Source organism: Pseudophryne corroboree, chromosome 8 (assembly GCF_028390025.1).
Source record: "Pseudophryne corroboree isolate aPseCor3 chromosome 8, aPseCor3.hap2, whole genome shotgun sequence".
Classification (NCBI taxonomy): domain Eukaryota; kingdom Metazoa; phylum Chordata; class Amphibia; order Anura; family Myobatrachidae; genus Pseudophryne; species Pseudophryne corroboree.
Genome location: NC_086451.1, coordinates 315,548,141 through 315,620,229, shown reverse-complemented (window position 1 = coordinate 315,620,229; position 72,089 = coordinate 315,548,141). Strand labels below are relative to the sequence as shown.

At 42.4% G+C, this 72,089-nt stretch overlaps 1 long non-coding RNA gene across 1 annotated transcript; it reads right to left on the bottom strand.

Moving 5' to 3' along the window:
- Positions 1 to 30,630: 30,630 nt before the first annotated feature.
- LOC134947745 (uncharacterized) lies at positions 30,631 to 60,486 on the bottom strand. The gene is made up of 3 exons (XR_010182740.1): positions 60,424 to 60,486; positions 47,609 to 47,764; positions 30,631 to 30,767 (listed from the first exon to the last, which is right to left on the bottom strand). It is a non-coding gene; the product is annotated as an uncharacterized LOC134947745 (long non-coding RNA).
- Between the last annotated feature and the right edge of the window lie 11,603 nt (positions 60,487 to 72,089).

The window sequence follows — 72,089 nt, the reverse complement described above, 5'->3', positions numbered from 1 at the left end:
TCATAACTCCGTTTCTGCGGACCTTGCTCCCAATGTCGTGTGTCGTGTCGTTGTCTAGGGGGTTGGTATGAGTTTCGTACATTCTTTACTCTACAATCTCGTGCCATGTGTCCCTGTTTATGACAAGAATAACAAGTAACCACACTTGACTTACCCACAGGGTTTGGCGATACAAACAAAGGCTGCCTTGTGGTCAGGGCCTGTATACTTACGGCCATTAACTTATCACTTTGTTGTTCCCTGTGTCTGGTGATGTTCCTATCGTGATCAATAGCAGCCTCTCTCAAAGTAGCCACAGACAGACCTCGCCAACATGGTTGTGTGGTCTGTACCCTAGTCTTTAATGATTCTTTTAAACCATCCATCAGTACCGATACTGCTACTTCTCGATGGTTTATGTTTGTTTTAATGTCCTCTATGCCTGTGTATTTTGCCATTTCTGATAATGCTCTGTGAAAATACTCTGCAGCTGTCTCTGACTCCTTCTGTTTAATGGAGAATATCTTGTTCCATCTGACTACCGCTGGGAAATATTCTTTTAACTGTAAGTTTATTCTTTTTACATTGTCTTTGTTGTACACATCTGTAAGAGGTACATCCTGATCTAATCCGCAATCAGCTAAAAATTGAGTTGCGTCAACATTGGAGGGTAAACATGCTCTCAGCAATATCTGCCAGTCTTTATTGTTGGGCTCTACAGTGTTACCTAAGTCTCTGATGTATTTTTGACTGGCAACTAAATCTTTTCTAGGGTCTGGGAATTCAGACACGATGGTCCTTAATTCCATTCTGGAAAATGGGCTATACATGGCAATGTTCCTCACAGGGGTGACCCCTGTTGTGTCAGTTTTCCCATTTGGAACAGCTATTACCCTAACAGGATTAACTCTAACAACATCACTCTGTGTGGGTTCTACAGCCTGTGGTGAAATGGCTTCAGCATAGTGTATGGTGCCGTACTTACCTGTAGACACGACCTCACCTATCCCTCCGCTAGGGGCCTTTGTTACTAATCTCGTGGGTGGAGCTGTGCCTACTGTGGTCTCTGCTATGGTGGCTGCTAGAGAGAGCGCTGAAATTGTTGCCGATTCGTCTTCTTGATCACACTCCTGAGGAAAGTTCAAAACAGGGTACAACTTGCACGGGTTAATACTTGCATTGGTTAATTGGTTAACATTATCTTTAACATTTATACAGTTGCTAAGTGTTTGTGTGTTACACCTTAGTGCGTCATTCTCCGCAACCAATTTCTCTCCTGATATGTATGGTGGCGGTGGGGCCGTGGCTATCAGTTTTCTGATTGAGCCAGATCCCGCCGCCTGAGCCAATCCTCTCTGTATGTCACCTTCCTGCTGCCACAACTGCAAATAATCGTAATGTTTGATTCGTCTCTTTGTTGATTTAATGAGACATATCCTTCTCCTTAAATTCGTTAACACCTCTGTGCTGAAGCTACCTACTCTTGGGAATTTCTCCCCGTCATGTACTGTCATTCTCTCCCATTCATCACATAAAGCTTCTGTGTGACTTCCGTATTTCTCACACATTACATACCTTGCCGACCCAATTGGTCGGTTCACTGAATCAACCCGAACCGAGGTTGATCGCCCCCTACCTGAACAAGTGGCCCCCATAGTTCGAAGGTGTTGCTTTATTTAACCAACCCTTACGCAAACCAAATGTCCAAAATAGGCTGACGGTGGCGGTTTACCGAGTACCCCACTCACTCGCCCACGCCGACCAATACGACCTGATCACACCGATATGGTGCTGGCGTACTCGACCTAGGGCCCCTGCGACCTGAACCTCTATTTACTGGAACCTGTGAGGGTGCTCCGAAGAACACTTACTCTTTCCAGTAACTATTGGTTGCTGGATAGTTCCTGAGTGAGCAGCGAACTTCCCTTAAAATAAAAAAAATTACACAAATCACGTTAGAATGTACAAATAGCGTTTATGACCTTCGTACACAAATAGTACCGGTCAGGTTTACTAATGCACACAATTACGTGCGGTACAATCGTTTAGTACACAAGCAACTAATCTTATGTACTGAGCGACCAGTGGAATCGAAAATTACGGCTGCGAATTCCTTCAGCCAGAGCTTATATGGCCTATATGGGTGTTGCACCAACCCTTTCTTGGTGTTGTGCCTGTGGACTGTATACCGGACTTCCTTGTCTGCTGTACCTGAACCTGTTGGTCTGCTATGACCTCCTGGCCTGTTACAGTATGACCTCCTGGTCTGCTACACTCTAATGCTCAAATTGTATATTTAACCAGGGATGCCTCCCTAGCCACCATGTACGTCACTTACACGCATGTACCTCACGAGTACTCGACTTTTCTTGTGGTTCAACCTGTAAAATTGTATACAACACACTCACTCACCACATGTACACTTTTGTTTCTATTTCTATTTCTGCGCAGAAATTTCTCTTTAGACCAGATATGTTACAAATTAGGAGAAGGATTTTTTTTTTGCGCGATTTATCGCCTGGCGTTATTTACCGCGTGGCGCTACTTATCGCGTTGAGAGGAGAGAAAAAAAACTTGTGATTTGAGTTACGTGGGCGTACCCGTACGCTCCGTTGCGTATTATACGCTGCGTGCGTCGGCCCTTTTATTGCGTACGCAAGTCTCAGTCTTTTGTTAGACACGTGTACGCAAAGCAAAGATCCACCGTAACACAATTTATACGTTTATCAACTATAGAACTGGCAAACAGGAGAGTGACATACGAAAATACACCAATGAAAAGGAAATGCAGATATATATGTGTGCGTGCGTGTGTACGCAAGACAGAAAAATAAACAGTTTTAAAAAGACACTATTGTTTTGTTCTTACCTCCGGTTCCCGGATTCCTTCAGCACCCTTTACTAAGAGAAGCAGACGCTTATCCAAACAGCACTACGAGGAATATGATCTCCCGCCCTTTGCTGCTGGATAATGTCTGCTGAAATTACCTAGTGCAGATATGTGAAGGACAGGGCGAGCCGCCAATTGATAAAGCTAAATATTTATCGTATATAATACCCTTTATGAGGTCTAAGAACACTGTACGCTATTTATGTATGAAGTACCGTAAGGGTACGCTAGTTGCGTAACAATCGCTTTGCCGTGATCGAGACGCTCAAGCGTCACGTTCACTCACGGCCAAGAGATCACAGGCAGGCACGTTATTGGCTGTTAACTAAAGTAATGATTCGCTATAGCGTAGCTAACGCTCGGGACCACGAGGAGATCACCAGCGGAGCTGATGCTCACTATATTAAACCTTTGTATCTAAACCATAAACAGTGTATTGTGCAGTAAAACCTTAGTGTAATGTTAGAGAGTAAATGCAACACAGTATAACCTTATTACCTTAAAAGCTGTTTGAGCGTCACCGACGCTCTGAGAATACTTAATACTATAAGAAACACACAGATACCGTGCTCAGGGTCCAACGCCTAAAATATATATTATGAATGCTATACTTGCAAAAGAGTTAAACACAATACAAGTCATACACTACAATATAACATAGACTACCTAGCCAGATAACTACACAGGAAATACAATACAATACAATTTAAGGGAAAATGAGTGAGAAAGAGAAGGAGAGAGAGAGAGAGAGAAATTGAGAGAGATTGGCCCACAATAACAAGAAGATCAATATAGCTGCGGAGAAACACTTACGCACAAGGGGAAACGATCGCATGCGCCTCGATATCCAGCTCCCGATTATCAGCAATGAGAACCGTTGAAGAGAGTGAACTGGATATGGTCGGCCTGCCTATTTATGCCCCACACACAATGCAATTCAATGGTCCCTACAATCTTATTGTTCATTGGACACAGGAATTCGGCTTCGCATTATAACAAAAGGTCATAGGTTGATTCATACAGGTGGGCTGTGACTATTTCCAACAGCTCAGGTGGGAGGGAAACTGGGTTTCCCGCCGCATGGGTAATAAAGTGCAAATAAAGTAAATGTTCATAAACTTCTTATGTCCATAACTATTCGCACGAGCGATTGATCTGCTTCAAACCAACACCGGAATATTTCTAATTAAATATTCTTCCGATGGATACTAAACACCACTGTATTACTCCTGTCTGACCCTTCGTATCAAACAAAGAGGGATTTCTCTGTTCATGAACATTCTATATTAACCAAACTTGCAGAATCTATCAAAGGGACCATGATCTACAAAATACATTATATAGTGAAAATATGTAATGATTGAGTCGCACGCTACGATCGCATAAACTCTACCGTAAATACGCATACCATGCGCCTGCGGGTGCCCGCGACTGTGAGTATGCGCACGTACGGGAGAGCGTACGCATGCGCAGCACGGACCTGTGTGAGGTGCAAATATGGTAGTGTGCATAGAGATATTTTTCTGACTTTGACAGTGCTGACAGTTGATTTGGATATAAACTGTCTGGAATGTTACCTTTATTCTTTATTGTTTTGTTACCTACTACACATTGGGGGTAATTCTGAGTTGATCGCAGCAGGAACTTTGGAAGCAGTTGGGCAAAACCATGTGCACTCTCAGGGGAGGTGGATATAACATGTGCAGAGAGAGATAGATTTGGGTGTGGTGAGTTCAATCTGCAATCTAAATTGCAGTGTAAAAATAAAGCAGCCAGTATTTACCCTGCGCAGAAACAAAATAACCCACCCAAATCTAACTATCTCTGCAAATGTTATATCTGCCCCCCCCTGCAGTGCACATGGTTTTGCCCAACTGCTAAAAAATGTCCTGCTGCGATCAACTTGGAATTACCCCCATTATGTTTTGTAGCATGTCTCACTTTATACTCATTACCGGTGTCTATGGTGTTTACTCCAGTAATGCACACTGATGGTTGGTGACAATACTTACCATCTATCGCACCAGGCAGATTGAGTGTTGGCAAAACTAAGAAAAAGGATATACTGGCGCCGGCTGAAGTTCAAATAATGAATGGATAAAGGTTTTCAATAGGAAATTATTTCATACATTTATTACAAAATAAAAGATGGTTAGACACATAAAAAATCTAAGTTTCAGAAAAGTATGGATTAAAATGCTTGAGAGCCTCTCAAATATAAACATTTGACCACTTCTATCACCACTGAAACAATAAGCACTTATTTTCTGCTTAGGACTGGTTCCTCCAAAAGGTCCTCAATAGATTATAGGTGTAGATATTACCATTTTCTTAGGAAGAGTCCCCTTGATTCTCAATTACAAGATGAGGTCCAGTAGCAGCAGGGGTATGTCCAGAGTTTCCAGATGGACAGCGCTTATGAAGATCCTAGGGACTTCAAAAGTCCAATTGTTGCCAGATTATTGAGGATAGCAGTGGGTGTAGTGTCTGTGGTCAGAGATAAAAGGCTCAACGCGTTTCACTGGTCTTAGTGGCTGCCAGCTTCCTCAGGAGATGCTCCCTCCAAGCTGAAGTGTGTGTATGCCATGTCCACCCTCCAAGCTAAAGTGTGTGTATACCATGTCACCCCCATCCAAGCTGAAGTGTGTGTATGCCATGTCTCCCCTCCAAGCTAAAGTGTGTGTATACCATGTCACCCCCATCCAAGCTGAAGTGTGTGTATGCCATGTCTCCCCTCTACCCTCCAAGCTAAAGTGTGTGTGTCTCCTCTTGTACCATCCCAGGCCCCAGTATGTGTCACTATATCCCTTTCAGGCCCCTCTGTGTATGTCACCATGTCACCCCAAGACAGTGACAGCTCGACGGCCATTTGAGTGGAGTGGCGGGACACAGGACTGATCTCGAAGGAGACCCCCAGGCACATAAAGATGGGATCCAGACCCAGCCCACAGTCAAGAGCTTTGCCGGTGGTGACACTATCAGCTCCGAGTTCTGTCGCACACAATCACTGATAGAAACCCACGTGTGACAGACTGCTGCCTCTTCCTGAAGAAGTGAGGAGGCACTGCACATATCTGGTAAGTGATGGTTGGGGGGATATAGAGCATTTGTTTATTCTAATCTATTTTTTAGGCCCCTGTCCTCAGCCTCCCTGTAACTCCCTCTTCAGTACCTCGCCCCTGATGATCCCTCTAACTCCCTGTCAGTGTCCCTACCCTCACCCTTCCTCTAACACCCAGTCAGCATCCATGCACTCACTCTCCCTATAACACCCCATCAGCGTCCCTGCCCTCATCCTCCCTGTCAGCGTCCCTGCCCTCACCCTCCCCATCAGCTTTCCTGCCCTCACCCTCCCTGTCGCTCCCCCTCAGCATCCCTGCCCTCACCCTCTATGTGACTCTCCAAGTAGTGGGAATAAGAAAGGGAAAGAGGGGAGGGAAATAGATGGGGAAAAGGGGAGCTGAGAGAGAGGACTAAAAAGAGAGAAGAAAAAATATCCTCTGGCAGTGCTGGGGAAAATAGCTTAAAAAATAAACAGAAACCCAGGCAATGTTGGACATAAGTATAAGAGACACTACTATGTCGCGTAATATGAATCATGGGGACTACATACGGTGTAATGTGAATAAGATTGTGCTACAGTGTGGTGTAATTTGAATTGAAAGTACTGTTCTCAGGTGCTATTGTGTCCACACCCCTTCCTTGTGAGACCACACCCCTCTTTTGTGATGCACACTGTAATGTGTAGGAGTTAAGGGAGGGAGGGCGCAATTTTATAGTTTGCAGGAGGGCACCGAACACCCTTGCACCGGCCATGAGTGGCGCCTGCACAGGACACATCTCAAGTGAGAGAGGGGGCAGATATATATATATAAAGGCAAAATAGCTAGGCACTCCGTGTGTCTGTATAAAAAGCTACTTGCTCCGGTGCCCCTCCTTCTTAGATATACATACAGCCAGATCAGGGATGGCACTCGTGGAGTTTAATGTCCGAAAAGAAATGGCAACGCTAACAGCGTGCTTCAATCGACGTTTCGGAGCTATGCTCCTTTATCAAGATTAACAGACATAAGATAAAATACAACATTTATAGTGCTTACCAGAAATGTGATAGTGTTTCCGGACGCCCGCCATACACGGAGTCCCGGTGACCTCACTCACGCACGTCAGCGCTGGTGGACCCGTCCGTCACCTGTATACATCATAGGGGAATTGCCATTCACACTGACATTGCACGTCATGTGACTGGCTGGGATCCCCTGTTCAAAACAAATAAATAACAAACCCATCACCAAGGTGAATTATAAAAACAATACAAAAATAGGGCATCACGGAGGAAGGCTGCTTCTGACATAGCATCTAAATTATGTTATGTGTACATAACTTGCATCAATAATGTCGGCATCAGGGCTGATGTATGTTCCAAATATTATATCATTGCTATATATAATGAGTAATTTAAAGACCCAATTATACATACCATGGGCAGTCTGTAATACTGAGATCCACTTTGATTCTCGCTGGAGGAGTAAACGTCCTCTGTCACCTCCCCTAGGATTGGGGGGGGGGGGCAATCTATGATTTTATGTCTCATAGATGCTAATGAGTGTTGGTATTCTTTAAAGTGGCGAGCCACAGGCTGCTCTGATCCTTTCCCATCCAAGGCTGCACGAACGCTGGATCTATGCATGGCAATACGTTCTTTTAACTGTCTGATTGTCTTTCCAACATAAAACTTACCGCAGGGGCACCTGATGTAATATACCACAAACCTCGTACTGCATGTCATGGGATAATTAATATAGAACTTTTTTACCTGACATTGGATGACAAAACGTATTCCCTACTTCGAGGGCACTACAGGTTGTACAGCCTGTACACTTATAATTACCCGGTTTACGTGTCAAGAAATGGGTAGGCGTGGATGTAAACATAGAAATGTCATTATGAATGACAGCATCTTTGATGTTTTTGCCTCGCTTATAAGATGGTAAAATCTGAACACCTTTCAAAATTGGTAATTTCTTATCCTCTGTGACTATGGGCCACATTCTACGTGCTGTAGTCAATAATGGACCACTCATAGTTGTAAAGTCCTGAGACCAAACCGCTCTATTAGTGTCAGTTTTTTTAGTGGTATGGATCAATGTTTCCTGCCGATCCAGAGAAAGTACCTTCTGTTTAGCTCTCTTCAATGAGGATAGGTTATACCCACTCTGGCGGAATTTCCTAAGCATATTATCATTCTGAATGGCTGCATCTCCCGGATCACTGCAGATTCTGTAGATCCTAAGGAATTGAGAAAAGGGTAATGACCTCTTGGATGGGTAAGGATGATGACTGCTACCGTGCAGTATGGTGTTGCGATCTGTTTCCTTGTAATACATACTGGTCTGTAATTGGTGATCATAGGTAAGACTTACTTGCACATCCAAATAATGAACTGATGTATCACTACACGTATAAGTAAATTTGATAGAGGTGATAGAGGTGTCCTGCGTATTGATATCTTTCATGATTTGTTCAAATACTTCCTGTGTCCCAGTCCAAATGAGGAAAATATCGTCGATATAATGACAGTAGGTGTATATGTTTGATGCTATCAGCGGGTTAGAAAAAAACAGATCTTTTTCTACTTCATGCATGAAGATATTAGCTACACTGGGAGCTTCACAAGAACCCATCACTACACCCGAGCACTGCAAATATTATTACCTGTCAAATAAAAAATAATTATGTGTTACTGCGATATCTAATAACTGTATATAAAACTCTACATCCGGTCCTGTATATAGTAAGTTATTATTTATCGCTCGCCTAATGGCTGCCAATCCTCGTGAATGAGGGATGTTAGTATATAGGCTTATAACACCAATGGTGATACAGTTTAAGAAAAATAAACTTGCAACTGTTGATCGTGATTATGCTGAAATTAAGGTTTACAGCTGGGTGTACAACAAGGAATCCAGATCCCAAACCCGCCCACATTACAGAAATGGAAGGAGGCCACAGTTCGACACAGATACCTCAGGTGGAGCAGCATCTTCGGGTGAGGGAGAAGGAGTGACAGGACATGATGTATCTACCGCACAAAAGCCCCCTTTAGGGGTAACTACCAGGGCCCAGAAGGATCCCGGCAGAGGAAAAGCAGCTGCCACGGGGGTCAGTGGGTGAGGAAATACAAAAAAGAAGAACTACAGGAAGACCTAGTATTTAATTTATCAACTAGAATTCTTACAGATACTGAGAAAACAGTACTTAATAAAGGACTTTCCTTTGTCCCCACCAATTTTCCGGACACTTTTCAGAATAAGGTAGACCTACACAAATTTGGACTAAGACTTCGTGAACATTTTGGTTCCTAAGGAGATCCTGTTACACCGGGACCACCGGTATATAGATCATCGAAATTTGACTCTATTTCATCTAATATAGCCTTGAAAAGTTTTACTAATCATATGGAAACCACCATAGATACATTAGGTAAAAATCAATCAGATGTCCATAGGAATTTATATTTGCAGAGAGAAAAGCACTAAAAGATTTAGGAAGATACCAGGACATTGTCATTCGCCCCGCCGATAAAGGCGGGTGCATAGTAGTGCAAGACTTGGATAAATACAAGGATGAAATTTAGACAACTCTCTGATGAAGCTGTATACAGGAAACTACCCAAGGATCCTACCATGATCTATAAACAAGAAGTGGATAGTTTTCTTGACTTTACTGAAAAAAAATGGTACAATATCCTCTAAAATGAAAGAATCTCTGGTGCAGGGTAGGCTTAAGATGCCGTTATTATACACTATCCCCAAGCTGCACAAGGACCCAGTTAGTCCTCCTGGTAGATCCATCATTGCGGCCAGGGATTCTTTATTTTATACTATATCACAGTACCTTGATTGGTTCTTACAGCCTATTGTACAGCAACAATTCACTTATTTGAAAGACACAACATCATTCAAACTAAAACTTAAAAATTTGGACAATCTCCCCCAGAATTGCCTGATGTGCACCATTGATGTTATAAGCCTATATACTAACATCCCTCATTCATGAGGATTGTCAGCCATTAGGCGAGTTATAAATAATAACTTACTATATACAGGACCGGATATAGAGTTTTATATTCAGCGATTAGATATCGCATTAACACATAATTATTTTTTATTTGACAGGAAATATTATTTGCAGTGCTCGGGTGTAGTGATGGGTTCTTGTGTAGCTCCCAGTGTAGCTAATATCTTCATGCATAAAGTAGAAATAGATCTGTTTTTTTCTAACCCGTTGATAGCATCAAACATATACACCTACTGTCGTTATATCGATTATATTTTCCTCATTTGGCCTGGGACACAGGAAGTATTTTAACAAATCATGAAAGATATTTATAAGCAGGACACCTCTATCAAATTTACTTATACGTGTAGTGATACATCAGTTCATTATTTGGATGTGCAAGTAAGTCTTACCTATGATCACCAATTACAGACCAGTATGTATTACAAGGAAACAGATCGCAACACCATACTGCACGGTAGCAGCCATCATCCTTACCCATCCAAGAGGTCATTACCCTTTTCTCAATTCCTTAGGATCTACAGAATCTGCAGTGATTCGGGAGATGCAGCCATTCAGAATGATAATATGCTTAGGAAATTCCTCCAGAGGGGGTATAACCTATCCTCATTGAAGAGAGCTAAACAGAAGGTACATTCTCTGGATCGGCAGGAAACATTGATCCATACCACTAAAAAAAACTGACACTAATAGAGTGGTTTGGTCTCAGGACTTCAAAACTATGAGTGGTCCTTTATTGACTACAGCACGTAGAATGTGGCCCATAGTCACAGAGGATAAGAAATTACCAATATTGAAAGGTGCTAAGATTTTACCATCTTATAAGCGGGGCAAAAACATCAAAGATGCTGTCATTCATAATATGTTTACATCCACGCCTACCCATTTCTTGACACGTTAACCGGGTATTTATAAGTGTACAGGCTGTACAACCTGTAGTGCCCTCGAAGTAGGGAATACGTTTTGTCATCCAATGTCAGGTAAAAAAGTTCTATATTAATTATCCCATGACATGCAGTACGAGGTTTGTGGTATATTACATCAGGCGCCCCTGCGGTAAGTTTTATGTTGGAAAGACAATCAGACAGTTAAAAGAACGTATTGCCATGCATAGATCCAGCGTTCGTGCAGCCTTGGATGGGAAAGGATCAGAGCAGCCTGTGGCTCGCCACTTTAAAGAATACCAACACTCATTAGCATCTATGAGATATAAAATCATAGATTGGGTCCCCCCCAATCCTAGGGGAGCTAACAGAGTACGTTTACTCCTCCAGCGAGAATCAAAGTGGATCTCAGTTTTACAGACTGTACAACTGTTTGGTCTAAATGAGATGGTTTCATTCTCATCATTTTTATAATCTTATACTGTTATATAGTGCCTATTTCTGCATTGATATGTCGTGCTTATGATTTATGATGGACATAATTAAGGTATATTTCATTATTTTTAGTAATATGGCCCATGGTATGTATAATTGGGTCTTTAAATTACTCATTATATATATAGCAATGATATAATATTTAGAACATACATCAGCCCTGATGCCGACATTATTGATGCAAGTTATGTACACATAACGTAATTTAGATGCTATGTCAGAAGCAGCCTTCCTCCGTGATGCCCTATATTTGTATTGTTTTTATAATTCACCTTGGTGATGGGTTTGCTATTTATTTGTTTTAAACAGGGGATCCCTGCCAGTCACATGACGTGCAATGTCAGTGTGAATGGCAATTCCCCTATGACGTATACAGGTGTATCATGTGACTATTCCCCGGAAGTCGGACGGGTCCACCAGCGCCGACGTGCGTAAGTGAAGTCACCGGGACTCCGTGTGTGGCGGAAACACTTTCACATTTCTGGTAAGCACTATAAATGTTGTATTTTTTCTTATGTCTGTTAATCTTGGTAAAGGAGCATAGCTCCGAAACGTCGATTGCAGCATGCTGTTAGCGTTGTATTTTCTTTTCGGACGTTAGACTCCACGAGTGCCATCCTTGATCTGGTTGTATATATACAGTATATATATATATATATACACAACAAATGTACCGGCTCTCCCATCAACCATATTCAATGTAGCGTTGGGTGCCCGTGCTATATAAGCAATTCACTTCTCCAAATGCACAGCACTCCAGGCGACTTATAAATAACGACAGACAGCAGTGATACAGCAACGTTTTAATGTTATTCACATTGTCCTCAGGCTTACAATCAATGTAACACATACTCACATAAATAGAGACCTCACCAGGTGTGAAACGCCGTCTCTCCGGAAGCGGGACAATCACCCGCCCGGCGGCGTGTCCGTCAATGATGACGTCATCCATGTGCTCCCCAGTCACCATAGCAACCATAAACACTGTCACTGAATGCATAACGTTCTAAAAAAATGCATACAGCATATAACATTAGACCTGCTAATCAGTTGTTACAAATGCTTCTAGCTCATCTTCCTATATATACAAATAGAGACCTAACTAGAGCCACATAATGACAGCAATATATTATCTAAAATAACTCAAACTCAAATTCTCATTTAAACCCCGGGGTGACACAGTGTCCAGGCGTTGGATCCACTGCGCCTCTCTCTGCAACAATTTTAACCCCTGGTTGCCACCTCTTAATGACGGCACAATGTGATCTATCATTCTGTATCTTACAGATGTCAATGAATGGCGGGCCACACAGAAGTGACGTGCGACGGGTTGATCGCTCTTACCAGTGTGGATAGCCGCCTTAATAGCCGACCTGTGGGCTGTCATACGTTCTTTGAAAGTTCTCTCTGTCTTTCCAATGTATGACAGCCCACAGGGGCAAATCAATTGATATACTACAAAGCGCGACCCACATGTGAGTCGATGTTGGATTTGGTACGTTTTCCCAGTGTGAGGGTGTTGGAATTTGTCTCCTGATATTAGAAGTTTTTAAATGCACAAATGATTATGATGGACCAGACATTTCGTTATGTTTGAAATTATTGGAAATGATGCTGTGTAAAAACTACTTTCTATATGACGGCAGATTCTATTTACAGCGTCAGGGGTGTGCGATGGGGTCCAGTGTGGCCCCGTCGTACTGAAACATATACATGTTTGGAGTTGAGGAGGAATTGTTTTTTGTTGACACAGAGATATCACGAGACATAATTTTTTTCTGCAGATATATAGATGATTTGCTAGTGATCTGGCAGGGTACTGAGGAGTCTTTTGTTTCCATTATAGAGGCACACAATAATAGGGAACACCCTATTAAACTTACGTACTCAATGTTTGCTGAAACAATTCAGTTTTTAGATGTGCAATTGACCATCTCTGGGGGGAGAATATCTACATCATTGTTTTCAAAAGCCACAGACAGGAATTAACCTACTACACTTTAAAAGCTGTCACCCTTTACCCCTTAAGCGGGGCCTTCCCTATTCTCAATTTTTGAGGGCCAAGCGCATTACATCAGACCCTAAGTTAGCAGTAGAACAAATAGAGGATATGGCAAAAAAAATTCTCGCGAGAGGGTACCATCCTGCTTTGTTACAGAAAGCCAAAACTAAAGCTTTGGCTTTAGATAGACAACAACTACTATATCCACAAAAAAATCGGTTACAAAAACCATGTATTCCATGGGTACAAGAATTTAATTCTGTCAGTAATTCAATTAACGGTTCAGTTAAAAGACATTGGAACCTTATACAATCAGATCCGGATTTAAAATTGACCAATACTAGAATTATGTCTAGTTATAAAAGAACTAGAAATCTACGGGATATATTAGTCAGAACAGACATCTTTGACCCTAAGCCACAATCTGAGTTTCATGGCATGAGACTAGGGTGCTATAAATGCACATGCACCACCTGCCAGTTTCTAATATCAGGAGACAAATTCCAACACCCTCACACTGGGAAAACGTACCAAATCCAACTATTTATGTGAGTATGTGTTACATTGATTGTAAGCCTGAGGACAATGTGAATAACATTGAAACGTTGCTGTATCACTGCTGTCTGTCGTTATTTATAAGTCGCCTGGAGTGCTGTGCCTTTGGAGAAGTATATATATATATATAATGTGCCACCCCAGCCAAAAACCTCACCGCACGTCACTGATCCACGGGACAACATGCCATGTGCTTCACCTGGCCAGCATAATTTATTATAGCCTACTGGCCCCTCCTTCACCTGGTGCTGCAGTCACTGAGAGTTCAGCTACTGCCTGCCATCACCGATCTCTTGTTTCAAACACCCAGGCACCTTCACGTACTGCCTGAGAGGAGCTGCATGCTGTCACTGTAGCTCCCCCTACAGGCAGCCAGCAGCCATCTATCAGTTAGTATAAGGAGGGAACTGCAGCTGCTGTGATACAGGTGCAGCTCCTCCATAAACACAATAAAAAATGATTTTAAAAATGATGGATCAGCGGTCAGGGGGGGTTTCTAGGTACTCGGAAACACCCCGCTGCATGCGCTTGTGCACGAGGGGCTGCTAAAATATCTAAGGTGCTGCTTTTTTAAAAAATAAAATATGAATAAAATAAACAAGACACACAGGTGTGCTCACATGCGGGTAACTGGGAGCTGTGAACAACAAAAATAAGGCATCTGCCACAAAATATATAAACAAAAATGCAATTAAAAAATGAAATAAAAGATACCTACAAGATTTTCACAAAATAAATCTCCAGACTCCGTGGAGGGAAAAATACAATCTTAATCCTATGGTATAAAACAATTTATTTGCATCCCAGCATTAAATCCGAGATTATCTTAATCCCTGATAATGGAGAAGGGGGTACAAATTCGGAAGCTTTGGTCCCTAGTTTTTCAGTTTATCCAGTAATGATGTAATTATTATACATTTGCTCGGTTAAAGTCCTTCCTGTTCCACCCCCAAGATAGGAGTGGAGGTGAAAGCCTATGTTTTGTTCCTGATTGCGTGTGCCTCTCTAATCACCTTCTTGACACTGTCCTCTTCCTCTTGCCTCTTCTCATAATGTGAAAAGTCATCAAATATGGAAGTAGTATGTTTGTAGCTAGCTATGATTCTGAGAACTTGGCAAGCTTTTTCCAGGGGGACCACCTGTCGCTGAAATGATGGATTTAGTAATCTGTGCCTGTCCTGTTTAAACATCATAAGGGTGGGTGGGAGGACCCAAAGACTTCCATCTTGCACCTCTTTTTTTTCTATGCATTATGTGCTCTTTGGGGCCTAGTTTTTAAAACTGCCATCCTGTCTGCCACTGCAGTGCCACCCCTAGATGGGCCAGGTGTTTGTGCCGCCCACTTGTGTCGCTTAGCTCAGTCATCTAGCTACCTCGGTGCAACCTTTTGGCCTAAAAACAATATTGTGAGGAGTGAGGTGTTTAGAATAGACTGGAAATGAGTGGAAATGAATGTTATTAAGGTTAATAATACTGTAGGAACAAAGAAAAACAAATTCTGTGATTTTAGCTGTTTTTATGGGTTTTTTAAAAAAAAATCCAGATCCAAAACCAAAACCCAAAAGGGTGATTCTGGCAAAACTGATCCAGATCCAAAACACGAAATGGAGATCCAGATCCAAAACACAAAACCCGAAAAGTGTCCGGTGCACAAATGAAGGCAGCGTGCTGAAACAGGTGGTGAGAAGGCTGGTAATTAAAAAACTGAAAAAAAAATGCACATAACATTGCACCCATTCCCATGGATCTACAGGCCTCTGTAATAGAATTATAATGACACATACCATTTATTAAGTTATAATTGTAACATTAATGCATGCAACCATTACATAATGCAAGTATGCCACAAACATATCAGTGTTTTCTTAGGGTCTAATTCTGAGTTGATTGCAGCAGCAAATTTGTTAGCAGTTGGGCAAAACCATGTGCACTGCAGGGGGGCCAGATATAACATGTGCAGAGAGAGTTAGATTTGGGTGGGGTGTATTCAAACTGAAATCTAAATTGCAGTGTAAAAATAAAGCAGCCAGTATTTACCCTGCACAGAAACAAAATAACCACCCAAATCTAACACTCTCTCTGCAAATGTTATATCTGCCCCCCTGCAGTGCACATGGTTTTCCCCAACTGCTAACAAACTTGCTGCTGCGATCAACTCAGGATTAGGCCCTTAGTGTCATGCTTAAAACACTCAGATGTTTTACAAAACCCCATCCAAAAGTCCATTAAAAACCATGCCTATATTATGGTGTTTTGAATAATTTAATGGAGTCCGAACTAAATGCACTTGTGTTGAAGCATGGATATTTGTAACACTTGCATTGTTAGATGACCTAAGTAACATGTTACAGAGTTTTTGTACAGGACGAGTATATTTACTTACCATTATTATCCTCATTTCAGGTCCTTCACATGTACTCTTCAGGTCCACCACCGCTGCGTGCCACAGCCACCACCTGAATCAAGCCCAAGCAAGCAGGAAATGGCCCACTCCCTGCACTCTTTTCATCAGGCACAGATGGAGTTTATGGCCTCCCAAAAACTCAGCTAAATGACATAACCCACTAGTTGAGGAAGCTGAATTGGGTGACCTCAGCAGCCCAAGACCACTTATAACATTACCCAGGCATTTACCCAGGTTATCAAGACCCAAACAGAGGCCCTGATTAATGTATATAGGGAGCTATTGGCCCAAAGGTGCATAAGGGAAGTTTGTTCTGTATCCAGCACCAGCTCCCAGTCTACGTTACAAACAGCATCACCACTGTGCGTAAAGGGGGAGGGACGGGAAGAGGCATTTCTGGGTTAAAACACCCAAAAATTGTGTTGGTGTTACCATTTATATTTCTGTATGTTGTTTTTTCTTTCTTTTTTTTTTCTTTTTTGAGTTTAGTAAATTGTTTAAAAAAATGGTGTATGTCTTTATTTTTAAAGTATGGTAAGTTTTTAGCAGAAATTGCTTTGTAATTTTTGTAAATGCGTTTTTTAGTTGTAGATGTAGGTACACTATTTAGGGAGTACATTATAGGTAATAGATTTGTGTAATAGGTTATTTACATATACATGTAGGAACACTATTTGCAGATGTTAAATTAATTTAAATGGGTTGATAAAGTTAGATATTTATTTAGAAATGTTTTGGGGGGGTTTCAAATGTGCTTTTACAGTGTATTTGTAAATTTTGTTCCAAAGTGTCACATGCAACTTACCTATCTGAACCAGGTTATTTTTTTTTTTATGTTTTAGTTGCAAGTTTCAAACTTGCACCCTATCACATTGGGCGAGTTGTATTTACAAAATGGAAAAAATATCTGGATCCTAGTTTGGACTGTGCAATTTGCGGAATTGCAGAAAACATGCTAGGTTGCATGTTCTCGCACCCTATTACATTGTGCGAGTTGTAAAATATTTGATTTTAGCGCTAAACTCACACATTTTGCGATCTTGGACCCTATTACATTTCACAAGGAGTTGACTGACCACCTTGGGAGGGATCACGGGTTTCACAGCTTTCTCATAATCCAGTTAGTCCAGCTGGTATGGACATCCTGTGTCCGTTCGACATGCTGCCCTTGACTTCATGTCCATTTTTTTTCTTTACACAGCGCTTTATGTCGGCAAAACGTTTATGCGTGTCCACCAGATGCCTAATGTACCCACCACATTTCAGCAGCCACAACTGAAGAACCCAGACGTGTTCTTCTGGCAGGTTGTGGTACTGGAAGCCTTCCTCCCAAAGAGGAGCTGGTGTGACTTCATCACCTCCTCCACCAGCGCCTGGTTCTACTCCAGAGAGAATTTTAATTTGTGGCCTGTCTTCATCTTCCTGCTCTGGGTGGGAGCCTCATCACTGCTGCCTGAAGAGCTTAATAAGACCTCTTACGTAGCAACCTTCTCTATCACACTAACTCTCCCTCTCGTTCCTCTACTGCAAACATACTCCCTGTCCCCAATACACCACAAACACAAAACATCATATAAAAAAACACCAAAAAACCCAACAAACCTCCTCCCCTACTACTTATGCACACACCACACACACAAAACACTGACAGGACAAAAAGAAAACACACAATCAATACAGAAAAATGATAAACAACAAGACAACAATTTTGCACAAAACAACTTACACTCACCGCTCAACAATCAATTTGTAAAACTCTCTCCTCAGACACTAAACGCACTCCTGACTCCCTCTGCCAAATCCAACCAACAAAAGTATCAAAGGTGGGGCTGTTAGGCTCTTTTTTATATACTTGGTGTGTACATGACATGTGAGTGCTTCAACCAATCAGTACACATTTCTGTGGTGATGCATGCATTTCTGTGCGTGTTTTACAAACACACCTAAGCTTGTGCGTGTTTATCATCACAAGTGTTGTGTAAGTACAGAGACATTTTTATGCATGTTTATACTCATGTGTTTGGACCAAAACTCATATGATCGAACTCTGTTGCTTTCACCATTGGAAAACACTATTTAGCAAAACTCGCTTCTTGGTAAATTTGTGAGTTTAGTCTGGCAGAACTTGTGCATGTTCCTGTGAACCTGTTTGAGTTTAATCTCGTCCAAACTCATTTCTTAGTAAATTTACCCCTTGGGGACCAAAGGCTAGCACAAATAGTCTGTCACCTACTAATATATATATATATATATATATATATATATATATATACAAAATTGAGTATCAACGTTATGGTATGTGACATTGATAATGATTATGGAACGGAAAAGAAATACATGATAATGATTTATTTGTACTTTTGTAGTTAGCTGGCCAACTGCATCTTTCATGTGGCTACAGTTCTATTAATTAATGTACATACATACTTTTGATAACTCATACTTCCAAGTTCATGGATAGATTTTGTGGGAACATGAAAAGGTAAAAAGATTTTGACTGTAAGTCAATATAGAAGTAGCAAAACACATAGGGGCAATATATTGGAACTGGATGACACAATATGAGAGGTTTTACTAAATTTACTGGATTATTTGATATCAAACGGACATCAGTCTACAGGCTAGTTTGTGTTTCTTTGATCAATAGGGGCACTGTTAAATGGAATGTACAGTATGAATGAATGTATGAGTGAAATACAGGAGAAAAACTGTTTATCCTGCTGGGTGTAAGCAGAATAGGAAATATTCACTGTGGTACATAATTACCAGAGTACTTTAGTCTAACATGTCTGCCACAATCCTTCACTCATTAAGTAGAAGAGATAATCATTCAGTTTTCTGATCCTTCAGTCAATTTTGATCAATTTATTTATTCAAATATATATGAAAATCTAACAAAAATCAATGTTGAAATTACTGATTTTCTGGAAACTTGACCTTTATTTTGACATTGACCTTTTTAGTTTTATGGATCCCCTGACCTCAGCTTTATTTTGGATTTGCCCTTCTCTTCAGTGCTCTGGCTTCATCTGGCTTCTGCCTTGACCCTGCTCTTTGCTGGCAAGCTAGCTGCTTCTGATCCAATGGCAAGTTCTCTTATTAGTGTGCAAGCTAGTTTCAACATTCTTGTACCTGTGCAACCTCAATACTCCAGCTCCATTACTGCTTTCTGCCTATCCAATCCTAATACCAGTACCTCAATGCCAGCAGTGTCTCTCAATCCTGGTGCTACATCTCCGTAACCATAGGCATGTGCAGCACAATTTATTAGGGTGTGGCTAGCACCACCTATTGAGAATGGCTAGTACTATTTAATAAGTAGAGCAAGTGTGAGAGCATAAGTATTCAAAAATAAGGGGGGGAGCGCTGAATGGGATGGATACGTGAGATCTACCTTGAGTATGTCAATCCCAGAATGCAGGCATTGGCATGTGAACAAGGTTTCGTTACTTAGAGCATTTAACTGGATTGGTGTTACAACTATAAATGTGCTGGGTAGCCAGTATGTTGTGCTCTAGATCTGGCTAAAATCCCCTCATGCACACACCTATGTCTGTAACCTGAATCAGCAATATCTGTGACAGTATATCAGCGATGAGCCAGTTTTACTTCCTGATTCCCCAGTCTTGCTCTCTGCCCTCAATTTGCTGTTCCCAGAGATAAGGCCACCACTGGGGGAGACCTGGCTGATGAGACAGGAGGGGGGCTGAAGATGGAGAGACAGAGTGGGGGCTTAAGATGAGGATAAGGATGAGGCAAAAGAGAACTGGGGGGAAAAGGCTGGAGATTATTCTCAACTGGCAGGATTACTGACACATTTTAACGGGTGGCACTTGATATACTGGCTGATGGGATCCTGGCGCTCAACGTACCGACACCAGAATTCAGACCGTCGGTATACCGGCAATTATTCTCCCTCTTGGCGTGTCCACGACACCCCTGGAGGGAGAATAAATAGCGTGGCACGCAGAGCGCACCACCATGCCCGCAAGGGGCTCTTCTGCGCTCGCCCTGCTGCCAGCATTCCAGCGGCCAGGATCCCGGCGCCGGTATGTTGAGTGCCGGGAACCCAAGAATTGGAAAGTAATACCACACCCATTTTAACTACCTTGAGGAGGATACCACAGTTTATTTTACCTTGTGGGGCACCTATTTTGTTAGTCCCTAACCTCACAATTTTTTTATGGCATCCCTGACCAGAGAATACTCAGTATACTATTCTGGAGATGGCAGTTTTCTTGTAAGTACTGAGCATGCTCATTTTATGCTCACCCCTCTCTGGCTGCCTCTGATTAAACCTAATTGTTAACCTTTAAAAAATTACCTTTTGTATCAGAGCTGAGTAATTTCACTGTTAGTGCTTATGCAGCCATTGTTTAACCTGCTGCTGTATTTCTGAAAACCTGACCTCAACTTTTAGACTGTGCTCCGATTCCATGTACTGACACCTGTTCTCATCCTCATTTTTTGACATTAGCTGGTAGTCAGTCTGCTTCTGAACACCTATCAGTAATACCCAAACTAGCTTCCCCAGTGCTGTGCCTGTACAGTCTTATTATTCTAGGGCTGTATCACTTCTGTTTCCTGGTTTCCCCTTCTGTTACCAATGCAGTACATCCTTATTACCGAAATGATCTATATATTCTGTTAATTCAGTTCTGTTACCTGTACTAACAGTATTTACAGGACTGCATTAACAATGGGGCGAGTGAAGCTGCAGTTCCAGGCCTCACATGAAAATAGGCCCAGACGTTACCGCTAGACATTGGTGACAAGAAAAAAAAATATTTTGTCTGTGACCTTCTGAAGCCCCGCCCTCTTACTCCCTTACCCAAGCCCACCTAGTGCCCACATACACTCCACTGGCACCATCTGGCAGATCCATCATCCAGTGCTAAGAAGTTGACCATGGGCCAAAACAAAACAGAAGGAGATGACCCAACCCCTTCCCTCACATTTCTTCTCCCTCCTCTGCTCTTACCTCCTCCTCGCTGATGTTACTGTTGCTGATGACAAAACCATATGACAGGGGGACCCACTGCTACAGCACTGATGAGGAGGGACCTGCTGCTGCGGTGCTGATGACAAGGGGACCCACTGCTGCAGCGCTGTGGGGGGGGGGGGGGGGGCATACTGCTGCCAAATGTACACAGTGACAATCTGGAAGGGAAGGTGGTGTGAGGAAGGAGGTACATAATGCCGCTTATACTGGGGGGATAGGGATGTGGGATGCGTGTCTCAACCCTTTCTCTCCCTCTCTACTCCTTTCTCTCTCTGTCTGTCTCTGTCTATCCACTTTCTCTCTCTCCATCTTTCTATCTCCTCTCTCACTGTCTCACCTTCTCTCCCTCCCCCCCTCTTTTGCTCTCTCCCCTCTCTCCCTTCTCTCTGAGTTTCCCATTCTCTCTCGCTTTCTCCCCCATTTCTTTCTCTCTGTCTGTCTCTCTCTGTCTCCCCTCCTCTCCCTTTTTGCTCTCTCTCCCATCCTCCTTTCTCTATTCTCATCTCTCTCCCTCTCCACCCTCTCTCTGTCTCCCCTTCTCTCTCTCTCTCTCTCTCTCTCTGTCTTTCCCCTTCTCTCTCCCCCTTCTCTCTCCTTTCTTTCTCTCATCTCTCTCCTCTCCCCCACTATCTGTCTACCCTTCTCTCTTTCTCTCTTTGTTGCCCCCTTCTCTCTCTCTGTCTTCCCCCTTCTCGCTCTCTGTCTCCTCCCCTATATTTCTTTCTGTCTGTCTGTATCTCTCTCTGTCTCCTGCTTGTTTCTCCTTTCTCACTCTCTCTCCTTCACTCCCCCCTCTCTTTCACCTCTTTCCCACTGCGTCTCCCCCTTCTCTACATTTCCTTATGTTTAAAAGGTTGTACTTATCAATTTTCTTTTCTGACTTCTACTCATTATTACGTCAATTTTCTTTAAAACCATGTACAAATTGAAGTTGTTAGACAAAAAGAGATGTTTTAGACAGCTTCCCATGGGTTTTAGGAAGAATTAGATGATCTGTTTTACCACTATGTAAATGTTATATATCCACAATATCGCTCCTGCAGGATTTTATATTCAATGTATAACAATTAAAACATGCAAAATAAAAATATAAATTTATGTGGAAAGACAGTAATATGATCCAAAGACATAGATGCAAAATCAGCATTTTGTGTCTTCATGCCTTATATAAAAAGATAAAGAATTTATAAAAGGATGTAAAGTAACAAACTTACTGTGCACAGCCCAGATGGTTGTATAAAATAAATAGCTTTCTCCTTGGTGGGGGTTCTGGCAATTTGGCTGAGGGAAGCTGCATATCCTACTGAGATCTTTGAACAGCTGTTGATATTGCTTTTGCATCTAAACTTCAGCAAACAACAAGATGTTAAGATAGAATGATAGTAATATTGTCCCTCCTTCCTATAACATTTCTTTGCCTGTTAAGGTCATGACACCATACCTGGAACTAAATATTAACACTTAACAATTAATGTACCGTATATACTCGAGTATAAGCCGAGTTTTTCAGCACATTTTTTGTGCTGAAAAAGCACCCCTCGGCTTATACTCGAGTGATGCGCCCGGAGCCCTGTGCAGGAGCAGAGCACAGGAAGCAGCCGTGAGAGAAGGAGGAGGAGGAGAGAGGGGGACTCGGGAGCCGCAGCAGCGCACTGTAATTGGTGCATCGACCAGTGACGCTGCTGCAGCCATCCCTCTCCCTCTCCATGCTCACCGAAGTACTGCCGCGCCGCCCGCCTCCTCAGCCGCTGCGCTCTGTCCCAAGGCCGGCCACCGCTGCCCGCACCGCCTGCTGCTGCCTGCACTCGTGCCCCGTCATTGAAGGTTAGTAGAGACAGGCTGCGGGGTGGGGAGCGCGGGTGTGTCGGGGGGAGCGCGGGTGTGTCGTGGGGGGGGGGGGTAGTTGGGGGCTGGGCATATCTGGCACTGTGAGGGCATATGGTATCTGGCACTGTGGGGGCATATGATGCACTGTGGAGGCATATCTGGCACTATGAGGGCAAATATCTGGCACCATGGGGGCATATCTAGCACTGTGGGGGCATATCTGGCACTATGAGGGCATATCTGGCACTGGGGGCATATGTAGCACTGTGGGGGCATATCTGGCACTATGAGGGCAAATATCTGGCACCATGGGGGCATATCTAGCACTGTGGGGGCATATCTGGCACTATGAGGGCATATCTGGCACTGGGGGCATATGTAGCACTGTGGGGGCATATCTGGCACTATGAGGGCATATCTGGCACTGTGGGAGCATATCTGGCACTATGAGGGCAAATATCTGGCACCATGGGGGCATATCTCTAGCACTGTGGGGGTATATCTGGCACTGGGGGGCATATCTGGCAGTATGAGGGCCGTGTCCAGCTATAGCTGCATTTACCACCCTAGGCTTATACTCGAGTCAATAAGTTTTCCCAGTTTTTTGGGGGAAAATTAGGTGCCTCGGCTTATATTCGGGTCGACTTATACTCGAGTATATACGGTAATTATTCTTGTAGCTAATCATCTATAAGTAAATAAATCCAGCTCATACTATAAAAAGCTGTTACATAATCAACGTATGATTTTATGGATGCAAAGTAAGACGCCACTGCTTATTTCAAAAATGATTAAATTAAAAACAGAAGATCAGGCACAGTGGAATTTTTTTTCCAATTAAAGCATTATGTAAAAATAAAATGTAAAAATAATTTTGAGGACATATTGGTTTTCAGAATCTATAAACACATTTTAATGATGTAGTATGTAGATTGTCTTTACAATATCCTACTTTAGTCTTCATTACTTCAATTTTCTTACAGTCTAAAAAATGAAGATAGTATAAATAGGAAATAAGCCTACTGTGTGTGTGCTTTCTTTTATTTTTAAGATTTCAAATATTCCAAAATTTACATTATTTCTTAACCCATTCCCTGTAAAGATATTTTATCATCCCTGTGTTATATTCAGGCTATTTTGCCATTTGTGAGCCCACTTTATACCAACTTCAAGATCAGTATTAATTTCATAAAGTGTTGATACAAATCACAACTTTAATTTTCAGGCAAAAAATAATTTTAGGAAAACGCAATGCTAGACCGCACTACATTTTCCAGAAGCTGACATAACATTGGAAAATAATACATTTTTCATTTATTTACTAACAAAATGTTGATGAAGGAAGAACCTCATTTGAATGGACTGATTGAATTACAAATAAACAGTAATCTCCTGTGCTACTACCAATTTGTATGATTTGTGCAAGTTATTTAATGTATTTTGTTAAATACAAGAGATGTTTAATGTTAAGGTCACATAGGCACAAAAACAGATGGTGGACGCAAACTACTTTTTAAACTAAGCGCAAAGTGGCTGTAGTTGCAGGCAGTCACAGAAGCCGGACTTACTTTCTACCTTATGCTAATGTGAGATTTCATTCACCAGATGCCAGGGTTTGTGCGTCTACAAGTGCAAACATGTGCCGCTCATTGATTTTGTGCCAGTTTCTGCAACCTTTATCATCGATACTTGAACCAGCTCAAGCTTGTTGCAAGAAATCCATCAGAAACAGGCTTTCCTCCCCCAAACACATAAATCACACAGAGCCTTAGATACAATGAAGAAACACAGAGCCTTAGATACACTGGTATGATACATCCATGACACTCCTATGGAACTCCCAGGAGGGGAGGTACTCGATATCCCGGCTGTCGGGATCCCGACGCTCTTCATACCGGCGCCGGGAACCCGACCGCCATGATACTGACAACTATTCTCCCTCTTGGGGCGTACATGACACCCCTGGAGGGAGAATAAATAGCGTGGTGCTCGTAGCACGCCACCATGCCCGCGGCATGGTGAGAGCAGCAAGCCTGCAAGGGGCTCTTTAGTGCTCGACACCATGCCAGCATTCCGGCGGTTGAGATCCCGGCACTGGTATGCTGGGTGCCGGGATCCCAAGCACCGGTATATCGTTGTACACCCCTCCCAGGAGTCTGGGCAATTCCATGCCTCCTCACTGTTGCCACCCAGTTGCTGCCCAAAATGCACAATTTCATGGAAAGACAGATTTGACCGAGTTCCATACGACTTAGATAAAATGCATGAAATCGCATTAGTGCATTCATCTCAGAATCAGGCCGCAAATTAGTCAATTACTGTACCTCTCTCCCCTTCTTTTGTCTCTCCCCAAATATTTATTTATTTCCTCTATGTGTATTTCTCTCTCTCTCTCTCTCTCTCTCTCTCTCTCTCTCTCTCTTTATCTCTCTTTAAGGCAATGGTTGCTGCAATTAAAGAGTACACATTTAAGCACTAAAGTGGCACAGTCAGATCACATGCGAATGCACTGCCCCACTGTGTCCTCCAGTTTTTGATGAGTAGATCCGTTCTGCAGATGTGCATAATATAATATTTAAATATAAAAAATACTTTATTCTTGATTGTAAATGTACCTACTGATTGTCTCTCTTAGAGTTTACATTTATTACATCTTCCCCTCTTTTTCCTTTCTTCTCTTCACTTCATTGTTTTATTTACTCTTATTATTTACTATTATATGTTATTATATGTTAATTTGTCACTATGTTTATGTATGTATACACTAACTCAAATGATCTGTAATGGAATATGTTTTTTTTCGGTATTAATATAAATACTTCAGTTTAGGAAAAAAAAAATTAAACTACATTAAATTAAAAAAAAACAATGGTATGAATGGGTTTGAAGAGAAAAATTGTTAGTTAAGTGGTGAAAGTATAAGGGAATGTGAGTGGGTGTTCTTGGTAAACTGATCACTGGTGGCAGTGTGAGGTTTGAGGTGAGATGGTGGTCATGCCCACATCTCTATCCAGATATCACTGTACATGTAACTGACAGATGTTTTACGTGGTTATATAATAGATTGTTATCTTTATTTTCCATCTTCATACAGTAGATCACGAATAAGCATGCAGAATAAGGAAAGCATCAACATCCCTAATGCCGGATGAGATGTCACAAAGGTGTACCCATTTTGATGATTATTGACCGTGTTCTTCTAAGATTTAGGTGTCTATTCATGAAGCAGTGAAAAGATTGGAGTAAGCCAGTGGAGATATTGACCATGGCAACCAATCAGATGCTCTGTATAATTCTATAGTATGCAAATTATAAATGTTCCATCAATGCTTTTTGGTTGTAATGGGCAACTTCTCCACTGGCTCACTTCTCCACACTTTTCACTGCTTCATGAACAGACCCCTGTATATTCTATGAAAATATCATAAGTTGTTACTTTTCTATTACTAAAAGCATAATAAAGACTATGAGCTAGATGCGTCATCGCTTGCAGAGTGATAGAATGTAGACAGAAAAAGTACAGTCAGCTCATTTTTCAAACACAGCCTGTAACATGACAGTTAGGAGCTGATTGGCTGGTACGTTTTCTCTCTTCATTCTATCACTTTCCAAGCGATGACGCATCTAGCCCTATGGCACATATCTTGTATACAGTATCTTGGAAGAAGAATAAATTATTGATGATGGTTGCAAAGTAATTCTTGGAATAGTCAGTTGAAGACATTTCCTACCAAGAAACATCCCAAATTTCACTCACACCCCATAGAGTTGGACAGGAATATTAATGATGTTTGACTACCTTAATATATGATGATGTATGCAACCAAACACTGCACCAGCATGTCGCCAAGAATTGAATCTTCCTCTTGGTGTTATATAACATAGTACTTGAAATATGGATTTAGGTATTATTCATGGTATACCATTTATACACATTACACATTTCACATTCACACATTTTCACTGTCAGAATGTCAGAATACTAACAAGTAAAATTATTAATGAAAGTTCCACACTGGGAATAAAAAACATGGCTTATACATTACTAGTGACATACTATCAATCATAGAAATATAAGGTTTATTCTGTACTATTCATATCTATTCTATTATATAAAAGTGTGTGTAAAATTCCCATTAAAACTTTTATCTTTAATTAATAAATGTAATAAATTAAGATGTGTGGTTTTGTTTCCATGGAAACCAAACATATCTATTGCGAGTCAATCCAAGCCACAGCTCAAGTATTCCCACCATGTTCGGATCAAAAAATTAGGTAAAACATCATCTTCCCGGTGCCACGTCTGGTGTATTTTGGATTGCACATAAGTCCTTCCCTTGTGATCAGGCATTGATTCAAATGGGAGACTAGAGGAAGAGGGTGTGCTGCACTGTGAGTCTTTCAGGCATTGTATAAAAAAACTGCCATAAGCACTAGGACATTCATCATCATCACACACACACACACACACACACACACACACACACACACGCAGGCACGCACGCACGCACACACACACACACACACACACACTCTCAGATGGAGTGGGTGCTACACTATGAGGCACTGTGCTTTACAAAATCTAATGCCATCTTGTCTGTGTTTGTGTGTTCAGGTTCTTTCCATAAAAAAATAATGTAATTTTAGGGTGACAATAATACTAGAAGCACTTTTTTTGTGTGTTCACGCATTGTGCTTTAAAAAAATATAACATCATTCATTTTAGAGTGCCATTAAAGTGAACCTGCACCTTTTCATCCCTAGGAAATCTATCACTGTAGTATACTATATGATGTTATTTATTATTTGTCCAAAAAATAGTATACTCATTATTGTGTTACAGGCCACTGAAACTGTGATACGATTGTTAGGTCGACACAGCTTAGGTTGACAGTCATTAGGTCGACCACTAAAGGTCGACATGCATAGCGTGTCCACCACTAAAGGTGGTGTCGACCACTAAAGGTCGACATGCATGCATTAGGTCAACATAGTCCATAGGTCAACATGGTCATTAGGTCGACATGTACTAGGTCGACAGGTCAAAAGGTCGACATGAGTTTTTCAAATTTTTTCTTTTTTTGGACTTTTTCATACTTGACAATCCACGTGGACTACATTCGGGAATGGTAACCTTTGCCGAGCACAGTGAGGCACCTTGCCCGAAGCATGGCAAGCGAAGCGAGGCATGCGAGGGGACACGGTGCACTAAGTGGGGTTCCCTGTCACTTTACGAAGAAATTTACACCAAAAAAAGTTCAAAAACCCATGTCAACCTTTTGACCTGTCAACCTAGTACATGTCGACCTAATGACCATGTCGACCTATTGCCCCTGTCGACCTAATGCATTGTTGTCTAAAACAAAAAGATCTGCAGTCTTTTCGAAATTAATTAAAAAATTATATTGTGTATTTATTTAGTGTGTGTTCAGACAAGTGACACAGCATTCATTGCTATTCTGTGTGCAGTGGTGTCCCCCATCATCTACACACCAAAACAATTCGTAAGTGTCAAAAACTAATTTATTGTTGGTGTCGGTCCACACAAGAGCAGGAGCAACGACCCAGTTCAAGTGCTGTGACTGCTGCCAGTCATTAGAGTTCTTCAACATCTACAAAAGCTGATGGTCAAGGGGAAGGAAGATTTAAGAAAGGACACCTGAAATCTAAACAATATATCACAATGTTCCCAAAAAAATCCCCTCTATATATAACAAAGGAGATGTTTACTGCCAAAAACATATAATTGCCAACATGCGTACACCACACACAATGGCAAGGAAAGGCTCTGGTCATGGCTTTCTTTGAAAGTGGTATTACTGCTAGTGCTACTGCTGTTTCATGCACTAGAATGCCTATTACACAAGCTGTGGCCAAACACATTCTGACATCTTCTACTGTAACCTCACATGATGATGCAACACCTCCTCATTCTGAGTCTAGAAGATGTGTCACCTATAAAACAGTAAAGAAAAAAACACTTAGGTTGAAGAACAAACTAATCACAAACTTCACAAATAATTAATAAGAGTCTAAAGGTGTCCATGAGCACTAAGTGTGAGTATGATATTTGTGACACTGTAATCCCACAAGAGTGACCTCAATTAACCTTGCGGTTAGCTGCAGACCGCAATTTTCCCACCATTGACTATAATGGAGGACTGCAATCCTCGATTATAGCCAGTGCACTCCTGGCCTCTCAATCCGCTATGATGTGGCGCTCCCTGATTGGCTGCCGGGTCTTCTAGTGACAGGAGTCATGGGGGGGGGGGGTCCCGGCATTCGGGGAAAGGTGTTCCATGTGTAAACATGGAACCCCTTTAGTTTGTTGGACCGGGTTTTTTTTTTTTTTTTTTTTTAACCCCTGGGATGCTACATGGAAGGAAGAGGATCGATCTTCACTGGATTGTTTGTAAGTATATATTTTTTACAGGTACATGATTGGATTCTACTGCAGAAGGGGACATGAATGACGGCGTGGGATGTAGGTAAGTATGTATGAATGTGTAAGTGTACATGTATGTGTATTAAAGTTGTACTTTCACGGTGTGTCTTGTGTTTTTTGGGGGGGTATTTCTTTTGTTGTGGAACTACAGGTACCAGCGGGCCCATTATTTCCCTGCATGCTGGTACTTGTGCTTCTCCAAGTACCATCATGCGGGGTAAGCTTGCTGGGGCTTGTAGTTCTACACAAATTTTTGAAGAAGAAAGACTCTTGCTGTGGCTTGTAGTTCCACAACAAAGGACAATATTCTTTCTTTTAAAACACTTGTTTTGGACTTTTTCATACTTGACGATCCACGTGGACTACAATCGGGAATGGTAACCTTTGCCGAGCACAGCGAGGCACCTTGCCCGAAGCATGGCAAGCGAAGCAAGCCATGCGAGGGGACACGGTGCACTAAGTGGGGTTCCCCGTCACTTTACGAAGAAAATGACACCAAAAAAAGTTCAAAAAACCATGTCAACCCTTTGACCTGTCAACCTAGTACATGTCGACCTAATGACCATGTCGACCTATTGCCCCTGTCGACCTAATGCATTGTTGTCTAAAACAAAAAAATCTGCAGTCTTTTCTAAAATTAAAAAAAAATTATATTGTGTATTTATTTAGTGTGTGTTCAGACAAGTGACACAGCATTCATTGCTATTCTGTGTGCAGTGGTGTCCCCCATCATCTACACACCAAAACAATTCATAAGTGTCAAAAACTAATTTATTGTTGGTGTCAGTCCACACAAGAGCAGGAGCAACAACCCAGTACAAGTGCTGTGACTGCTGCCAGTCATTAGAGTTCTTCAACATCTACAAAAGCCGATGGTCAAGGGGGAAGGAAGATTTAAGAAAGGACACCTGAAATCTAAACAATATATCACAATGTTCCCAAAAAAATCCCCTCTATATATAACAAAGGAGATGTTTACTGCCAAAAACATATAATTGCCAACATGCGTACACCACACACAATGGCAAGGAAAGGGTCTGGTCATGGCTTTCTTTGAAAGTGGTATTACTGCTAGTGCTACTGCTGTTTCATGCACTAGAATGCCTATTACACAAGCTGTGGCCAAACACATTCTGGCATCTTCTACTGTAACCTCACATGATGATGCAACACCTCCTCATTCTGAGTCTAGAAGATGTGTCACCTATAAAACAGTAAAGAAAAAAACACTTAGGTTGAAGAACAAACTGATCACAAACTTCACAAATAATTAATAAGAGTCTAAAGGTGTCCATGAGCGCTAAGTGTGAGTATGATATTTCTGACACTGTAATCCCACAAGAGTGACCTCAATTAACCTCGCGGTTAGCTGCAGACCGCAATTTTCCCACCATTGACTATAATGGAGGACTGCGAAACCCGATTATAGCCAGTGCACTCCTGACCTGTCAATCCGCTATGATGTGGCGCTCCCTGATTGGCTGCCGGGTCTTCTAGTGACAGGAGTCATGGGGGGGGGTCCCGGCATTCGGAGTAAGGTGTTCCATGTGTAAACATGGAACCCCTTTAGTTTGTTGGACCGGGTTTTTTGTTTTTTTATTTTTTAACCCCTGGGATGCTACATGGAAGGAAGAGGATCGATCTTCACTGGGTTGTTTGTCAGTATATATTTTTTACAGGTACATGATTGGATTCTACTGCAGAAGGGGACGTGAATGACGGCGTGGGATGTAGGTAAGTATGTATGAATGTGTAAGTGTACATGTATGTGTATTAAAGTTGTACTTTCACGGTGTGTCTTGTGTTTTTTTGGGGGGTATTTCTTTTGTTGTGGAACTACAGGTACCAGCGGGCCCATTATTTCCCTGCATGCTGGTACTTGTGCTTTTCCAAGTACCATCATGCGGGGTAAGCTTGCTGGGGCTTGTAGTTCTACACAAATTTTTGGAGAAGAAGAAAGACTCTTGCTGGGGCTTGTAGTTCCACAACAAAGGACAATATTCTTTCTTTTAAAACACTTGTAAAGGCTATCAGCCCCCCCATCCACTGCCCAGGGATGGGGGGAGAGCTTCGGGCTTCACCCCTGGATCTTGGGTGCCTGGAGGGTTAGACCTCTTGATTTAAGGAGTCCCCACTCCCCCATGGAACCCCAGCCAGGGGTGACTAGTTGGGGGGAGTGATGCTGCGGCCGCAGGGCCCTATATGAAAGTGTCCCCCAGCTGCGACAACACCTCTCTGGCTAGTGGAGCCCGGTGCTGGTTTTAAAAATACGGTGGACTGCTACGTCTTTTATCACCCATATTTTTGGAAGCAGGACCGGTCCAAGAGCCCGGTGCTGGTTGCTTAAATATGGGGAAACCCAGTCAATTGTTTCCCCGTATTTTTGTAACCAGGACTGGCTGAAAGAGCCCGAGGCTGGTTATGCTTTTGGGGGGGACCTGCACGTCATTTAAAAAAAAAATTAAACACTTTCTTTACTGTTCCATACAGATGCATGCACGGATGTCACTGATCTGTGCATGCTTCTGACCAAGTGATAAAAACATGACCTAAAATCCGCATGTTTTTATTACTAAAAATGGCATGTTTCCTTTACTAAAAACCACAAATAATCACATGTGAATTCCATTTTGACCTTAGAATTCGCACCCTATTACAGGTGCGATTTTTAGTAAAAAAATAACAAATTACAAGAGTGCAATTTGGTGTAATTTTTTAGATATCTAAAAAATCGCACCCTCCTGTGTGAAATGAGGCAGTTGCTATTCCCAGGAGAGTCAAAAATATCCTGCTTTCAATAAATGTTGCAATGCTTGGGGCACTGTATTATGCTCAGCCAGAAAACACCCCAGACACTGCAAAAGTATAGACCTCAAGCCACAAACCCCAAAACACATATTGGCTGTTCTCACACTGAAATCTAATTACTTACAGTGGACAGGTAATCACGACAATGAGCATGGCCACATTGCAATACACTAAAGGCCAGTACTCACGGCCCGATGCTGGAGAGATGTGTGCTGAGCGAACCGCTCAGCACACATCTCTCCCGGCGCTCAGCACAGCGCGATCTGTGCTGAGCGTGCGGGGGGAGACGGGGGGGCCGCTCACTTCACCCAGTGGGTGAAGTGAGCGACCCGCTAGATTTGCCTGCATGCAGGCCAATCTAGCAGCAGCGATAGCGATGCGCGGGGCTGCGCATCGCTATCGCTGTTAGGGCTACACACGGAGCGATGTTGCTGAAAATCTAAGCAATCTAGTCAGATTGCTTAGATTATCGCTCAGTGTGTACCCCCCTTTACTTCCCACTGCAGTTTCATATAGTGGACAGTAATGTCAAACCACTCCAGGTTTGATGGACAGCATAAAACTGCAGTTAATCACTTTAAGTCCTGATGTATATGACATTTAGCAGGATGTTCCAGAGCTAAAAGACTTTGATAATCTGTGCAATTGTAATACCTCTGGGAAACTCCCATTCACATGCCACATGCATTTAAACAAGGCTTTCTCTCACACAGTATGTGCTCCCAGGTGTGTGCCTCTCAACATAATGGACAAAGTGATAGCAGAGTTAGGGGTCTATTTACTAAGCCTCAGATGGAGAAAAAGTGGATGGAGATAAAATACCAGTCAATCAGCTCCTAACTGCCATTTTTCAAACACAGCCTGTGGCATGTCAGTTAGGAGCCGATTGGCTGGTACTTTATCTCCATCGACTTTATCTCCATCCGAGGCTTATTAAATAGACCCCTAAAATTGCTTGATAACATTGTGAATCTTTGCCCCAGTAGGTGTCAGCTACAGTTGCCCCAGTGAACAAAGGACAGTTTTGGTAGGCATCTGCATCTATGCATTTGAAGAAAGCTCTGAGACTGCATTGTCCCTTCAAAACTGAGGAGAAAGTAATATCTGATATGCCAAATTAAAATATATTTACCAATATGGACGCCAAATGAGAATTCTTGCAGATCACACTGGACAAGAAATCATCCAGGCTTACCACCTTCATAACACCTATGGGCAGGTACATCTTACTTTGAACACCCTATGGCATAAGCACTGGCAGTATTCTAACAATGCATAGAGCATCTCTTTGAGGGATACCCTTTGTGAGATCTTTTTGGAAGACATCCTAGCTTGGGGCTGCACCATGGAAGAACATAGCATTGGACTATGCAAGTTCCTCCGAAGAAAATCAGCATGCAGTTAATCCCTGACAAGTGTATTTTCAAAATAATTGAAGTCCCATATGTTATCCACTTGCTAACTTCAGTGGATGTAAAGTTGCATCCTGCTAAGACACAAAATGTCTAACACATGCCTACCCCAACAGATAAATTGAGTCTGCAGATGCAAATGTGGTAAGGACCTACTGTACATGCAGCTGACAGCTTATCATACGCTCACCTTACAGATTTGGGTGTCGCTGATGCTTACGATGACCTGGATATCATAGAGTTTGATGTCCTTTCCTCCAAGTGCATGGAGGAACTCTGTAGTACCACACTCAGGGATGAACCTCTACCAATGGTTATATCATGTTGATCTGCATGGCTGACCTTCTTCCTGCAAGGAACTCTCTGGTAACCTAATTTTTTTTGCCTTCCACAATGAATTAACCCTCTCAGAAGGAATCATCTTGCATGGTCAGTGTTTTGTGATAACTTTAAGGCTTCTATGCTCAGCAGTCCCACCAGGGGAACCCCGAGCATGAAGTCACCATATGGAGGGCTAAGGATGGCTTGTTTTAGCCCTCCATGGTGGCTGACATTGAGCTGGTGGTATCTGCTTGTGCCCACTGCACTACTTTATGGGCCAATCATGCCAAAGAACTGCCCTTTTCATAAGATTTCTGACTTCCTTTGGTCAAGACCCTAGCTGCAGATTTCTTTTAATGGAGGGGGAAAGTTGGTTTAATACAGATTATGTTCACAAAGTGAACAAGTGCCACAGTCATCAACAAATTGAAAAGACACTTTCTGCACATGCCGTACCACACAAATTACTTACTGACAATGCCATGCGGTTTATGTGTGGAGAGTTGCAGCCTTTCACCAGTAAATGGGACATCTCACGTGCCATCAACAGTCCTTGCTATCCAAATTGCAATGGAGTTGCAGAATGAGCAATACATTCTGCAAAGCCCTTGTTAAATAAAGGTTATAGAGATGGTTCTGACATGTTTATGGTGCTCCTTAATTTGAGAATTACTCAAAGAGATAGACTTTATTTTCCTTCTCAACACCTCCTGTCCAGGTACACATGCATTCCCACCAACAAGTTCAAACTTGGGAGGCCTTATTCAGGTTTGTTAGCAAACCAAAAAAGCACACTTATGGCCAAAAACATGTTGCACTGCAGGTGGGGCAGATGTAACATGTGCAGAGAGAGTTAGATTTGGGTGGAGTGTGTTCAAACTGAAATCTAAATTGCAGTGTAAAAATAAAGCAGCCGATATTTACTATGCACAGAAACAATATAACCCACCCAAATCTAACTCTCTCTGTACATGTTACATCTGCCCCACCTGCTTTTTTGGTTTGCTAACAAACCTGAATAACCCCGAAATAACAACATCATGAACCCTCCTGAAACCGGCAACACCAATAATCTTTTCTTTGTCACCAGGTCTGGAAGATTTCCATTCCTAATCCAAAATTTCAGGTCTATGTAACTCATTCTCCCATTTTTCATTTTGCTGTTACGCTGTCTTACACCCAGATGTTCGCCTTCTTGCTTTGTGAAGGGCAGGAAGTTGCATCACAGCCATCCACTTGTTATTCAGGAAGAGCCTCGGCAGCCATTATTCAGCATGAATAATGCATGAATAATGCATAATGCAGCTAGTAGCTAATAATGCAGCTAGCAGCTAGTGGAGTCACACATCGCCAGCTCTTCAGAATCTTGTGATTTGCACAGACTCTTTTACATAAGAGGAAGTAAAAAATTGAAGACTGGTGAATATTAGGACCGATTAGACATTAAACAGAAAAGAAATGGGGCCACAGGTGAACTCTCAGAGGACCACATGCTGTCCTAGGACTACCTAGTATACACCTTCTCTTTGACATACAGTATGGCGCAATGGGTCCTATCACAAGCTACAGTATCTTAACTCTCCATTCACTATGTTTAATTGAAGCACACTAGAAAAAGGCCAAAGGAAGGATTCAGTATGATATCCCAGCTGTCGGGATTCCGGCAGTCAGGATACTGGAATTAGAGATGAGCGGGTTCGGTTCCTCGGAATCCGAACCCGCCCGAACTTCAGCTTTTTTTACACGGATCCGAGCGACTCGGATCTTCCCGCCTTGCTCGGTTAACCCGAGCGCGCCCGAACGTCATCATGACGCTGTCGGATTCTCGCGAGGCTCGGATTCTATCGCGAGACTCGGATTCTATATAAGGAGCCGCGCGTCGCCGCCATTTTCACACGTGCATTGAGATTGATAGGGAGAGGACGTGGCTGGCGTCCTCTCCATTTAGATTATAAGAGAGAGAGATTTACTGGAGCTTAGGACTAGGAGGAGTACTGTAGAAGTGTAGAGAGTGCAGAGAGTTTACTAGTGAGTGACCACCAGACAGTGCAGTTTATTTAATATATCCGTTCTCTGCCTGAAAAAAGCGATACACACAGTGACTCAGTCACATACCATATCTGTGTGCACTGCTCAGGCTCAGCCCAGTGTGCTGCATCATCTATATATATTATATATCTGTCTGACTGCTCAGCTCACACAGCTTATAATTGTGGGGGAGACTGGGGAGCACTGCAGTGCCAGTTATAGGTTATAGCAGGAGCCAGGAGTACATAATATTATATAGTGAGTGACCACCAGACAGTGCAGTTTATTTAATATATCCGTTCTCTGCCTGAAAAAAGCGATACACACAGTGACTCAGTCACATACCATATCTGTGTGCACTGCTCAGGCTCAGCCCAGTGTGCTGCATCATCTATATATATTATATATCTGTCTGACTGCTCAGCTCACACAGCTTATAATTGTGGGGGAGACTGGGGAGCACTGCAGTGCCAGTTATAGGTTATAGCAGGAGCCAGGAGTACATAATATTATATTAAAATTAAACAGTGCACACTTTTGCTGCAGGAGTGCCACTGCCAGTGTGACTGACCAGTGACCTGACCACACTGACCACCAGTATAGTTAGTAGTATACTTATATTGTGATTGCCTGAAAAAGTTAAACACTCGTCGTGTGACTTCACTTGTGTGTTGTTGTTTTTTTAATTCTATAAAAATAAAACTCATTCTGCTGACAGACAGTGTCCAGCAGGTCCGTCATTATATAATATATAATATATACCTGTCCGGCTGCAGTAGTGATATATATATATTTTTTATATCATTTATCATCCAGTCGCAGCAGACACAGTACGGTAGTTCACGGCTGTGGCTACCTCTGTGTCTGCACTCGGCAGGCAGTCCGTCCATAATTGTATACCACCTAACCGTGGTTTTTTTTTCTTCTTTATACATACATACTACTACGACATCTCTTTATCAACCAGTCTATATTAGCAGCAGACACAGTACAGTACGGTAGTTCACGGCTGTGGCTACCTCTGTGTCTGCACTCGGCAGGCAGTCCGTCCATAATTGTATACCACCTAACCGTGGTTTTTTTTTCTTTCTTCTTTATACATACATAGTTACATAGACATCTCTTTATCAACCAGTCTATATTAGCAGCAGACACAGTACAGTACGGTAGTTCACGGCTGTGGCTACCTCTGTGTCTGCACTCGGCAGGCAGTCCGTCCATAATTGTATACCACCTAACCGTGGTTTTTTTTTCTTTCTTCTTTATACATACATAGTTACATAGACATCTCTTTATCAACCAGTCTATATTAGCAGCAGACACAGTACAGTACGGTAGTTCACGGCTGTGGCTACCTCTGTGTCTGCACTCGGCAGGCAGTCCGTCCATAATTGTATACCACCTAACCGTGGTTTTTTTTTCTTTCTTCTTTATACATACATAGTTACATAGACATCTCTTTATCAACCAGTCTATATTAGCAGCAGACACAGTACAGTACGGTAGTTCACGGCTGTGGCTACCTCTGTGTCTGCACTCGGCAGGCAGTCCGTCCATAATTGTATACCACCTAACCGTGGTTTTTTTTTCTTTCTTCTTTATACATACATAGTTACATAGACATCTCTTTATCAACCAGTCTATATTAGCAGCAGACACAGTACAGTACGGTAGTTCATGGCTGTGGCTACCTCTGTGTCTGCACTCGGCAGGCAGTCCGTCCATAATTGTATACCACCTAACCGTGGTTTTTTTTTCTTTCTTCTTTATACATACATACTACTACGACATCTCTTTATCAACCAGTCTATATTATTAGCAGCAGACACAGTACAGTACGGTAGTTCACGGCTGTGGCTACCTCTGTGTCTGCACTCGGCAGGCAGTCCGTCCATAATTGTATACCACCTAACCGTGGTTTTTTTTTCTTTCTTCTTTATACATACATAGTTACATAGACATCTCTTTATCAACCAGTCTATATTAGCAGCAGACACAGTACAGTACGGTAGTTCACGGCTGTGGCTACCTCTGTGTCTGCACTCGGCAGGCAGTCCATAATTGTATACTAGTATCCATCTCCATTGTTTACCTGAGGTGCCTTTTAGTTGTGCCTATTAAAATATGGAGAACAAAAATGTTGAGGTTCCAAAATTAGGGAAAGATCAAGATCCACTTCCACCTCGTGCTGAAGCTGCTGCCACTAGTCATGGCCGAGACGATGAAATGCCAGCAACGTCGTCTGCCAAGGCCGATGCCCAATGTCATAGTACAGAGCATGTCAAATCCAAAACACCAAATATCAGAAAAAAAAGGACTCCAAAACCTAAAATAAAATTGTCGGAGGAGAAGCGTAAACTTGCCAATATGCCATTTACGACACGGAGTGGCAAGGAACGGCTGAGGCCCTGGCCTATGTTCATGGCTAGTGGTTCAGCTTCACATGAGGATGGAAGCACTCAGCCTCTCGCTAGAAAAATGAAAAGACTCAAGCTGGCAAAAGCAGCACAGCAAAGAACTGTGCATTCTTCGAAATCCCAAATCCACAAGGAGAGTCCAATTGTGTCGGTTGCGATGCCTGACCTTCCCAACACTGGACGTGAAGAGCATGCGCCTTCCACCATTTGCACGCCCCCTGCAAGTGCTGGAAGGAGCACCCGCAGTCCAGTTCCTGATAGTCAGATTGAAGATGTCAGTGTTGAAGTACACCAGGATGAGGAGGATATGGGTGTTGCTGGCGCTGGGGAGGAAATTGACCAGGAGGATTCTGATGGTGAGGTGGTTTGTTTAAGTCAGGCACCCGGGGAGACACCTGTTGTCCGTGGGAGGAATATGGCCGTTGACATGCCAGGTGAAAATACCAAAAAAATCAGCTCTTCGGTGTGGAGGTATTTCACCAGAAATGCGGACAACAGGTGTCAAGCCGTGTGTTCCCTTTGTCAAGCTGTAATAAGTAGGGGTAAGGACGTTAACCACCTCGGAACATCCTCCCTTATACGTCACCTGCAGCGCATTCATAATAAGTCAGTGACAAGTTCAAAAACTTTGGGTGACAGCGGAAGCAGTCCACTGACCAGTAAATCCCTTCCTCTTGTAACCAAGCTCACGCAAAGCACCCCACCAACTCCCTCAGTGTCAATTTCCTCCTTCCCCAGGAATGCCAATAGTCCTGCAGGCCATGTCACTGGCAATTCTGACGATTCCTCTCCTGCCTGGGATTCCTCCGATGCATCCTTGCGTGTAACGCCTACTGCTGCTGGCGCTGCTGTTGTTGCTGCTGGGAGTCGATGGTCATCCCAGAGGGGAAGTCGTAAGACCACTTTTACTACTTCCACCAAGCAATTGACTGTCCAACAGTCCTTTGCGAGGAAGATGAAATATCACAGCAGTCATCCTACTGCAAAGCGGATAACTGAGGCCTTGGCATCCTGGGTGGTGAGAAACGTGGTTCCGGTATCCATCATTACTGCAGAGCCAACTAGAGACTTGTTGGAGGTACTGTGTCCCCGGTACCAAATACCATCTAGGTTCCATTTCTCTAGGCAGGCGATACCGAAAATGTACACAGACCTCAGAAAAAGAGTCACCAGTGTCCTAAAAAATGCAGCTGTACCCAATGTCCACTTAACCACGGACATGTGGACAAATGGAGCAGGGCAGGGTCAGGACTATATGACTGTGACAGCCCACTGGGTAGATGTATGGACTCCCGCCGCAAGAACAGCAGCGGCGGCACCAGTAGCAGCATCTCGCAAACGCCAACTCTTTCCTAGGCAGGCTACGCTTTGTATCACCGCTTTCCAGAATACGCACACAGCTGAAAACCTCTTACGGCAACTGAGGAAGATCATCGCGGAATGGCTTACCCCAATTGGACTCTCCTGTGGATTTGTGGCATCGGACAACGCCAGCAATATTGTGTGTGCATTAAATATGGGCAAATTCCAGCACGTACCATGTTTTGCACATACCTTGAATTTGGTGGTGCAGAATTTTTTAAAAAACGACAGGGGCGTGCAAGAGATGCTGTCGGTGGCCAGAAGAATTGCGGGACACTTTCGGCGTACAGGCACCACGTACAGAAGACTGGAGCACCACCAAAAACTACTGAACCTGCCCTGCCATCATCTGAAGCAAGAAGTGGTAACGAGGTGGAATTCAACCCTCTATATGCTTCAGAGGTTGGAGGAGCAGCAAAAGGCCATTCAAGCCTATACAATTGAGCACGATATAGTAGGTGGAATGCACCTGTCTCAAGCGCAGTGGAGAATGATTTCAACGTTGTGCAAGGTTCTGATGCCCTTTGAACTTGCCACACGTGAAGTAGTTCAGACACTGCCAGCCTGAGTCAGGTCATTCCCCTCATCAGGCTTTTGCAGAAGAAGCTGGAGACATTGAAGGAGGAGCTAACACGGAGCGATTCCGCTAGGCATGTGGGACTTGTGGATGGAGCCCTTAATTCGCTTAACAAGGATTCACGGGTGGTCAATCTGTTGAAATCAGAGCACTACATTTTGGCCACCGTGCTCGATCCTAGATTTAAAGCCTACCTTGGATCTCTCTTTCCGGCAGACACAAGTCTGCTGGGGTTGAAAGACCTGCTGGAGACAAAATTGTCAAGTCAAGCGGAACGCGACCTGTCAACATCTCCTCCTTCACATTCTCCCGCAACTGGGGGTGCGAGGAAAAGGCTCAGAATTCCGAGCCCACCCACTGGCGGTGATGCAGGGCAGTCTGGAGCGACTGCTGATGCTGACATCTGGTCCGGACTGAAGGACCTGACAACGATTACGGACATGTCGTCTACTGTCACTGCATATGATTCTCTCAACATTGATAGAATGGTGGAGGATTATATGAGTGACCGCATCCAAGTAGGCACGTCACACAGTCCGTACTTATACTGGCAGGAAAAAGAGGCAATTTGGAGGCCCTTGCACAAACTGGCTTTATTCTACCTAAGTTGCCCTCCCACAAGTGTGTACTCCGAAAGAGTGTTTAGTGCCGCCGCTCACCTTGTCAGCAATCGGCGTACGAGGTTACATCCAGAAAATGTGGAGAAGATGATGTTCATTAAAATGAATTATAATCAATTCCTCCGTGGAGACATTGACCAGCAGCAATTGCCTCCACAAAGTACACAGGGAGCTGAGATGGTGGATTCCAGTGGGGACGAATTGATAATCTGTGAGGAGGGGGATGTACACGGTGATATATCGGAGGGTGATGATGAGGTGGACATCTTGCCTCTGTAGAGCCAGTTTGTGCAAGGAGAGATTAATTGCTTCTTTTTTGGGGGGGGTCCAAACCAACCCGTCATATCAGTCACAGTCGTGTGGCAGACCCTGTCACTGAAATGATGGGTTGGTTAAAGTGTGCATGTCCTGTTTTGTTTATACAACATAAGGGTGGGTGGGAGGGCCCAAGGACAATTCCATCTTGCACCTCTTTTTTCTTTTCTTTTTCTTTGCATCATGTGCTGATTGGGGAGGGTTTTTTGGAAGGGACATCCTGCGTGACACTGCAGTGCCACTCCTAAATGGGCCCGGTGTTTGTGTCGGCCACTAGGGTCGCTAATCTTACTCACACAGTCAGCTACCTCATTGCGCCTCTTTTTTTCTTTGCGTCATGTGCTGTTTGGGGAGGGTTTTTTGGAAGGGACATCCTGCGTGACACTGCAGTGCCACTCCTAGATGGGCCCGGTGTTTGTGTCGGCCACTAGGGTCGCTAATCTTACTCACACAGCTACCTCATTGCGCCTCTTTTTTTCTTTGCGTCATGTGCTGTTTGGGGAGGGTTTTTTGGAAGGGCCATCCTGCGTGATACTGCAGTGCCACTCCTAGATGGGCCCGGTGTTTGTGTCGGCCACTAGGGTCGCTAATCTTACTCACACAGCTACCTCATTGCGCCTCTTTTTTTCTTTGCGTCATGTGCTGTTTGGGGAGGGTTTTTTGGAAGGGACATCCTGCGTGACACTGCAGTGCCACTCCTAGATGGGCCCGGTGTTTGTGTCGGCCACTAGGGTCGCTTATCTTACTCACACAGCGACCTCGGTGCAAATTTTAGGACTAAAAATAATATTGTGAGGTGTGAGGTATTCAGAATAGACTGAAAATGAGTGTAAATTATGGTTTTTGAGGTTAATAATACTTTGGGATCAAAATGACCCCCAAATTCTATGATTTAAGCTGTTTTTTAGTGTTTTTTGAAAAAAACACCCGAATCCAAAACACACCCGAATCCGACAAAAAAAATTCGGTGAGGTTTTGCCAAAACGCGTTCGAACCCAAAACACGGCCGCGGAACCGAACCCAAAACCAAAACACAAAACCCGAAAAATTTCAGGCGCTCATCTCTAACTGGAATACCGGTTGCGAGCGCAGCATGTCCCCTCAAGGGTGAGCTGCACTCACCACGCTCTGGGCCCAGTGACAACCTTCGTCATTCTGTCATTCCGATTAGTGTCAGGATCCGTCATGTTGATCGGTGTCAGGATTCTGGTGTCTGTATTTTGGCAGCCAGGATCCCGAATGTCAGGATTGTGAGTATATCCCTCATACACAGTAGGTATATATTTCCTTATTTGGTCTTGTTAAAGTTTCCACTGTAAGAATCATGCTTTTCTGACAAAATAGTTGTCATTTTTATTAAAACTTTTGTAACCATCTTTATTTTTATGCATAATGTGATTGTAGTAATGTGGCATGAAGGATCTCATATTTAACTATTCCCTTTTCTAAAAGCACTTATCACGTGACCAATCTTTTTCTCTAGTAGACAAATCAGTCACAAGCATGGAGAGTACAGTAAGTTACTGATATTCTTTATATAATTTATCGCCAGCAGAGAGCACTAAGGCATTATTTTTTAATAGCAGCATTACATGTTTTGTAACGAGAAGGATTATGCAAAACAAATACATTAGACAGTGCTTATTTGAAATTATGGAGTTCATGCAAACATCATCTGCACCTGTAGCTAGTAATGAAAGTAATCTTGAAAGAGCTGTATTTGAATTTGAACTGAATATTAAGCACCCAAAGTAACACTAAGTGCATTTTCAAAGGTTGTGTGTTTTTTTTTTTTTTATAAATGTATTTAGCACATTTCACAATAGCAGAAATTCATCACATCTGTTACAGGTAATACTTCCAATGTGCAATTTCAAGCCTCTCAGCAATAAGCACTGCATCGGTCTGAAGCAGTACAGTGCTTGTTTCACAGCATTTGAAATATTAGTGTGTATTTTACATTTGTTCAGCTGTTATTACTGAATGTGGGTTTAATCCATGAGAGATGCCCGTGCAGAATACCACAAATTACAGATGTCAGCAGCTAAATGCATATTACCTACCCTGAGCATAGCTCAAGGTGTGTGTGTGTTAAATTACAGATGGAAACTTACAGTGGAAAATATGTTATGAATTAGTGCAATAAAGAAAGTAAGCATAAGGATTACAGTCCTGCAAATAATAAAAACCGCACACAGCCTGGTAATGGATGTGACATAAAAATAAGCAGAACTTTTTTTATATTGTGCAGTGCAGAATTTGTTTGCTTTAATGCTGTAAAAGTAGCAAATTCTAGCATATTTATCTTTTTATAGAGTAGGGTGGTATACATTTTCAGTTTGAAATTTACGTGTGTATATATATATATATATATATATATATATATATATACATATAGTATGTACATGTACTGTATATAAATAGCATATATAGATACATAGAGCATATGTTAAGGATGAACAAACACAATAACATCTCTAAGGCAGCAGGGTGCATGGTTTATGTAAATTTAATTTTCAGAATAACTATATAGATATCCAGCTTGCAACTAGCACAACAAAAATGCAGTATAAAAGGCACTTTATTTTGCATCACAGAATAAAAGATAACTTATCTTAACCAGACCAAGCCACAGTAGTGTAGAACTCGACAGCAGTCTTAGCAGCACCTTGGTCAAGGGGTTAAGTCAAACAAAATCAGAAATACTGTATGTACCTGTATTCAATCATCCTTAAATTGCCTCACTCCACCATTGTCAAGCTACTCTTGGCTTGATGGGAGGTGTCCGGAAGGACCTCTCATCTTAACTTAAATGGGGTTGGTATCCTCCAATACAATTGTGAGACAACTAAGACACACCTTCACTACAGCTTACTACCCTGGTATTACACTCACAGGGGAAATGCAGTTTAACCCATTATGTTTAATAAACCTTTAATGGGATGCAGTTAATTTACCGACTGTTGGGATCCCGGCGGTCAGAATGCTGACGCCGGAATCCCGTCAGCCAGCAAAATGCCGCCTGTCGGAATCTTGACCAAAGCCCTGAATTCACACTCGATTCAGGTCTGAATATCCACCATAATACTGTAAGTTAATACAGGGTGCCTGAGAAAATGTCATCTCAAAAAGATTAATTAAAAAATGAATCTAATGAACAAAAGGCACTAATGCACTACACTAATACACACAGACACAAACACACACACACACACACACACACACACACACACACACACACACACACACACACATATATATACACACTGTATATATAACTCACCAATATTTGTGTTACAGTGGTGTTATGTATCAAATCACTTATGTTCTGCTTAATACAGCATATGCAGTGCAGAAGTGTTCTGTGGTATTATGTAGCTTGTATCTTTGCTTTGTATGATCTATCAATGTAATAATTTTATTCATGCTTTATATATTTTTTATGTTTTATTGGTACAGATGTGTTCCCACACACCTTTCCTAAAATAAAGTCACATGGTCCCAGTTGGAGTGCCATGAACTCAGCGATTTACCCACACCTTGTGATTTTTCTTAAAATATGCCAATTTATTCTGCTGCTTGATACAAATTCTTCTGATACAAGATCTCAATAACAGACTTGTGACCCAACATTAAATCCTACATTTAGGTAGGGCTTGCCTATGGACCAATTACAGTATATTTTGAAGTCTATCTTCTTTGCTAATTTAAGTCATTTATACAAGGATTGAGATATCAAGACTACTATAGGTTCATATCAACATTATCTATTACCAATGGACAGTGGCGTCACTATAGTTGGTAACACCCGATGTGGTAAATTCATCATGTCAGCCCCCCAGGGATCTCCTCCTGTATTAGACTATACAGATTCCTTAGTAACGGTGTTTGTATATCACTAAAGGTAATGGTAATAGTAGAGACAAAAACAACTAGCAAAATGATAATTATATCTTTAAATTACAAGATCATATGCACAACCTAAAGTAATAAACATTTGAGAATGACAACAAAATTAGAGATGTGCATTTTGGATTTGGCTTGGATTTTCCCACCAAATTCAGGTTTCAAAGCATTATCTTTTGGTGCCAAAAGCTCAATTTTGTCCCTGAAAGATGACATTTTGGCAGGAAAACTAATCTTCCATGGACAAAAATTAAATTTTGGCACCAAAAGATGATGTTTTGAAATTTGAATTTGGTGGGAAAATCCAAGCCAAATCCGAACTACACATCTTTAATTAAAATTATAAAGCAGCATGCACTGACCATAATTTGAACTTTGCTGCCCAGTGTATAGTGCCTAAAATGGCAGAGTGACCTTATACAGTATATGTTCTATAGAGTCAGTCACAAGAATTTCTACAGCAGCAGCATGTTGTGTCCTAGTGCTATGGTGCTGCGGTAACTTAGCTTGTGACATACTGTAGCTTGTGACATAGCTTGTAACATAGCTTGTGACATTTTTATGCAATGCCTATTACCTTGCTTAATATTTGCTGTGAAGGGGGGGAGGGTTAATGAGTGATTGGGGTGAATGGATCAAAAACTGCTGTGATGGGGGCTAATGGGTTCTGTGAGAGGTGAGTTAATGGGTGCTGGCAGCAATTGGATTACTAGGTGTCACAGTAAGTGGCAGGGGTTTTTGGGTGATGAGAGTAAATGGATTAATAGGTTCTAAGTGGGGAGGTATTCTGTGATGTATGTGTGGTTCATGATTGTGCAGAATGCAATATTCCTGTTCTCCAGGGAGGCTTCATGCCCTATCTTAAGATGGCAATCAAGATCTCTACTGAGTATGTGCGGGATACATCTTGAGACTGTTTAGTGTGACTTTGTGAGAGACCTAAGCAAGTCTCCTGCCTTATCTCCTATGAGAAACCTGCATACCCAGTTATAGCATCCCTGCAGTGCTATCTGTTTGCAGTATACACTAACCAGCTGATGAACTGTATGAATTCCAGCTACACTCAAGTTGCACTTCATCACCAGTGTAGATGTAACAGTGAGTACAGCTGTACCTACTAGCTATAAATAAACCAATACCACTGGTTAAGCAACTGGGCAACTCCTATGAGAAACCTGCATACCCAGTTATAGCATCCCTGCAGTGCTATCTGTTTGCAGTATACACTAACCAGCTGATGAACTGTATGAATTCCAGCTACACTCAAGTTGCACTTCATCACCAGTGTAGATGTAACAGTGAGTACAGCTGTACCTACTAGCTATAAATAAACCAATACCACTGGTTAAGCAACTGGGCAAAATGAGTAGAAATAAAAGTCCTGTACATTTTCTGTTTTAATCACTTTCACCTGTATTTTCCTCCTCTTTAATTCATGGCATCTCCTGCCCACCCCTATCTCTTCCATGGCTGACTCCCCATCCATCCCTAAGCACCTTTAGTTACCTATTCTTGTATTTAAGGCAAAAAATGTCATAGCTGGTAGTCAAATACACATTTCAGTCAGACACCTTACTTATGAAACTATTTGCTACTGCAAAGGATGCCAGCTAATTCTAACTATATGAAGCTACTTGTAAATATCAGAAACTAAACATCCTTTTGTAAAAAATAATCTGCATTGCAGCCGAGTACTGTATGTCCACATGCTACATAGATCTGCCTAATTGCAATGGTTTTGCACTTACAATTACAATTAGCTTCATATAGTTAGAATTTGCATGATTACTATGCATGAGCAAAAAGCTCATTGAATAAGGTGTACAACTGCAATGTAACAGGTGATGAGGTCAAATCCTGAGTTTGACAGTAATTTGAAATGTGTGTTTTAAATAAATGAGTTTGTAACTGAAGGTACATATAAAGTATGCTCCTATGTGACTGTCAATGCAAGAGGTGCATGAATGTTATTTAAGAGGATTGGTGTCCAAAGCCATTTTCTTTGAGGGTTCTGAAATAGTATGTGCCATATATACATATATATATATATATATATATATATATACACAAGAGACAAAGTTTATCACTCCAAAAGCAATAAAATAGCTGCAGCCGGTGCCCTCATAAATGGATAAATAGTAGCATAAGGATGCGGCACTCCAGGCTTAATTGATTCACACAGACCAGAAGCTGTTTAGCTTTTTTTTTTGTTTAGCAATGTTTTAGTAGACACACCTACTGTCGTCAGGCTTTATTAAACAATAGAACATAGTACATACCTTTTAAACCTTTCACCACAAGTGGAATCCCGCCAGCCTGTCCGGGACCACTCACCATGGCGGGCAGTGCAGGCCGTGATGTCATCGGAATCCGACGGCGCCGTGCAAATTACACCCATCACCATGGTAACAAATCTCTGCAGCGTGAGTCACAAGCTGGAAGGACACAGCAAAATACACTTTTAGATCTGTTAATAACCTTACTAAGGAATCTACATCTGCTGTCTAATGTTGTAAAACAATAATGTGAAATTTAATCCGTCCTCCACTCCCAGCTGTATTTCCATAGAATGCTTACAAATACTACGTAACATCCAATTGTTTCATGCTAATATATGTAACTGTATTTCATGGATACATCATACTCACTATGATATGTGCTAATAATCTAATAAAATATTGTAAAAAAAATATTTTAAAAAGCAAGAGTATGAAATGGATTCATTCAAACCTTTGGGATAAATTACCCCTAACCGTGCAATCCATCTGGTTTCGATCTTTAATAACTTGGCACATCTATTTCCACCTCTTATGTCTAAGGGAACACAATCTATCATTCTCTATATGATACTATGTACAGGATGTTTAAACTGGACAAAGTGCCTGGCTACGGGCTGCTCACTATCACCTGTTTCCCATGCATTACGAATGGCTGAATGGTGAGCTGACATTCTCTCCTTAAATTTTCTCTCCGTTTTGACAATATAGCTGAGGCCACAAGAGCAGTTAATTTGGTATATCACAAAATTAGAATTACATGTCAGCTAATGTTTAATAAATATTTTCTGTCCAGTGTGGGGGTGGTTGAAAAAGTCTCCCGTAAGCAGATATTGACATGTAACATGCGAGCATTTGATGCAACCAAGTTTCTTAGTACCTGACAAAAATGTCCCTTTCCCTTTAGGCTTCCTGTTTAATTTGGCCACATCGGTTTTTACTAATAGATCACACAGATTTTTACCTCGTGCATAACATGGCATTAAATGCGTATCCTTTAGGTTTAAATTAGAATCGGATACTATAATCGGCCAATTTTTTTTATATTAAATTAATATCTGCTGACCTCACATTGAATTTGTTGACCCATGGCAGACATAGCCTGTCTTCTTTAAATTTTTATTTTTACTTAATAGCTCATTTCTGTCTAAAGCCATCACTTTATTCTAGGATTCCTTTAATAATTTTAGAGAATACCCCCTGCTAATAAATTTGTCAATTAACAGATCTATCTGAACTTCAGCTTCTGCACTACTGCTGTTAATGCGTCTAACCTAGACCATTTGGGAGTATGGAAGCCCTCTCACCATTGATCTAGGATGACAACTTCTTGCGTGTAACAGCTGATTTCTATCTGTGGGCTTTGAAAACACTGTAGTTATAAGCACTGAATCAATAATCTGGATTTTGACATCCAAGAAATTCACCACATCCTGATTCATAGCATAAGCGAATTTGATGGGTCCCTCTGTAGCATTGTGTTGGGCAATCATATTCTCCAAAACAATAACACCTGAGATGTAAATTGAGGATTATTGTAAAATAAATCCTCTTCCACAGCAAACATCACTATGTTTGCATACACCGGTGCTACAGAGGAACCCATCGCACCCCCCCCCCCCCCCGTATCTGTAGGTAAAAATTCCCATCGAACAAGAAAAAATTCATTGTGAGATTCAACTCCAACAATTGCAATATAACATAAATTTTAGCCAGATTGTACACTCCCTTTTTTAATAAAAATCTTGTGACTGCGGCTAACCCAAATTGATGAGGAATAGATGTGTACAAACTGACCACATTGATGGTCGTCAGCCAAGTTTCATCACGGACTATCGTGAGCTTATTCAAATTATTTAGCAGACTAGTGGTATCTAACAGAAAACTAGGCTCATTTTGTATTAAAAGCTGCAATAAAGAATCTAAATAACATCCTGTAGGCTGTAACAGCGATCCCCTAGCAGACACTATCAGGCGTCCTGGTAGGGGATCAATGTTTTTTTGTATTTTAGGTATCAAATAAAACAAAGGTACAAGTGATATTCAGGAATCAAGATATCAAATATTTCATCAGTAATCAGATGTACCACTAATGCTTGCTGCAATAATATTTGTAGCCATTTCTTACAAGTTCTTGTTGGATTAAACTGTAGTTTAGTGTAAACCTGAGTGTCAGACAATTGGCGCATGGCCCCTTTGTTATAATCATCAAAATCCTGGAACACGATTGCTCCCCCTTTATCTGCCAATCGAATGATAAGATTATGGTTATTTGAAAGGGAATCTAATGCCTCTCTTTCTTGCACAGTCAGGTTAGGATGGATAAATGCTTTGGCTGACATCGCACTTTCAACATATTGTTCTAACAGCCTCATGAAGGTCTTAATGCTGGGATTACATGAAATCGTAGATTTGGGACAGAATTGTTGCAGCTGTTTTGGAATACGATTTTTTTCTTCTAATACCCTTGAGGCATTATCTTTGAAGTGTTCCTTAAGTTTAATCTTTCTTTGCAATGAATGTTTTTCAATGTTCCATTGCAATTGATCGAATGGGATGGATGGAATGAAAGACAGTACTTTGTTAAGAAGGCAAATTTCTGTAGAAGTCAATTCATGTGAAGATAAGTTGACTATTGCATCTGTCTGGCCATCGGCGGCCGCCCGACTCTTCCTCTGCCTCTCGTTTTGGCCACCTCCTGATATGCCATCTCTTTCTGAATTTTTGAAACCTCTCATCTTTACCCCTAAAGGGGCTGCTGTTTGCTGTGGTCTGTCTGTATCACTATTGGTCTCTTGTGAAGACTCTGTATCGAATCTGGCAAAAGGTTTACGGTTCCTACGGAAGAAGGGTCGTCTCTTGTCATCTTGCCTGTTACCTGATAGCCACCGGTATACAGAATGTTTCTCGTAATCCTGTTCAACCTTATGTAGTTTCTCCTTTTTAAAAGCTAAAAGCTCCCTTTTGTATTGATACACTTGTTGTAATTTCTCCATCCATTCCCCATCCTTATCAGCCAGTAATACCAGAACATAGATTGTTTCAAATGCAGAGATTTTTGTTTGAATCTTTTCCATTTCTTTACTGGATTGTTCAATCATTAATAAAATAAGGTCTAGTGAACATTTGTTTAAAATTGCAGTCCACCGCCGACAAAACTGCACATCATATCTCCCAATTGTGGGGCAATTTTTTACCTGGAACCCTCTGGGGAGTTTCTTCATTTTATAATAGTCACTAGGTGACAGGCCATGGAGGTAAAAATCCACCTCTTTCTTTTTTAATTTCAACATCTCTTTAAAGATGCCATCCACTGTTGCTGATTCAGTCTCGTCATTCATTCCTCTATCAAAAAGGATTGTGTCAGCCTCTGACTCTGAGAACGATAGTACATCTCCCACAGGGAATTTGAAGTGTCCAAATTGATACTCCATTTTCTCCATGATGCCAGTAACTCTTTGTAAATACCAGCAATGCAATCACAGTGCAGCCAGCACTTGTAACCACCTCCAGAGATTTGTACAAAACAAAAAGTGCAGAACTGTTAAAACTTCATCTAGATGCTCTAGATGTGCAGGAACCACCTGGTGACAATGGTTGATAATCAATAGCTGGGTGCCTCAACAGGAATACTCACTGAACCATGTCTATTCCAATATATACAAGAGACAAAGTTTGGCACTCCAAAAGCAATAAAAATGCAGCCGGTGCCCTCATAAATCGACAAATAGTAGCATAAGAATTTTGCACTCCAGGCTTAATTGATTCACACAGACCAGAAGCTGTTTAGCCAAACAGCTTCTGGTCTGTGTGAATCAATTAAGCCTGGAGTGCCGCATCCATATGCTACTGTATATATATATATATATATATACAGTGTATATATATATACATATATGTCATGAAGGAGAGAGGGCTCGTGCCTTATATCTGGTTACAGCTCTGATGGTTGGAGCAGGGTAAGATCATTCACTTTGTTCATTATTCTTTCACTTTCTGCCCTGTTTCTTTCAAATCCTCTGAAACAGAGCGCAAACAAATAAATCTTACAGAATAAGTCACCTTACAGAGGAGACTGTAAGCATTGTGTGCTTGGAAAGGTGTATATTTTCCTAAATGCAGAGTCATATACATCTTTTCAGTGCACCAATCTCTGATCTGAACAGTTGGTTGGCTACTAATCATCATCATCATTATCAGTGTGCACTTGCACAAGTCCAATACTTGGTGCAAAGGATACACCTGGAAACAGATATATTTATGCTTATGTCTAACTTCATAGGCTATGATTGCATTTACATGGCCTTTCAGAACTTTGACTACTGTACATAAGAACATCCAGTTACAGTGCAGTTATGCACATAGTTGCATACATCTATAGTTCCAGAGCATGCTCAGGGCGGGATGTACTAAGCTTTGAAAAGTGATAATTTCACTGTGATAAAGTACCAGCCAATCACCTTCTAACTGTCATTTTTCAAACCCAGCCTGTGACATGGCAGTTAGGAGCTGATTGGCTGGTACTTTATCACAGTGAAATAATCACTTTTCTAAGCTTAGTACATTCCACCCTCAGTGTGAAAACACACAATATGCTCTATGCCAACAGGCATACATTCACTTCTGAATCATCCCCAAATGTTGGCTTTGTATGCTTTGACAGAGGAGTCCTGTGTGGCAATAAGACATTAATGCACATATATACACATATATTGAAAAAAAAAATTGCTGTACAATGTCAATATAACAACTCTGAATCGATAAAAAAGACATTATTTGGACTTTACTAGCTTACACATAAGCATTCATAACAGTAATCATTTGTGGTGCCAGTAGAGTTATAAACAGCTTACTTTAAATAGTTTCCCTTTTTCTGTAGATGCTACTACTCTGTCTGATTTCTGAATTGCATAACATTTTGCTAGTAAAATATAGGTCATCAATATAAAAAGAAATGTCAGTAAAAACTATTTTCAGGGGCTGGCAATGCTGATCCTTATGTACTAGACATAACACATGCAGTACTTTAATAATAAATGCATACTTTATGTCAGGGATGTGCCTAGCAATTGTGTTGCCTGAGGCAACAACAGAAATAGAATTACTCTTGACCTGCACACAAAATCACACACAAGCATGTATATTATATTCAGTGCACTGCATATATGAATGTGTATGTATGTATGTATATATATATATATATATACACCCATATACTGTGCTGTGTATTTTTTATGTGGGTGTGGTTCAGAGTAATGTGAATGTTAACTGATTAAGAATGATAATTGGTTTATAGAAAATATGTGTTTTGCTGCTTATATTAAGTTGCAATATATTTTCTGAGCTGACCATTCATTTTTATACGCTTGCATACTGTACAAGTAAAGTTGCATCCTGAATTGGAACAGTGGGGTTTGTTTTTAACAAGGTGAGGCTTTGATAAAGCTGCCAGGTGACAGTGAAACGCATTAGGAAGGAGCCATATCTCAAATCAGGGCATTGCTGACCATTCCTGCAGAACTCTCATCGAAAGCATTTGCACTTTGGGAATTTCCAGTCCGGATTCATTGTGGAGATTAACACGGGGAGAACCATCACCAATATTGCGTTGGAGCGAGAGACCTCTCTGAACATACGCTAGGTGGGATACCCAGCTGAGACACCACAAAGGGACTTGGTAACTATTTTCCCCCATCTGGATGTTACAAAAATGCATGCACACATGTGTTCTGCAGGACTTTTGTTCTCATCAGCAAAATCTGCATATGCCGGCTTTTTGCACTTAAAGAATTGCCCTAAGAGAAATTTACCACCACTTAGAGATTGACTCAGTAGGCTTTGTTTTTATCATTGATTATATTGATTTTATTGTGATTCCGTATGTGAATTTTTACATTGTATATGTGTATTGTGGCTTTATTTCAACCAATATAAATCTTATTTTATTTATTTATTTAAGCGCAGTTGGTTTTTGTACATTCCCATCTAGGTTCCACTTCACTAGGCAAGCGATACAGAGAATGAACAAAGATGTCAGAAAAAGTGTCCTAAGTGTCCTACAAAATGCGGTTGTATCCAGTGTCCACTTAACCACGGACACGTGGACAAGTGGAACAGGGCAGACTAAGGACTATATGACTGTGACAGCCCACTGGGTAGATGTATGGCCTCCTGCAGCAACAACAGCAGTGGCAACAGCAGCAACATCTTGCAAGCGCCAACTCGTTCCTAGGCAGGCTACGCTATGTTTCACAGCTTTCCGTAAGAGGCACACTGCTAACAACCTCTTACGGAAACTGAGGGAGATCATCGCAGAATGGCTAACCCCAAATAGACTCTCCTGGGGATTTGTGATATCGGACAACGCCACCAATATTGTGCGTGCATTACATCTGGGCAAATTCCAGCATGTTCCATGTTTTGCACATACAATTAATTTGGTGGTGCAGAATTTTTTAAAAAATTACAGGGGCGTACAGGAGATGCTGGCGGTGGGCCGAAAAAAATTGCGTGCCACTTTCGGCATTCTGCCACTGCGTGTTGAAGACTAGAGCAACAGCAAACACTCCTGAACCTTCCCTGCCATCAACTGAATCAAGAGGTGGTAACAAAGTGGAATTCAACTAGGGACGTGCGGTGAGCTGAAAGGCTAAGGAGGCACTAGCTAGCACCAGAGCCAGATTTACACATAAAATACGAGCCAAAGGGTACATCTGGGCATTATACACAGGTGCAGTAGTATAAGCTCCTGGAAATCTGATGAGTTTTGATTATAGATATGTGGAAAGGATGCACTAGTTAGGCACTGCCTCACCTGCCATAGACTTTTTACTCCAGAGTTTTGGCTATAAAAATGATTAGAATAATGCAAAGAATATATTTCAAACATATTCTTTGTATTTTTCATATACTTTATACAGTCAAAACTCTGGTACAAACGTAAGTATGACAGGAAAGGCTCTGCCTCACCTGCCTCACCCCACCGCACGTCACTGAATTCAACACTCTATATGCTTCAGAGGATAGAGGAGCAGAAAAAGGCCATTAAAGCCTATACATACACCTCCGATATAGGCAAAGGAGGGGTAATGCACCTGACTCAAATGCAGTGGAGAATGATTTCCGTCTTGTGCAAGGTTCTCCAATCCTTCGAACTTGCCACATGTGAAGTCAGTTCAGACACTGCCAGCTTGAGTCAGGTCATTACGCTCATCAGGATTTTGCAGAAGCAGCTAGAGAAATTGAAGGAGGAGCTAAGATGGAGCGATTCCGCAAAGTATGTGGGACTTGTGGATGGAGCCCTTCATTCACTTTGCCAGGATTCAACGGTGGTCAATCTGTTGAAATCAGAGCACTACATTTTGGCCACCGTGCTCGATCCTAGGTTTAAAGCCTATGTTGTATCTCTCTTTCCAGCAGACACAAGTCTACAGAGGTGCAAAGACCTGCTGGTAAGTAAATTGTCAACTCAAGCGGAATGTGATCCTTCAACAGCTCCTCCTTCAATTTCTCCCACCACTGGGGCTGCAAGGAAAAGGATAAGATTTCCTTGCCCAACTGCTGGCAGTGATGCAGGGCAGTCAGGAGCAGGTGCTGACATCTGGTCCGGACTGAAGGACCTGCCAACGATTACTGACATGTCTACTGTCACTGCATATGATTTTGTCACCATTGAAAGAATGGTGGAGGATTATATGAGTGACAGCATCCAAGTAGGCATGTTAGACAGTCCGTATGCATACTGGCAGGAAAAAGAGGCAATTTGGATGCCCTTGCACAAAGTGGCTTTATTTTACCTAAGTTGCCCACCCTCCAGTGTGTACTCCGAAAGAGTGTTTAGTGCAGCAGGTAACCTTGTCAGCGATCGGCGTAGGAGGTCACTTCCACAAAATGTGGAGAAGATGATGTTCATCAAAATTAATTATAAAATCCTCCGGGAAGACCTTTACCAGCAATTGCCTCCAGAAAGTACAGACGGACCTGTGATGGTGGATTCCAGTGGGTACGAATTGATACTCTGTGCGGAGGAGGAGGATGTACACAGTGAAAGGGGTAAGGAATCGGAGGATGAGGATGAGGTTGAAATCTTGCCTCTGTAGAGCCAGTTTGTGCAAGGAGAGATTGAATGCTTTATTTTTTTGGTGGGGGCCAAAACAAACCACTCATTTTAGCCACAGTCATGTGGCAGACCCTGTCACTGAAATTATTGGTTTGTTAAAGTGTGCATGTCCTGTTTATACAACATAAGGGTGGATAGGAGGGCCCAAAGACAATTCCATCTTGCACCTCTTTTTTCTTCTTATCATCATGTGCTGTTTGGGGACTATTTTTTTAAAGTGACATCCTGTCTGACACTTCCGTATATGTCCAGTGTTACTGCCATTTATTCCAGTGATTTGGACGTATAATTCCAGTGATTTGGATATATAATTCCAGTGATTTGGACGTATAATTCCAGTGATTTTGCCATTTAATTCCAATGATTTGGACATATAATTCCAGTGATTTGGACATATAATTTTAGTGATTTGGATGTATAATTCCAGAGGGAATAGTTTGTGTCACTTGGCTTAGTCATACAGCTACCTCATTGCACCTCTTCAACATCTTTGCATGAGGTGCTGTTTGGGGCCTAGTTTTTGAAAAGGGCCATCCTTTCTGACACTGCCGTATGAGTTCAGGGGTACTGCTGTATTAGTCCTGGGGTACTGCAGTATAAATCCACCAATTGCAGAATTTTTAAAAAATGACAGGAGCGTGCAGGAGATGCTGTCAGTTGACCGAACAATTGCGGCCCACTGTCGACATTCAGCCACTGCATGACTCTACTAGTTGGGCCAGGTGGTTGTGTTGCTTAGCTTAGTCATCCAGCTACCTCATTACACCTCTTTTTCTTCTTTGCATTGGGACCTAGTTTTTAAATCTGCCATCCTGTCTGACACTGCAGTACCACTCCTAGATGGGCCAGGTTTTTGTGCCGCACACTTGTGTCGCTTAGCTTAGTCATACAGCCACTTTGGTGCAACCTTTTGGCCTAAAAACAATATTGTGAGGTGAGAAGGGTTCAGAATAGACTGGAAATGAGTGCAAATGAATGTTATTGAGGTTAATAATACTGTAGGATCAACATTTTCCACAAATTCTGTGATTTTAGCTGTTTTTTTTTTTTAATCATCCAGATCCAAAACCAAAACCAAAACACGAAAGGGTGATTTTGGCAAAACCAAGCCAAAACCAAAACATGAAAGTGGAATTAGTACCAAAACCAAAACACAAAACACGAAAAGTGCCAGCCGCACATCTCTAGCATTGTGATGCTGCAGGTCATACCGCAGCCTAATATTCATACATGTATTGTGATGCTGTAGGCCAGACCACAGTGTAATGTTCATGGTCGATGATTATTTTAGTGTTAGCAGCCAAACAGGCATGTCAGACAGTCCATTTCACTACTGGCAGGACAAAAAAAAAGGCAATTTTGAGGCCATTGCACAAACTGACTTTGCTTTACTGAAGTTGACCCCCTCCACCCTCCGGTATGTACTCATAAAGAGTTTTCAGCACAGCTGGGTACCTTGTCAGTGATCAGTGTAGGAGGTTACTTCCCCAAAATGTGGAAAAGATGATACTCATCAAGATTAATTACAAATTCCACATGGAAGACATTTACCAGCAATTACGTCCAAAAATGTTATGGTGGATTCCAGCAGGGACGAATTAATAGTGTGTGAAGTAAAGGATGTACACACTGATGTGGGTGAGGACTCGGATGATGATTATGACATCTCGTCTATGTACAGTCAGTTTGTGTAAATAGAGATCATTGCCAGTAATGGGGGTAATTCAGACTGCATCATTGCAGTGACAGCAATCGCACTCTGAATTACTTTGTGGATTGCGTGCGCACCCCGGAATCCCAATGAGATGCTATCAGCATCTCACTGGCTGTGACCACCTCTGCCTGATTGAAAGGCAGAGGAGGATGCGGGGCAGGAGGGGGCATGCCAACGGCATTAGACGTCCATTGGCGGGGCGCGATCCAAGCAGCGGAGGCATGTCTGGACCGTTGGGGGGCAGGCCTCGGCAGCTGCGTGAAATCACACACAGCCATTTCAACCCAGAATGCGGCGGGTAGCTCCCTGCCTGTGTGCAGGAGCTGCACAGGTGGGATGCTACTCACCAGGTACAAAAGCATCACTGCCATGCGATGCTTTTGTACCTGTGCAGGGGGGGGGGGTTAGGGCCTGACATGCGGGGCGGACTAGCTCTGTGCTGGGCATCCCCCCACATGTCAGACTAAATGATCGTGGATGTGTTAAATTTAGCACATCTACGATCAACTCTGAATTATCCCCAATATCCACTGCCCATTGGTAACTTGTTTTGTGGGGTCCCAAACAAACCAATCATTTCAGCCACAGGTGGCAGTCCCTGTTGCTGAAGTGATTGGTTTGTTAAACTGTGCATGTCCCGCTTAAGTTTTACAACATAAGGGTTGGTGGGAGGTCCCAAGTACAATTCCGTCCTGCACCATTTTTCTTTGCATTATGCGCTGTCTGGAGCATTGTTGACTGTGTTCTTGTGTAGACGACAAACATTTTCATAGTTTATTAAATTGCCACCCTGTCTACCACTGCAGTGCCATTATGTTTCCTAGTTGTGCCATGTTGGAAGTTTAAATGCCACATGTTTATGCCACCTACTGCTGTCACTTAGCTTAGTCATCCAGCTACCTCCGTGCAGCCTTTTGGCCTAAATTGGATGAAAACAATATTGTGAGCTGTGAAGTGGTCAAAATTGTCTGGTAATGATTGAAAATTAATGCTGTTGAGATGAATAATACTGTAGGAACCAAAACAGGGCAAAATTATATGATTCTAGTAATTTTAAGAGTTTTGTAAAAAAAAAAAAAAAAACAGATCAAAAGCCAAACATGTAGTCCTCCCAGTAGCCGGCTCCAGGGGATATGACACTGCACAGGTGGGTCACACACACTGGGGGTCACACACACATGCATAATCATGCACACACACACATTCACTCACATCCCACCGTTGGAGAAGACACTGCTTCAGAGGGTGAGTAATTACAAACTAATTAAGCTAATTGAAAACTTCCAATTGATTAATTAATCCATTAGTTCTTGAAGGGAAGTTGCTGCCAGGGTGCCAGATCAAATCCCAGTGACTTTTTGTCAAATTTACGATGAAAAGTGAATAGCAAAACCCTACGGCTGCAGGAAACACCCCGTGGCTTGGGTTGTTTTTTGAATTTCCCACCCACAATTGGATTCCCACCTTTATGTGTCAGGATGTATTTAAGATATATGGTATGATGCGTGAGTTACAAGGACACTAATATACTGTAGTTACTGCTTTTAGTCTGAAGGGGCTTTTAATATTCTTATATTTCAAAAAATGGTGCATTTTTCTTTATAGTATATTAGTGAGTTTACACAAACAAATTATTAAATTTTACTAAAATAGAAAAGTTAAAATCTACATTAATCACAGAAAGGTGAGTTCATAATTAGCATCAAACTAGTTTTCAGTACAGACAACAACTGCAACATGCATGTCATAGTTTCACATGCTTAGAAGTTGCTGTCCAAGGTGCTGGAATATAATGACTTTTGTACTGTATTTTAGCAGAACGAAAAAGCAATAAAGTTGTTCTACAGATGGGTGTAGTATGGTATGCCGGCGGCCGGGCTCCCGGCGACCAGCATACTGGCGCCGGGAGCCCGAGCGCTGGCATACCGACAGTGTGGCGAGTGTAAAGGAGCCCCTTGCGGGCTCGCTGCGCTCGCCACGCTATTTATTCTCCCTCCAGGGGGGTCGTGGACCCCCACGAAGGAGAATAGCTGTCGGTATGCCGGGTGTCGGGATCCCAGCACCGGTATACTGTGCGCCGTGATCCCGACATTCGGCATACTGAAGACCACCCCTACAGATATGATAACTGATTCAAAGGCATAAAATGAATTGTAGAACAATAAAAAGTAGACTTAATTTTCTCAATACTGCAATCCAAATATAGATTAATAAATACATAGACCAACAGCAGACAGACATTATACATTATATATATACACATAGGGTGAAATCAATTAGCCAGGGTCCACTGGGGGCTATCCAATTAATCCCAATGCTGGCACTTATTAGGCATTTTTGGCGGGTTTTGGGACCCACTGAGGTCCAAAAACAAAATACCTGATAACAGCTGCTATCTCAAAAAAACACATACAGACGGAGCCACGCTAGTCGTGGCTCCGTCTGTGCCTAGGTGCACCCGCCTAGGTGCACCTAGGACTCAGGCATCTCCATCCCTGGCTGGGTGCACGTGCCCGTGACAGAGAAGCGCCCCATTCACTAGAATGGCAGAGCGTCTCCGTCCGGATGCGTGCGGCTCCATCTGTAGGTACTTGAACTTATCCCAGATTCTATGTGTTTTTACCTGAAAACAGGACTTTTTTAGGGTAAAAAATGGCCTTGAATTGAACTGCCCAATTAAACCATAGAGCAAAAAAATCGCATTAAAGCCAATTTTTTTTTTGCCCGAAAAGAAAGAGACATGCAGGAATTCCAAACAATGGAGAGGCAGCAAAAAGTTTTTCTACACAGTAAACTGTATTGATTTGATTTATCTCGCTTCATGGCATAAATTAATAATAAACATTTAATGCATGAGCTTTTGTTTCAATGTACAGTATAATTAATATATACATCAATCAAAAGGTAGAAAAGGATACAGTAAATAAAAAGTAAAACAATAAGATGGAAATAAATATTATTAGGCAAAATAAGATATTAACTTACGTTAAAGTGCCTTTAGCTCACTTTGTCTCCTGTGAAGCACAATGGCTAGTTTACCTAATACAGTATCTTAAATGAAGAAGGTCCTACTTCTCATTTGCAGCAAACACTGTTACCATGGAGATCAACCAGTCTACCCCCTGACAGCTGAGCATAACAATGTGTTCTGACAGGTGGAAAACTCATTTAAAAAAAGCAGTCCCTCTAAAATGTGAACATTATAATAAAATGTACAATATCGTGCAACTTTATTTCAAGTACATTATAAAAAAACAGTCAGTTTACTGCTTTACAAATCTTATTATGATTGACAGAAAAAGATATACATTGTAAGAAAGGAAGAGTCCAACATTAATGAACATTCTTTTGGCTAGAACAAGATTTCAGTGTGGAATGAGGCATGGTTAATAGAACAATTGTTATACAGTCATAGGGAGGAAGCTAGTTCATCTACAATTATATTTTTAAGAGAATATAGGTAACAGAGAAAAAGCCTGCCATCATATCCCATATCTCTACATCTAATGTCTAGCATTATTCTTTCATCTATCTATCTATTGCATATATATACTTCATATATATATATATATATATATATATATATATATTCTTCGCATGGGAGGTTCTGATTTTCATGGTTGTAAATATAAATGAGTATTACAAATTTGAGACGTCTCAATGTAAGTAAATATTAATCCATGGTTCTGGCGTTACTCGAGGATCACACTTAGCAGATACGATAAAAAGTGACGGGACTATTTTTGTAGTTTATTCAATTCTACACACTGGAGGTGCAAACCAAATTTTGATCTGATTGTCCATTTGAACGCAAGCCACGCATCTGTAATGATGTTATTATGTCAATCCCCTTTTCATCCCCTTAGGGGAGGTTTATAAAAATTCTAATTACGTAGTTTTCCTATTTTCCACCTGAAGAATACCTATGTTAAATTTCAGCTTCCTAACAATTCGGGAAGAAAGAGTATTAGTGATGAGTGAGTTATATACATATCATAGGCAAACACAGGGGGTAGCCAGTTGTCCAGAAACCCCCCTCCTCTTGGCAAGTGGCTCAAATTATGACAATAGCAATGGTATTTAATACAATTACAAGAACTGCCACCACATCATACAGTTTAGGGGACAGAACAGAGCTGCTGCACTTGCCAAGTAGTAGATGCTTCTTCTACAAAGTTTGCTGTGTGTAGTTCTCAATCAGTGCACTGGACCAGAGAGTAGCTACCAGGAAGAAGAGACAGGAGCCTTACCATGAGGTGAGAGAATGTGTGCTTAGAAAGTACATTACTAGTTCTATTATGTTTGTGTGTTTATTTATTTATTTACTATGGCATATTGAACGTTTTCCTGACCACTTATCTTATTTATATTATTTAAATATGTTTGATAGAGCCTATACTATAGGCCATCTATAGTGTTAGATATTAATACTGTGTAATATAGTGTTAGATATTAATACTGTATCCAGAGTATAAAAATGTTTACATTAAAGTCCAAGGTCATTACTAGCCTTTTCTTCCATTCTCCCAGACTCCGACACATTTGGAAAACCACCCTCTAGAAATCCTGCGTTTGCCATTGCATATAGATATGTATCCTGTATGTATTATCATTATCTTTCTATGCTTTTAACTTTCTCACAACTATCACAAGCTGCACCTGTTATCTTCTTACTACAATTTTAATACTGGAAATACTGGAAATCGTGAGTGGCCTTTTCCATTTTTATACAGTAGGTACAGTGTGTATATATATATATATATATATACATATATATATATATAGTGTATATATATATATATATATATATCTATTAGAGATGAGCAGGTTCGGATGTAACGCCAGAATTAATGCCAGTTTGGTTTTATCTGGATTTTTTTGTTGGCTATCCAAAATACGTGACATCCGTGAGCCAAGAAGATGCCGTTTTGAGAACCGAGTAAATCCAAGTAAAACTGAGTAAAACTGAACCCACTCATCTCTAATATATATATATATATATATATATATATATATATATATATATATTAGCTGAATACCCTGGCTTCGCTATGGAATTTCAAGTATTTCCGTGTGTAAAACTTTAATTTTGAAGGATTTCCTGGTAAACTAATTAGACTTACAACAGGATATGCATTGTCCGTCTGTGCCAATCTTTGTCAGGCCGCACCTCTGGGCAGGCCTTCCCTGGAATGATGCTATCAAAAGGATGGCGCTGAGGAAAATAACCCGCCTCCTTCTCTACCCCATCCTGCCTCTTATGCTGCCCTGCTTAGTGCTGTAAGTGCTGGGACGACAGGCCAAGTTTCACCTGCTCCTATGTTAAATATGTGAGGTTTGCAGGGATAGGCTGAATCCATTTCAAAGTGCCCTAGGTCTCTTTGCTTAGGTTCTCACTCCCCTTAGGGCTCATACTTTGAGGTAAAAAGGTAAAGATTTTTGCAAAACACTTAAGGTCACTGGGAGAGCTGTCGGCACCCTTTCACGGCAGATAAGCAGTTGCTGATTATCAAGCTTTCCTTTAATGCATATAAGAATCAAAATATCTATGTCTCCTTTCCTGCTATTGCTCTCTGAGAAGTTTGGCAATGTTTAGTGTCAGGTTACCCTCTGATAATTGAGACTCTTTCCTCTCCTGCCAGGAAATATGTTGCTTAAGTACTGAAATCTATATATTTAAAGGGAAATTCGACTGACTCATCACAAAATCTCTCAAACCACAAGGCTGTACCTCCTTGCCAGTCGCAGTTTTAGAGCAGTCCATAATTTAAATGGTGTTTGACAGTGTTTAGGGGTGGAAGTTGATGTGGCTCCCCTATTTGAATAATGGAGTGCTCTACAACTGCCACTGCAAGGAAGTCCAGGAACAGAGCATTGTGTTCTCCCCACTCTGTGACTTTGGATCGCCGGCACCATGCTTAATAGCCCCGGCTGGGTGGGCTGTCTTAACTTTCCTCTGTGAGGAGGGAATTATCTCACCCCTTTTAACCCCTTTGTGGGTGGAATTTTGAAAAATCCCATCTTATTAGGTGCCTACATCACAAAAGCAAGCTACTGTCCAAATTTCAAGTTCCCAGTCCTTATGGTTCAGGAGATTTTGTGATGAGTCAGTGGTATTTGACTTCTCTCTCTCTTTCTCTAAATATATATATATATATATATATATATAAAGAGAAGTATTCAGCACTCCAACACTGTGTAAATAAACAACTTGCTCCGGTGCCCTGCTTGCAGATAGCATGTATAGTCAGACTATAGCTGCTGTGCTGTGTCAAGTTATTTCATAGAGTCTCTATGAGTGCCGGCAGTTCCCGTTCTCACTATATATATATATATATATATATACATATATACATAACTGGACCCATCCAAACTTTGGTAACCAAGGCCAGATCCGAGTCCAGCTCAAGGTTTCCCACCAGACTCGGATCCCAAAATGAGGCAAAATGTCATCATCCCCCTGTCGAAGTTTTGCAGGGTTTTGAAGTCTATAAAGGTTCCATTTTAACTCTGGCTGTGGACAGTGAACTGCACAGACATGTCCTTCTCAGTGCTGGGTTGTGTGGCATGGGCATGGGACTGGTGGCTGCTGTAGGGTTGGTGTATCAGTCCAGGGGTGCTCTGTCTGTTGTCTGGTGGTGTATCTGAAAAGATGTGATATATCCATAATCCATGTACAATATAGGATCAGTTCCTGAAAGTTATGTTTGACCTGGAGAAGGTACTGCAACTGCTTCATCCAGCTTTACGCAAGTTATGTAGTACTATGTACATAAATATGTATGTTTTCGACCAATATACACAACTAATTTTTGCATTAATACAACATACTGTATTTCCACTTTATTGTAGACATCCTGGCAGAAAGGGAGTGAAATTGTGCTGGGTCCCGGCTGCAGCTCCATTATATGGAATCCAAAACCTGCAAGATCCGATACTGGATGAAAAGAATGTTGTGATGTGGTGAAAATTTACTTGAAATGAATGTTATTGAGGTCAATAATATAGTAGGAACAAAAACAGGCCAAAATTCTGTGATTTTAGCAGTTTTTATAATTTCTTTCTAAAAAAAGGGGGGGGGTTTTGGCAAAATCAATACAGATCCAGAACATGAATGAGATACAGATCTAAATCCAAATCCCAAGATTTGGGTCGGCACACATCTCTGATATATTTATATATATGCTCTAAAATCTATATAGGCAAAACAGAGGTAATCTTTCGAGAGAGAATGGCCCAACATTGTACAGACATTCGGGCCGCCCTCAATACTGCCACCAGTATTCAACCCGTTGCACGTCATTTCATAGAGGGAAAACTTAATTTGTCTTCCCTACAATACAGCATCATAGATCATGTGCCCTCGCTAAAGACAGGAAGGCACTTAAAAAGCTAGGCCCCCAAACAGCACATCATTCAAAGAAGTAAAAGAGGTGCAATAAGGTAGCTGTATGATTAAGCTATGCAACACAAGTGTGCCGCACAAACACCTGGCCTATCTAGGAGTGGCACTGCAGTGGCAGACATGATGGCACATAGAAAAACTAGACCCCAAACAGCACATGATGCAAAGAAGAAAAGAGGTGCAAGATGGAATTTTACTTTGGCCCTCCCACCCACCCTTATGTTGTATAAACAGGACATGCACACTTTAACAAACCAATCATTTCAGCAACAGGGTCTGCCACACGACTGTGGCTGAAATGAGTGGTTTGCTTGGACCCCCACCAAAAAAGATACAATCAATCTCTCCTTGCACAAACTGGCTCTACAGAGGCAAGATTTCGACCTCATCCTCCGATTCCTCACCCCTTTCACTGTGTACATCCCCCTCCTCACAAAGTATTAATTTTTCCCCACTGGAATCCACCATCACAGGTCCCTGTGTACTTTCTGGAGTCAAAGTCTTCCCAGAGGAATTTCTAATTCATTTTGATGAACATCATCTTCTCCACATTTTTTGGTAGTAACCTCTTACGCCAATCGCTGACAAGGTTACCTGCTGCACTAAACACTCTTTTGGAGTACACACTGGAGGTGGGGCAACGTATGTAAAATAAAGCCAGTTTGTGCAAGGGCATCCAAATTGCCTCTTTTTCCTGCCAGTATACGTACGGACTGTATGCATGCCTACTTGGATGCTGTCACTCATATAATCCTCCACCATTCTTTAAATGGTGACAGAATCATATGCAGTGACAGTAGACATATCAGTAATCGTTGGCAGGTCCTTCAGTCCTTCAGCACTCGCTCCTGACTACCCTGCATCACCGCCAGTGGGTGTGCTAGGTGTTAGGATCTCCTGCTCTGTGCTGCCACGTCGCCATGGCAACCGGGAGGCAAGTGTTAGCGAAGTAACCTGAGCGCAGCTGATACTCCGGTCCGGGTTTTTACTGTGTAGTGGTTACAGGCTCTGTGCACGGCAGGGAATCCGGCACTGGTTTTGTGCTCACAGTCTTTGAGGTCTGAGTGGGGCGTGGACAGCACCTGCTATATAAACCATCCTCTCAGGCTAGGCAAATGCTGCTGAATCTTTGTTTGTTAGTCAGTTCCAGAGAGTTAGCTAGTACTGTGTGACTTTGTATTTACTTGTTGCTTACTGCGAATAGGCCTTGGGATTCGGTACTTCATTCTGCCAATCCGGACCTAGCAGTAAGACTGGAGTCAGTTGTTTGACCTGCTGGGGTTCTTTTGCTATTCTGTGAACCCAGCAGGTTTGCGGCTGTACTCTCAGACCTGCTTGCTTAATCCTCCCTCACTGTGCAGGGCGTCCAGGTGTCAGTTTAGTGGCAGTAAGCTGAACCTGTGCCCTGCAAGTGGGGGTTAGGATTGTGGATACTCTCCTTGTGTCTATATTTCTATCTCTGACCAAGGAGTTTATTCCCACACCCGTTGGTAACCCTTTGGGGTTTTTTCTGTTGCTCTTAGCAACATCATTTCAGGTGCTCCACATGTTAAATCACTACACATCGCTTCATTGTCCGCTCTATTCCATCTGAGCATTCCTGACACTAGGGAGACACCCAATTCCTGAGCCTTTGGGCTTCTCCGTTCACTTTGTGTTTATTAGTTATTCCGTCACCTCCTGTGTATGTTATGTTATACTGTCTGTGAGTTCGTTTGCTTCGCTTCCCTCTCTGTTCATACACCGGTATACTCCTGTTAGCACTGGTGTGCGTAACATATTCAGCAGCCTTACTCCTGTTGAAATTTTGTGGGAATAGGAGCATACCCCTCAAAATACTTTGCAACAGGTGGTCGATCAGGTGCAGGTCCTGACTCGACAATTTAATGAGATGTCCATTAAAATGAACACCCCGCAGGCCGCTAGCAGAGCTCCCGCAGCAGCAGCGGCAAGTTCAGGGGTTAAGGAGCCGAAAGTAAATCTCCCGGATCGTTTTTCTGGAGATCGCTCGCAGTTCTTTTGTTTCAAGGAGAGCTGTAAGCTATACTTCAGGCTTAGGCCCCAGTCTTCTGGGTCGGAGATTCAGCGGGTGGGCATGGTGATTTCCTTGCTACAAGGAGACCCACAGGTCTGGGCATATGGGTTACAGCCTGACTGTCCGTCGCTTAAAAGTGTTGATGCTTTTTTTACGGCACTGGGCATTTTGTATGATGACCCTGACAAGATGGCTTCAGCCGAGGCTCAGATTACGGTTCTTAAGCAAGGGCGACTGCCAGCTGAGGTTTATAGTACTGAGTTTCGGAGGTTGGCTCATGATACCCAGTGGAATGACCCAGCCCTGAGAAACCAGTACCGAAGGGGCCTTTCTGACCAGATAAAGGACCAACTGGTACAATATCCCTCGCCTGATAGCTTAGATCAGCTCATGCAGTTATCCATCCGGGTGGATAGATGGCTGAGAGAGCATAGGCTTGAAAGGGAGACCGCAGTTTCCTTTTTTCCCAAGGGAACCTCAGACTCTGAGGAATATTCCGAGGAGCCTATGCAGATTGGGGCTACCCGCCTCTCCTCGCGTGAGAAGACGCGGTGGAGACAGCAGGGTTTGTGTTTGTACTGTGGGAATAAAGGTCATGTTGTAGTATCATGCCCAGAAAAAACGGAAAACTTCAGGGCCTGAGGGTGATGGGAAATATCCTGTCAGGCCAGAAGTCAGAATTTCCTAAAAAGACTTTTCTCATTCCGGTGACTTTGGAGATCCTCGGTCAAACTGTCAAGACTGAGGCCTTTGTTGACAGTGGGGCCGATGGGGTTTTCATGGACCGTCAATTCGCCCTGGAACACTCTGTTCCCTCAGTACCTTTGGCATCAGAGATTGACATCTGTGGGTTAAACGGGGAACCATTGTCCCAGGGTAAAATTACCTCCTGCACCAGCCAAATTCCTTTGTTTATTGGAGCCACACACTCTGAAAAATTGTCTTTTTATGTGACTGTCTGTTCTTTTGCCCCATTGGTTTTGGGGTTACCCTGGTTAAGGGCCCATAACCCTCAATTTGACTGGGTCTCTGGGGAGATTCTTAGTTGGGGTAGTGATTGTTTCAGGAGTTGCTTGAGCCTTCCAGTCAGGCTCTCGCAGCTAAGTTTGCCAGGATTGCCAGGATGTTATGCAGATTTTGCGGATGTGTTCTCCAAAAAAGTTGCGGAGGTACTACCTCCCCATCGCCCCTATGACTGTGCCATTGATTTGTTGCCGGATGCTAAGCTTCCCAAGAGCAGGTTGTACTCCCTGTCACGTCCTGAGACTCAGGCTATGGCAGAGTACATTCAGGAGAACTTGGCTAAGGGATTTATCAGACCCTCACAGTCCCCAGTTGGGTCGGGGTTCTTTTTCGTGGGTAAAAAGGACGGTTCGTTGCGACCCTGCATCGACTTCAGGGAATTGAACCGTATCACGATTAAAAACTCGTACCCACTGCCTCTCATTTCGGTTTTGTTTGACCAGCTTCGTACTGCCACCATTTTTTCTAAGATTGACCTACGCGGTGCTTACAATCTAATCCGAATAAGAGAGGGGGATGAATGGAAGACTGCCTTTAATACCCACTCAGGGCATTATGAATATTTGGTGATGCCTTTTGGGCTCTCTAATGCCCCGGCAGTCTTCCAGGAATTCATGAACGATGTGCTCAGGGAATATTTGGATAGATTCATAGTTGTTTATCTAGATGACATCCTAATCTTCTCTCATTCCCTGGAGGAACATCGGAAGCATGTACGCTTAGTCCTCCAGAAACTCAGAGACCACCAGCTTGGGGCGAAGCTGGAGAAGTGCGAGTTTGAAGTCCAGCAAATCGCATTTCTAGGGTATATTATCTCCTCAGAAGGTTTCCAAATGGAGGGTTCTAAGGTACAGGCAGTCCTGGATTGGGTGCAGCCCACTAGTTTGAAGGCGCTTCAGCGTTTTCTGGGCTTTGCGAATTTTTATAGACGGTTTATCGCTGGATTTTCCTCTATAGTGGCCCCCTTGGTGGCACTCACTAAGAAAGGGGCGGATGTTGCTCACTGGTCTTGTGAGGCCAAAGCGGCCTTTGCCCATCTCAAAAGGGCATTTGTCTCGGCCAAGGTGCTGCGACACCCAGATCCAGAGCGTCCTTTTGTGGTAGAAGTGGATGCCTCTGAGATAGGTATTGGGGCAGTGCTCTCTCAGATGGGGGTGTCTGATAATCGCCTTCATCCCTGTGCTTACTTTTCCCGTAAAGTTTCATCTGCCGAGATGAATTATGATGTGGGTAACCGGAAATTGTTGGCTATAAAGGATGCACTCGGGGAGTGGAGACACTGGCTTGAGGGGGCTAAATTTGTGGTCTCAATTCTCACCGACCATAAGAATCTGGCATATTTAGAGTCAGCGAAGCGGCTCAATGCCAGGCAGGCACGATGGGCTTTGTTTTTTGCTCGCTTTAATTTTTTGATAACATATCGCCCTGTGTCAAAAAACATCAAGGCTGATGCGCTTTCGCGGAGTTTTGCTCCAGTTCAAGAGACCACCGAAGAGCCATTGCCCATTGTGTCCCCATCATGTATTAAAGTGGGCATTACCCAGGACCTCTTGTCATTAGTCCTTAGAGCACAGGAGCAGGCTCCTCCAGACCTTCCGGTAGGTCTCTTGTTTGTGCCTTCTAGGTTAAGACAGCGAGTGTTCCTGGAATTCCATGCCAAGAGGTCGGCAGGGCATCCGGGTATTGCCAGAACTCGGGAGTTGCTGTCTAGGGCGGTGTGGTGGCCCTCGGTGGCTAGGGATGTGGATCAGTGGGTTCGGGCATGTGACGTTTGTGCCCGAAATAAAACTCCTAGAGGGGTTCCTGTCGGCCCATTACATCCACTCTCTATTCCGTCTAAGCCAAGGACCCATATTTCCATGGATTTTATGGTGGACTTGCCCAAATCCTCGGGGATGACAACCATTTGGGTTGTCGTTGACAGGTTTTCGAAGATGGCGCATTTCGTTCCACTGGTTGGGTTGCCATCGGCCAGACGCCTGTCTGAGTTATTTATGCAGCATGTTGTGCGCCTCCACGGGTTGCCACTTGATGTGGTCTCTGACCGTGGATCCCAGTTTGTGGCCAAATTCTGGAGGGCATTTTGTTCTGATCTCCAGATTTCTGTGAGCTTGTCGTCAGGCTACCATCCACAGTCTAATGGGCAGACTGAGAGGGTGAACCAGTCCTTGGAGCAGTTCCTCAGGTGTTATGTCTCCAAGTGTCATACTGACTGGGTTGCTCATCTGTCCATGGGGGAGTTTGCCTATAACAACGTGGCTCACTCTGCTACAGGGATCTCTCCCTTCCTTTGTGTGTATGGGCATCATCCTAAGGCCAATTCTTTTGACCCCCTGGATTCCACGTCTGGTGGTTCCTCTGTTGTTTCGGTCCTTAGGGGTATTTGGAGGAAAGTGAAGAAAGCCCTTGTGTCTGTGTCATTAGTGACCAAAAGGGTTTTTGATAAGTGGAGAAGACCCTGCAGCTTCAAATTAGGAGATTTCGTCTGGTTGTCCACCAAGAATTTGAAGTTGAGACAGCCATCTCATAAGTTTGGCCCCCGGTTCATTGGCCCTTATAAGATCACCAGGGTTATCAATCCAGTGGCATTTCAGTTAGATCTGCCCCGTTCATTGGGTATCAATAAAACATTTCATTGTTCCCTTTTAAAACTGGCGGTTAGTAATCCTTCTTCCAGTGGAAGACCTTCTCCTCTTCTGATACGGGGTCAGAGGGAGTTTGTGGTTGAAAGGGTTCTTGACTCCAAGATGGTTCGGGGTCGGCTGTCATTTTTGGTGCACTGGAAGGGGTATGGCCCGGAGGAGCGGTCGTGGTTGCGCAGTTGTGATATTCATGCCCCCAGACTGATACGCTCTTTCTTCTCGCAGTTCCCCGATAAACCCGGTGGTAGGGGTTCTTTGACCCCTCGTCAGAGGGGGGGTACTGTTAGGATCTCCTGCTCTGTGCTGCCACGTCGCCATGGCAACCGGGAGGCAAGTGTTAGCGAAGTAACCTGAGCGCAGCTGATACTCCGGTCCGGGTTTTTACTGTGTAGTGGTTACAGGCTCTGTGCACGGCAGGGAATCCGGCGCTGGTTTTGTGCTCACAGTCTGTGAGGTCTGAGTGGGGCGTGGACAGCACCTGCTATATAAACCATCCTCTCAGGCTAGGCAAATGCTGCTGAATCTTTGTTTGTTAGTCAGTTCCAGAGAGTTAGCTAGTACTGTGTGACTTTGTATTTACTTGTTGCTTACTGCGAATAGGCCTTGGGATTCGGTACTTCATTCTGCCAATCCGGACCTAGCAGTAAGACTGGAGTCAGTTGTTTGACCTGCTGGGGTTCTTTTGCTATTCTGTGAACCCAGCAGGTTTGCGGCTGTACTCTCAGACCTGCTTGCTTAATCCTCCCTCACTGTGCAGGGCGTCCAGGTGTCAGTTTAGTGGCAGTAAGCTGAACCTGTGCCCTGCAAGTGGGGGTTAGGATTGTGGATACTCTCCTTGTGTCTATATTTCTATCTCTGACCAAGGAGTTTATTCCCACACCCGTTGGTAACCCTTTGGGGTTTTTTCTGTTGCTCTTAGCAACATCATTTCAGGTGCTCCACATGTTAAATCACTACACATCGCTTCATTGTCCGCTCTATTCCATCTGAGCATTCCTGACACTAGGGAGACACCCAATTCCTGAGCCTTTGGGCTTCTCCGTTCACTTTGTGTTTATTAGTTATTCCATCACCTCCTGTGTATGTTATGTTATACTGTCTGTGAGTTCGTTTGCTTCGCTTCCCTCTCTGTTCATACACCGGTATACTCCTGTTAGCACTGGTGTGCGTAACACTAGGAAATCTTATCCTTTTCCTCACAGCCCCAGTTGCGGGAGAAAATGAAGGAGGAGTTGTTGACAGGTCACGTTCCTCTTGAGTTGCCAATTTTCTCACCAGCAGGTCTTTGAACCTCTGCAGACTTGTGTCTGCTGGAAAGAGATATACAACATAGGCTTAAAACCTAGGATCGAGCACGGTGGCCAAAATATAGTGCTCTGATTTCAACAGATTGATCACCCTTGAATCCTGGCAAAGTGAATGAAGAGCTCCTTCCACAAGTCCCACATACTTTGCAGAATCGCTCCGTGTTAGCTACTCCTTCAATTTCTCCAGCTGCTTCTACAAAATCCTGATGAGGGGAATGACCTGACTCAAACTGGAAGTG